This window comes from Diospyros lotus, chromosome 12 (genome assembly GCF_014633365.1).
Source record: "Diospyros lotus cultivar Yz01 chromosome 12, ASM1463336v1, whole genome shotgun sequence".
Taxonomy (NCBI): Eukaryota; Viridiplantae; Streptophyta; class Magnoliopsida; order Ericales; family Ebenaceae; genus Diospyros; species Diospyros lotus.
Window position 1 is genome coordinate 6,622,521 of NC_068349.1, and position 55,864 is coordinate 6,678,384.

A 55,864-nucleotide genomic window follows, 5' to 3' on the forward strand; every position below is an offset into this window, starting at 1 on the left:
ATTATTATAAGTTGCTAGCAAACGAAGAATATGGACATGTTGAACATTGGCTATGGAGCTACATTGTCTTTGTGTTTATTCTTGTCCATGGTGCGTGGGACGTCCATTTTTAATTTATTTCTACTGATATCATTTAAAAGATGTGGTTTAGTACGTTGGCATCCCTTTTGTTTTGTCTTTTCATGCTTTACTACACTATACATATGTTTGTATATATATATATATATACAATCCCATTATTTAATATCTAGTACACTTCTATAATTCACCTCTTTCATGTTTTGTTTGTACCCCAACAATATATACATGCACATATAATGTATATATATATGCTAGAGCCCAGATCGAGTCTACCATATGGATGCATGCATCTCCATGATCTTCATTTTGTTATATGTTTAATTTTTATGCTACAGTAGACGTAAAATCAACCATATACATAATCCAGATTCACTTTGAAATATTACTAACAAATCAACCTCCCATATCATTTATGTGGTAAATAAGTGGTTGTAGCTCTCTCTTTTAGTCACTGATTAATTGTCTAGAACTAATAGTTTTATGTTATGATGCACTAAATTTTTTGGGATTGTCGTTTTAATATTTTTGAAACGTTTTCATTTTCAAAACACTAATAAACGTTTTTAATTTTTTCTGTCTCTAATTTAAATTTTTTAATTTTTCTAAAATTTGTTTGAATATATTATGTAATTTATTTTTATTTTTAAATTGAATAATTATTTTTTATAACATTTTATATTAAAATTAATATTTACAAAAAAATCCCCTATATTTTTTTATTTACGTGTTTCTTCGACGTTTTCGTTTCTTATTTTTTTTAAAAATAACTTTTCTCCATTTCCGTTTTATATCTTATTTGTTGATATTGATTCGTACCCAAATTTTTTCTTTGTTTCAACTTTCAACAAAATATATATATATATATATTGTACATATAGATTGGGGTAAACGAGTTGAGTTAAACTTAGTTTTATTTAGATTAGACTCATTTATTTTTAAAAATATTCAAGTTCGACTCATTTATAATATATAAGCCTCCATAAGGAATGTTTGAAGTTGATTTGTGAACAACTTTTCATGTTTGGACTCAATTCATACTTGACTTGTTTAAGTTAAACAAATTCAAGCTTTGTGTTAGCTCATTCATGCACAAAAAATTATGGAGATTTTATTTATGAATAAACTTGATTCATGAACAAGCATATATAGATGAAATATTATTTTTTTAATAAATATCTCATACAATCATATTGTTTAATAAATTCATATATTTTGAAACAAAAATAAATCTTAAAAACGTCTTTTATTTATTTATATAGATATACTTTTATTAAGTGAATAAATAAATGAGTTTTTAATGAATTTTAAACAAATTACAAATAAATTTGTTCACGAACATAAACAAATCAAACAAGCGTCTTTGAGCTTAGCTCATTTATTAGAGGAACATAAATGATTAGGATAGTAATTAACCTCATAATGACAACAATGAATAATAATTTAAAATTAAAATTATAAAAAAAAAAGGATTTTAATTGATAAAATTTTAAAAATTAAAAATAAGTTGGAAATTAGGTATTTGCTTATAATTTGACCTTTTATTAAATGCATTACCTATGTAGTGTTACATTAGAAATTATTTTATTAAACGTTCTTTTGAGAATCATGTAGTAATACTGTCAATTTGATCTAACACCGTGGATTAGTTAAACAAAAATGCTATTTGGATATTCATTTATAATTTTTAATCACACTTACATATTAATTTGCCAAAAAATATAATATATTAGAACACGAATATCACATAAATGTCTCAAATGACTGCTAAAATAACATTATCCTTTAATAAAAGGGGTTATGAAGATCCAATTTTATTGCCTGCTTAATTAACTGGTTAGTGTTCTAATTAAAATTTTAATATAATTAATTAATCATGTAATGTTTTGAGCTGACGAACCCTAATGCCTAGATCCTGTCTGGGCCGGGCCGGGCCGGGCTTTGCTTTTCATGTTTAGAAGATTCATCTGTTGTTGGGAGTAAAATTGATGGGAAGGGAAGCGAAAATAAATGCGTTAAAGAAAAAAGATTAGAATCTGATCATGGGCTTTGAAGAGCTGGGCCAAACCGGCCCAAGAATGATTGCTGGGTTAACAAGACCCAGTTACTGGGCCTAGATGGATCCCATTTGGGCTGCAGATAAAAAACCCATGTTCTGAAGCATGGGTATTCTTTTCTGCAATTTTTTGTCCTGTAATTAATTTTAAACAAAAAATAATTATAGTGTTTACTAAGAGCAATTTAACAACCAATTACATTAAATCTTAAACAATAAGAACAAGTTTAGTCCTACAATGAATGATAAAGGAAAAAAAATACTATTTATTTTAGAACTTTTATACAGAATTTATGACAAATAACACGTGGTGGAGTACTGTACTGTCATTCTTATTAATTCAAAAACGTTTCATGAAGTCTTTACACTTTCAAATTCAATGTTTGAATATATTTTTATTAAAAGTATTTAGATTTAAGTTTAAATTATTTTGAATTTAGACCCAAAAATTGAAGAATATGATATTTTCATTAATTCTTTACATACATGTTAATGATGTTAAAAAAATGCACCATTGAGATTATTGTCCTTGTGCCGTCCCTCGTCACTCGTGCTTTTGATTTCGACAGAGAAGGTAATTTGTAGGTGGAGACTTTGTCTCACTGTGTAAAATAAAGAATCAAACTCATGACCTACCGGTGCGAATCCCAGTTTATTGTAACCCAATCAATTGACCTGTATTCTAGGGACAAAAAAAAAATGCACCATTGTTGTTAGGATTGGTAGAGAATGCTTTAACGATTGGGATAGGTAGGTTTTCTTTGTCGAACTTATACAACGAAATATTAAACTTTTTTAGTATTATCTCCAAACAAATATTTTAACGCTCAAATCAATATAGGTGAAGAGTATAAGAAGAAGTCTATCGTAAAAGAGATTACAGAAGAAGAGAATAAAGAGTTTAGAATTAGAGAATGGGCATTAAGAGGTTGTTTGGCTTAGCGGTTTGACCGCTTTTAAGTTGCTTATGTAGCGTATACGCTATATAGCTTTTTATTATTATGTGTTTGGCAATAACAATTAGCTGAAAAACTGTGTAGTTTAAAAGCTATTGTAATAGCGTTTTACAAAAGCTGGTGCCCCCAGCTTTGGCAAAAAATGCTATTCAGTTAACTGACGAAAATACTATTCTGCCCTCAAGTTCATCTTCTTCTTCTCTTTTGCTCTCCTTCCGTCATCTTCCCCTTGCTTCTGGCCATTACTGCCGCTGCCGCTAGGCTACTGCCATCGGCCCTCGCTTCGATCTACCGTCACCCTTTCCCCAAATCCGCCATTGGCCGTTGTTTTTGCTGTTCTTCGGCTGCTGTTCTTCTCATGCAAGTGCAACATATATATATTTATATTATATGTTATATGTTATATATATATAACACAAAATAATATATATTATTATTATATACAATATATAGTAATATTGTATTAATATATTTTTAATAATTATATATAATTTATTAACATTTAATAATAAAATTTTACATCATGTCTATTTTAGTTTTTTTTTGTCAAATTTTAATAACTTATCAATTCTTTCAAAGTAAACATATAAATATTAACTAACAGTTTAAAAACATATTTTTTCAAACACATTATCAAATTAAACACTACATAACTTTTATACTAACAACTACCTCACTTAAAAGCTCTACTAAAAAACGGTAAGCCAAATAGCCTCTAAATATTTATAACTTTGAATCGGGTTTTGAATTGAACCCTTTCTTGTCAAATCCCTTCTCCAATAAATCAAAATTTATGATTTTAATCGGACTCTCTTACAAAATATTATAAATCAAAATCTAGCCCAAAATAACTAAAGCTAAAATATATATTTGAAGCAATACATAAAATAATGACAGCAAGAGCAGCATGGAAATGTTGAAAATATGTATAATTAAATTGAGAAGCACAAAACGATGATGTGATTGTGATCACAAAGTAAAAGGAAAATCAAGAATAAAGACAAGGGTAGTTAAAAGAAGCTTTTGGGAAGGCACTAAAGAGACCTGTGAGTTTGATGGCGACGAAGCAAGGCTTTACACTTGGGACAATGGCTGCCATTTCTCAGTTCATTTTATTATTTCCTTAAAATAAGCAATCATCTTCTTCTTCCTCTCTCTCTCTCTCTCTGATTGCTGAATGTGCTGCCTCTTCCCTCACCTGTCATTTCTCAAAGATTCATCTTTAGATTCTCCTTCTCTTTCAGTAATTAATGCTTTCAACAGATACTTGGAGCGTGCTTTGTCCACTGTGACTGGCCAGTGTTATTATTGATGGGTTTATTTGTAAATGTGAACTATAAGGGTCCCTGTATAATGCAGAGTAATTTAAATAAAGGTGCAGTAGAATATAGAGGGATGGGATGGGATGGGATGGGGTATCCATAATTCAGGTACCTTAAAAATTGTCCTCTTGAATATGTTGCTATGTTTCTTAATAAATTTACAAATCACTTTTAGTTACTATTTTTTAAATGAAATTTACAATATTAATATTACAATCTTGAGAGTACCACCCTTGCGCGATCCTCTGTTACTCGTGTCCTCAATTTTAATAGAAAAAATAAATTACAGGTGTAGATTTTGTCTCACTGCTAAGGGTGAGCATTCGATTATAAACTAACCGAATCCCTTGAAAATTCTTAACCGAACCGAATCGACCGACAAAATTCACCTAATCGAACTAATCGAAATCGATTTAATCGACCATTGTCATCGCCAGCTAGCGATTTCGATGATCAAAACCGATCATCAAATTCCCACAATAATAATGTCTCATATATTAAAAAATACGGTTGATCCAAAGGCTAATTTTTTATAGATCTAAAAATTAATTTTATAGTGAAAAATATACAAAAAAAAATTTGAGAGAATTTACTTGACGAATGGTTGAGGTAGAGTGACTGGAGTCCACAGCGTCAGTGTCTTCATCGGAGAGAGCAATGACAGCAATGACAGCCGTGTCTGCCGTCGTTGTAGAGAATTTGTGATGAAGAACAGAAGGGGAAGGGGACAGCGAAGATGAATGAAAGGTAGAGAAAGAGAGAGGTGGTAGGGGGTTTGGCGGTGGGCTAGTTGGCACCACAGAAGGGGGAGGTGGCTGCACTCCCACCCTGCAATTAAAACACAAAACAAAACACAATAAAATTTTTATATTTTTTTCTTTGTTTAGGTGAGAGGTTTATACTCGTCAGTGTACGAGTGCAGTTGTAGTCCAAATTTAAATTTATATTTTCTGAATGAGTCCAGGTCGTCCACTGAGAGATTTATTTATGGCAAAATAAAAAGAATGTCACACTAGCACACACGCATTTGGATAAATTGGCAACAAGGTTTTTTATGGTTTTTTAAACAACAGATACTAGGAAATAAATTAAGGCAGTAATTGAAATAAATACTTTAAGTGAGAATATAAAATTGGATAGTACTTGAGTTAAGACAATTTCAGTGCCAACCCGTTGATTCCCAAATTTTAGCATAAAAGATTAGCAACATTAATTTAATTTCAGATATGAGGGTTTGTTATTAAATGCAATTAGAGATGATGATAGTTCTAGGTTAAGCAATCCCCATACATGATATGCGGGATTCTAATTTAAGCAACCACCATAAATTCAATTGCATTTAATACACAAAACAACTAAATTAATCATCCGGGTTTGGGTATGATAGCGTTTCCAGTTCTAGTAACTCTCATACATGGCATGAAAGCTCTAAGTTAGGCTTACGCTCCAATCCAAACCTAGTGATTTCTCAATAATTAAGATACACTCATACTGAAATTTAAATTAATGTTACTTATTTAAAGCGCAGCTTTCTTTGGGAATCATTGGCGTTGGACACTGTCCTCGCCTTAACCCAATATTAGATTTAACTACTCATTTCCATTTAAAAGTTAATTGACATGAATTTAAACGACGTAATTTAAATAACAGAATTTAAATGACAAGAAATTTTAAAGGCATAAACTAACCGGCCATTTAGGCGGTGGATAATTAAATAACAAGAATTAAAATTGCAGAAATTTAAAGGCATAAACTAACCGTCCATTTAGGCGGTGAATAATTAAATGACAAGAATTAAAATTGCAGAAATTTAAAGGCACAAATTAACCGGCCATTTAGGCGGTGAATAATAAAGTAATAATAAATGACATAAGAATTTAAAAGAAGAAAGGAATGAAGTAAGATCACAAGAGAGAATACTAAAGAAAAGGGGAAAGAACAAGAACAATTCTCAAAGAGAGAATTATAAGGAAACAACTAAACTTTAATTCAAGAATAATAATCACACTTACAAATGCAATCAAGTGAGCTATTTATAGGCCACAAGATGCAATACAAACCACACAATTTCAATTATTCAATTAGACATAATTATATCTAATGGGCACTCACACACTTAAAGTTAAATGGATTTTAGCTATAATACACACCTAATATTAAATGGATTTTAGCTAAAATACATACCTAATAAAGCACTCATAAAGTTAAATGGATTTTAGCTATAATATCCACCTAATAGTTAAATGGATTTTAGCTAAAAAACACACCTAATAAAGCTCTCACATAAAAAATAAAAATAGATTTCTATAAATTGGTTTTTAATCTTCATTAGGATTAAAAATAATCCTTGGGCCTTCTCCAAATAATATTTTCCATGGGTTGCTCAAATTGGGCCTTAATTCTTCATGGACTTTAATTTTTCATGGGTTTGATTTCTTCATGGACTTGATTTCTCCATGGGTTTGATTTCTTCATGGACTTTAAGTCTTCATGGGCTTGAATTCTTCATGCCTAAAAAAAATAAAAATAATTTAATGTTATTAATAAATTATATATTATATATATGTATTACACATGGCACATATATATTAGATTATATTATATATATATTACATGCATGCATATAATGATATATATGTATTATATATAATTTTATATATTATTATTATTTACTTTAGAACTTCATTTCATTCATCTTTCAATTTAAATTTACATATAACCATAAAATATATATTAATATCTAATTTAAACCATATTTAAGATCGAAAGAAGGGTATAATTATAACAAAATTTTTACAAAATTAACCACTAATCAGGAGGGCGAGAGAACCAGAGAGGGGGAAGGAGAAGTGAGGGCCGAAGAGAGAAAGAGGGCAGAGAGAGGGTGGGGTGGGTTTCTTGGGGGGTTGGATTTCTGACGAAGGCAGAACAGATAGAAGAAGGGGTGGGTTTCTTGGGGGGAGGGGGTGGGTTTCTGGTAGGGATAGAACAAATTGAATGGGGGTTGGCAGAGAGAGTGAGAGAAAGAGGTGTGAGAGTTCATTCCTGGGGGAGGGGGTGCTCGCTGCCGCGTGTGGTTCGGTTAACCGATTTTTTTTATAATTTAATAACCAAACCAAACAGGTTATTAAGAATAACCGAATCGAATCGATCGATCAAATCGATCGGTTCGGTTTGGTTAATCCGAACAATTGCTCACCCCTACTCAATGGGTAAGGTAAGAAATCGAACCCACAACCTATTGGTACGAATCTCAACTTATCATGATTTAACCACTTATCCTATATTCTAAGGGAACAATATTAATATTACACTCACTATTATGAGTGGTTGATGTGGGCAAAAAATACATAGCGTGTATAAATTAATTTGGGATAAATTGGAATTAATTTTTTTGACTCAATGACAAAAGGTTGAAGATTTTTCATAATGATGATCACCTAACAAGTCTATTAAAATTGTCTTAACTATATTACTTGATTTAACAAATTAATAGTAACCATTCTAGGTGACCACTTAAGGTATTACTTCATCTATCTATAAGTATAAGATGACAAGTTTAAGATATGTTAATGTTGATTAATGTGATTCAAAATACATTAAGGGAGCATTTGATACAGGAGAAATTTTAAGATTCCTGAGAATGTTAGATTGAGAATCTATATTCTCATGTTTGGTATAATTTTTTTATAAAAACAATCATGGGAAATAGAATTCTCATGAATGATTTTTAAATAACTTTCCCACAAAAAGATTTCCATAAGGGGGTTAGAAATCCAAATTTCCCATGGACGTGAGAATGTTTTTAACAAAGAAAATAACTAAAACACCCTTCACTCTTTTATAACCTCATACAAACATATTATATATTATATATATATGTAATATATTTATGTTAAATATATTATATATACATATATGTATATATATTATATATATACATGCATATATATACATAATGTGTAAAAAAATGACATTTGTTTGACTTTTAAAGATGTTGTGAGTCTCAATATTTTATATAGTAGAAGGAATTTATCATTTTTAAATAAAAAAAATTAAATAAGGGTAATTTTGAATAAAGAACATGAATTATCAAGAAGGTTACATTTAAACCAAACATAAGAATATAAAGGGGCGTTCTCTTTGTGTTTCAGTTTTGAGTTTTGAATTCATTTTCAATTTTGTGTTTTGAATGTCTGTTTTGAAATTGTTGAAAATATGTTCTTTTTGTCATTCTGAAAAACTATTTCTCAAAATTAAAAACTCGAAAACGCGTTCACTTTAAAATTTTGAAAAAAAAGTATTTTATAATATTTTATTCAATAAATTTGATTATTAATTAAATTAAAACAATTTGATGTTAGTATATTATTAATAATATATACATTTTTTACATCTATTCATTTGACACACACAAAGACACAAAATTAAAGACACCTAATTAGTTATAATCTTCCTATGCATATAAAATTTTTGGGTATCTATTCATAATAAGTACCTTCTAATCACTTATAAAGAATTTGGGCCACGACCATCTTTCCAAATTAAAGACACAAAATTACATGAAAAAAAAACCTCTACAACACTAACTCAATCACTAACAGCCAACAATCACCAAACAAACTCAATTAACCCAACAACCATTCAAGAAATCTTTAGAAGAGCTGATCACACTTTTTAAATCTGAAATCCTATTTAGAGAACAGATTCATAGATCCCAAAATTACAAACATAGATCTAGATTTAAGCATCAAATTAAAAACAAAATTACAAACATAGATCCAAATTTAAGGGTTCAACAAAATTAGAAATGACAAAATCAGAATACAAAATCAAAATTAGAAACAAAGGGTTTAACCTAAAACAAGAGCCATATGAGGAAGTGACAGACAACGAGGACGGCGTAAGCGGATGGCGAGGTGCAGTAGATTTGGAAAGGCGGATGGCGTAGACAAACCACGTGCGGCGACGGCGATGGACGGCGTAGGCGAACGACGTGCGACGGATTTGGAAGAGAGAACGGCGAGGCGCGACGGATCTGGAAAGGCGAACGGCATAAGCGAACGACATGCGACAGCGACCATGGAAGGTGTAGGCGAACGACGTGAGGCGGCGGCCATGGAAGGTGTAGGCGAATGACATGCAGCAGCGGTGATGACGGTGGTAGGCGCTGCAATGGCCAACACGGAAACGAGGGACTCGGATCTGGAAGAGAGAAATGAGAGCTTGGAAAAGAGAAGGAAGAGGGAGTGCGAGGGAGTCCGATTTGGGCGTTGCAAGAAATGAGAAGAAAGAGAGATGGAGTGTGCAAGGGAGAAAGGGCCGAAGTCTGTAAGGGAGAAGGAAAAGGGACCGTTTTTCGTGTTTTTCATTTTGCACCGTGTTTTGGTTGAAAACAGCCAAAACGGTTTTTTGCTGTTTTCTATTTCCTTTACAAATTTTTTTTATGTTTTCGAAAATGCGTTTTCGAAAATAACAAAGTTAACACGTTTTCAGTGTTTTGAAAAACTGAAAACCCAAAACGGGTTGAAAACGGCAAAGAGAACATGCCCTACGATTCTCATTAAAGAATACTCAACATTCCTGAGAATGTTTAAATCTAACCAAACATAGAATTGCATAAATCCTGGGAATCAAAGATTTTCAAGAGCATTCCCAAGAATCATGAATCCCAGGAATTTAAAAACTTCTCCCGTACCAAACAGTCCCTAAGGATGCGTTTGATTGCAAGGGTAGAATTTGAGTGGAAAAAAAATGAATTTCAGGAAAATGAATTCCTATAAATTGGAAGTTTAAGTTGTTTGATTGGTATAATTTTTTACCTAGAAAATTATGTTATTTTCCATCTTTTAGTATTTGATTAGTAATATTTTTCATAGAATTTGATTATTTTCGTGGCATTTCGTGTTTGATAGGCATTATTTTTTATGAAAAATGACACATTTTCCATGCAATTCAATGATGAAAATGTATTGAAAAATATTAAATATTGTACAAAAAAAATTAAAATAATAATGTATTTTAAATTAATTAAATTATTTTCTCAAAGAAATGAAACTACAAAATTAATTTTTGTTTGTTTTCCAAAAAAATAATTTATATTTAATTTTTTGTATATTCACTTTTTCTACATATATTTATATTTATTAAATAATCTGCAACCCTCCCATATATTTATATTTATTAAATAATCTGTAACCCCCACCTGCCCTTCTCGTTCATCCCTAGCGGCCGCCCACCTGCACTTTTCAATTGCCAAGAAAATTCCATCTCTTTCCCCCAAAGAATTTGATTTCCATGATTTGAAAAAAAATACCCTCATGGGATCATTAATGAGAAAATGAGTTTTTTGAAAAAAAAATGATTATCAAACAATGCAAAAATTAGAAATTATGTGGAAAATTTACCTTTTCCTTGGAAAATATTGGCTATCAAACATGACCTAAATGTTTTATCATTTATATTTTTTTGATATACAATCTGATTGCATGTCTATTATAGAAATTGAGTTAGATTTAACTTTCATTTGAATTGAATTTAAATGTTATATATATTCTGTTGATAATCATTTGGGCCAACTTTGTTTGGGTTAAGATATGTTATGCACCAAGCCCATAATCATGTATTCTATCCTTGTTGCGCTTGTTGGCCTAGTCCATTTCTAGTCATGATGATGTCGCTATAAATGGGCTCTGATGATGCCCTAATCTTTATATCGCATTCTCGCTCATTTCTGAAACCCTAATTGGCGCTTGAAACGAGACACTTTTTTCATGAATCCTTTTCTTGATCGATCGGTTGTTCATTTCTATGGTAAGGTCACCCGGTAAACAAAGGTATCAAGTAATCTCTATTGTTGTTTAATTGCCTGAGACGTGAGAGATTAGTATAAACTGATAAAACAGATTCTTGACTCGATCGCGACATCGGGTTGAATAGAACTAGCACTTATTCTTGTTTTTTTATTACGTTTCAGTTTCTTCTTTTTGCAATATTGTTTTACTTTAGTTGTGATCTTATAATTGATTGTAATTTTGAGATTTTAGTGGATTGACCGTGAATAGAATCTATTTTGATTCGAACACGTAACTCGTTATATTGATATTTTATGTGTGTGAGTTGTGATTGTAATTTTTTAATTTTTGTTTCATTTTTACGCTTGATCTGGTGTTTGACTGAGAAATAGATTGGGTTATAAAATCTACACTTAAGTCATAGGATTGCATAAATAATTTCATTTCGTATTAGGGAGGGTTGAGGGTGAGATTTGAACATGGAATGAAGTCTCTGCAAGTTATATAATCTTCTAGAATGTATTCACATAATTAGAATGGAGCAAAAAGTATGCTATAGTAGTTGAAATTAATAAAACATTATTATTATTGCATATAAAAATATTATTTGGAATGAAATAATTGAAGGGTGACTGTTGTTGGTGTTGTGAGTGATGAATGAGAGCTGTCTTTTCCAGACCTAAAGGGGAAGAAAAAGAAGGGATTGACAAGAATGATGGATTAAGCTCTTCCCCACAATATGGCATTTCTTCCTTCGCCTTACTCGGGAAAACATCACTTTTTCTTTCTTTCTTTCTTAAGTGGGTGGGTGGGTGGGCTTGCAAATTGACAATTGCCAATTGCCAATTGACAATTGCCATTTGTCATGTCCTACACCTCCTTAAATTCATTTTTATTTTTAATCTTCTTTTGGCATCCCCTTAATTATTATAATTTTTGTTAAGAGTAGAAAATTCAAATAAATATTATTTAATTTAACATAGTTAAAATCAGAGCCGTTACATGTGTGATGTATATATATATATATATTAATAAGTCTGTTTATTAATAAGTCTGTTTCATGGCAACTGCATGCGCCCGTAATTAATTGAAAGCCATAGCGGGTGGACGTCTGTTTGGACGATAACAGGAGCCTAATCTTTGTCATCAACTAAATTAAACCCCAGCTGCCTGCCTGCATATTAAGGTTTCAGTTTATGGCATGTGTGAACTGACATCACTTAATTAATCTAACAATGATCTTCGATTTCTTAGAATTTAAGTTTTGACTACATTAATTGCCTAGCTAGCTAGCAGCTTGACGACAAAGAGCTTCAGCTTCAGCTTACCTCACACAACATGCTCCCCTACTATATATATATATATATATATACCTTCCAAGCTTAATTGGGATTAAGGAATCACATAATCATAAACTCCCACCAAATTAGTTAATTAACTAACTAATTAATTTTCAATTTTGTTTTCTTTTGCATCATATCTACCAACCGATTTCTTTTTTGGATACCATATATATATATAGTTCTTATAAATTAGTAACAACAAATGGACCAAAAAAATATGATTAATTAATACAATTTTTATACAGAAAATACTATTAGAATCATTGTTGTTAAAATTCATATTCAATGTGTATGATTTTACGCTTTAGAGACTTTTGAATGATTCAAATTACATGCAAAATTGGAATTGGAATAAAATCGCATAAAATCAAGATACAAAATCACATACCATATTATAAAATCTCGAAAGTAAAATTTTTATTTTTATTATTATTAAATAATGACTTATGAGAATTTATAGTATATAAACTAATATTTGGTGTTTTGATTATGGATGGATGGACGATGATAAATGATGGTCTTAATATTTAAAAAAATTATATTATTTAATAATTTAAAATTAATAAATAAAATAATTTTGAAATAGGTACATGTATTTTATTTATAATAAGAAATAATCAAATTATTAAATAATATTATTTTTTATAAAATTATGTTATTATAAATATATATTTATAAAAAATAAAAGATATTTTTAATTATTTTTAAAATTTTACAAGTTAATTTTATAAATTCTTTTTCAATCCCATTTATAATTTCGATTTTATCTATAATGACATGTACTGCCCAGAACCACTTGAAAACATCCCTTGAGATGACTTAAAATAAAAAAAAAAAAAAAATGTCATCAATGGAAATCTATGTGCTGGTTGAACAGAAATGATCAAACAGTGGCTACAAGAAACACTCTGTCTGTCTCTCTCTGGGTTAATTAAACAGAATATTCTTGTGGGGATATTCAATGGCATTGTTGAAAAAGTGAGGTGATGTTCACCCATCTTTGGCTATTGTGGGTGAATATTCTCTAAATGAGTGCTTCCAAAAGGGGTGGGTTGAGAGACATCAATGTTTATGATTAATTGAACAAGCTTTTAAATAATTCATTCAAAAACTACCTTCTCATGCTGCACCTGCATTAATTAATATAATTAGATACTGGATTTTTGCCAATAGCTAGCATTTTCTTTTGTAAGATTGTACTATATATTTGGGTAGACTCAATTCAAGTGATCATTAGATTACAACATCAATAATAATTAATTAATTTGATTCTAGGAAACGAATAAAAATATATTAATTAAATAATATTCATTTATTGAAAAGATAATAATTTAAGGTCAATATTATTAACACACGAAAATAAATTTGTTTGTTGATCATATAAACTTTGAAAGAGAAAAACAACATTATCTTTTATTCATTTTTGTTTTATTCCGTTTTATTTTATTAATATTTTTCATATCGAGAGAATTTTTTATCATTACGCTTAATTTTATCTTGTTTCTCGTTTCAAATCACACTGTAAAAGTAATTATGACTTTTAAGTGGTGTCTAAGTTATTCGTTAGCTTAGTGACTAAAAGTCTTTTTTTTTATAATTGCAAAGATGAAAATGGTTATGTGAAATCTTTTTATTGATGAATAACATTGACTTTTTTTTTAGATAAGTAAAAAAATTGATTATCATATAAGATAGTGTCGGGGATGGCCCCAAAGCACTCGTCGCTAAAGATGTTGCCATTCCAATTGTCTCTAAAATTGTTTCCGGCGGCACACTAAAACGTCTTTGTTGCAGAACTTCACTGTCACTATAAAGGCTAAGTGAATATATATATATATATAACATCACTAATTCATATATAAGATGCATAATTTGATGTATCAAAGTTGAAGCTAAAGAATTTCACCACACGACCCCTTCGTAATTCTAATGTACTACTTAAATCTCTTTCTAAAATGATTCTTAGTTTATAATTGAATAAATTATAAGCTTGACAGTATAATTAATGAGACAGATTAATATTCAACATTAATTAATAGTGTTACAATGCATAATTAAGACTTCAAATATATGTATATATATATACACACTATTGGGGCGGCCGGCCGGCCAATCTTTATAAATGACGGGTTTTGCTACCTCCAAAGTAAGTGGATTAATTGGGGCTGCGAAATAAGAAGCTATATTTGAAAAGATGCACATTAATTTTATAGCATTAGTTGTAAGTAGAGTACAAATTTATGCATACAAAATATATGCGTACAACAGAATAAGAAAGAAAATAACCATATATATATATATATAAATATTTCTTTATATTCATTCTCCTCTCTTTCTTTTCTTTTTTTTTTTTGGATTTTTGCAACTAACAATTATATAGCATATATATATATGTATGTATAATACTGAAACTGAGACTAATAAAAAGATTACGATATTCCAGTATCCTTGAGAGCGCCAATTTCCAGGAGCTTGGGGACGAGGAGGCCGCTGAGGTGGAGGGCCACGAGGCTCTCGAGGCCACCGATGCTTGCCCCGCCGATGAACACAGCCGGAGTGCTGCTTCCACCGTCGGCAGAGGGGGGGAGAGCCGGGATCTCGGAGTCGTCCAATTGGATGACGGTGGGGTGGACCCCCACGGCGCAGAGTAGCCTCTTCATGACGTGGCACATGCAGCATGCCGGCCGGGTGAAGATGACCACCGGATTCTCCGATATCTGGCGCTGAATCCTCGACTCCGCCGTCTCCTCCACGTCCATCGTCAGCTCCCGCCGCACCATCGATGGGATCATTTCAGAGAGAGAGAGAGAGACAGAGACAGAGAGGGGGGAATTGTGTCAACGAGGAAGTGCAAGTGGGGATCTTTGAACCTTTTTTTGTGGGTTTTATAAATAAGAGGAGGAGCTTAGACTGAGTCTGATTTTTTTAATTATTTTCGGTTTTCTTTTTTTTTTCTTCTATTTATTATAGTTTGGGGTGACCTCTTACGTCATGAAGCAAAAAGCGTCCTTTCTATTTTTCCTCTTTTTTTTTTTTTTAAAAAAAAGAAGCATTTTAGGAATAATCAAGCCACAAAAACCAAAATCACTTTATAAATATTCAATACCCACTTATATTCCAATCAATAATTTGTGGAATGAGCCCTTCAAATCTTTTTGATTGCAACTCATCCTACAAATTTTTGTATAATTACTAGAATTCAAGGCTTAATTTAATAGTCCAGTGACTATAATTTTATATATTAATTATTACAAATTAAAACCTTTTTAAAATATAAACCAATCAATCTTTATTTAATTTAGATGATGATATGTGTAGCTTTAATTACGTGCATTTGGAAATTTATTCAAAACATATTTAACATCCAAGTTTGGAAAAGGCACGGGTCAACGGGGCGGGCGAGGGATTGACTCCAGGTTAACGTAGGTCGTAAATACGGGATATTTGCCCCGGGGACCGGGGGGTGGAGCGATCACATGGAGCGACTGTGTACTTGATGAAACTGACGTCTTAGTAGAGTTCGACGTGGAAGAGTTCGGTTTGGGCCCCACAGGGTGACGTTAACAAATACCAACGATGAATGAATTATTAAAGGAAGGGAAAAAGCGAAACCGACGTATTAGATGACGTGTGCAAAATGATTGCGGTAAAATTCAAGTGCGGCCGTTGAATCCACTTTCCTGTGTGCGCGGTTTTCTCGTCCTTGCGCCACGTGGCTGCCGGCAGTCATTTTTTAATTAACTTAACTCAATTTGGCTGCCCCCATCCCATCTTTGGGCAAGAAGACCCAGACATGAAGGTCACCTTCAGATGCGTAATAAATATATTTTAAATTAAAGATTTTGCTGCCGCTTTAAAGAGAGTAACAATTTATAAGCGGAGCCGTGCCTTCAGTCATTGACAGCTGCACTGACGAGTTTTTGAGTTTTAAATTTTAAATATTTTTCCATTCTGTATATATTTTTTCATTAATAAAGACATTATTATAAAAATTTAATTATACAAATAAGATTCCAAGAAGATGCTCAGTCTTTGAGTGCCCCCTAAAAAGTCTAAGCCTCACCCATTTACTGAGAAAAGAAAGGGAACGATAAACTATTTTATTTTATTTGGTGTAATTATTGTTGTTTGATTTTATTTTTCTTTAAATTATTTTTTAATTCCTTCTACTACCCTTAATGCTTGAAAATAACTAAATATTTGAATCCGAAACTACAATTTTTATATACTTGTCACCTTGTAATATAGTTTCACTCATTAATATCATTTAATTTTGAAATGACCACTTAATTTATATATCTAATAATAATAAAAAAAATTAAAAACCTTAAGATTTAGAACCCTATGACGCCAAATTTGTACCATGTGGTTGCCACTAGTTTTGTTTTTGAGAGGGCCCACCTTTCACTTATCATAGACATTTTTGCAAGACAATGACATAATCATAGGAGCTTGTTACTTGCACTCTCCTCGTCGTGACGTGCAGTGTTTGACACGGTGAATTCACCCACTAAATTTTTCTTTCTGGCATGGAAACTTTGGGCTTGTGTTCCTCAATTAATTAGGGTAATATTAATTATTAATTATTATTATTATTTTCAAAATAAATAATAATATTTTAATAAAAAGCTTTTATTGAAAGTAATTTTATTAATTAATTAATAATAAAGCTTTCGTTTACTGGTAAAATTATTTTAAAATTAAAACAATGTATTTTATTTAAAAACAAGATGTGTTTTTTGAAGATTAATTTTGTCCTTAAAAAAAGAATGAAATAATGATTAGCGTAACGGAATTAATTTTCCGAGTGTGAATATGAATTCGTGGAGAGTGGGTCCCGTCCATTTGGCAGCCCTCGTGTTGGTGCAACGTGGACCCTCGGTGGTGGCTACACATGGTGTCTGTCACAGATGCGCAGGAGATTCCCTCACCAATCAGGTAATTTGGCTACGTTTGGGTTCATTTTATTACTGAAGTCAGACGTGTTGATTGTTTTTCGCCACGCCAAAATGCTAATCATAGATTAACGATACGAATTTAGACTTGTAATCTCATTAATTTTTTATATTTAAATTAATAATCTCATAAAAGAAACTAACTGGACTAGACAATATAGCAACCCTCAAGGCAAACTCAAATTTGAGAACACGTATGTCAAAAACATAGTGAAATTTGGTTGACAAGAATTGTACATTTATTTTACGCAAGGGATGATGTCATGGGCATGAACGGACGCGGATGAGGCAGTCCTAGAAGGACCAAGGATGGGACGACGATATTGATCGTCGGTCGGACTGTAGTGGTGGAGGTGTTGGCTGGCTGGCTGGCTGGCTGTGGACGTGGTGGTGGGTCACCTTGAACTCAGGAAAAGGCCCTATTTAAATATCCAACTCATGGTACACCTCACCCTATGCATGAGTAGGTCGGTTGTTGCACTCCTTTTGCTCCCCAACTTTAGTCTTTTACTCATTTGAACCTCCAACTTTAAAATATGCCCATTTTGTCCTGAATTTTTAAGTTTAGAAAATTGGACCTTATTTGGCACTATGATGCACGAGATTTACACCTAATCTAATGTGAACCTACTCATTGACTGGGCCAATGATAGAGCGCAACATGTGACATGCAAAATAATTATTGCACAACGAAGTCGGATCTTGACACTGTAAAAGAGAAAATGGAGCCAGCGACAGAAGTTGAAATCAACGACCCCAGTCTCATAGAATAGGAAAATAAAGACATGGATGAAGGCAAAGACCCCGATGGTACTCAATGTCATTAATTCATAACTCTATTTGCTAGGTGTCGTTATCAATTCGCAAACACAAACTAGTTAATTCAACCTTAAACAATGTTGGTCAATCAATGGCGAGAAATATGAGACCAATGTTGATCGACAGCAGAAATGTAAGAGATTGATCAATGGTGAAGAAGACAAGAGATTGGTCAACTGTAGGAAATGCGAGAACTCGATCAACAGAAAAAATGCTAGAGATTGACGGTGGCAACGAGGAAGGCAAAAGGTTGTTGGTTGCGTCGAAGAAGGCCAGGAGCAATAAAAAATAAAGAAGAATATGACGAATGCTAATGAAATTTTTAGCCTACAAGATTTGGCTTTCGTCCATATTCTGTCTTTTTACCTAGTTTAGTCCTTTCTTCTTTTTTTGCCTTATTGATTTTTCAGATATTTCTAATCCAGCTGTGCTATCCCCCAAGTTATAGATTTCTTTTTGCTACCTCTTGCTGGCCCTGTGCACATGTGGGCCTGTTTTGAAATTCCATGGTAGTTTAGAAGGCTAAGGTTATTTTTGTCGATTGGAGCCTTCTACATTTTTTGTCAATTGAAGCCTTCTGCATGTGAAAGGTTATTATAGGGTTGCTTTGTTTTTCTTCATTTCTTCCTTACTTGCCTGTTTGAGGCATATTTGTTAATAATATTGTTGCCACTATTATGTCCTGGCTTGCTATGCTTTTCAATTCGTATAGTTTTCGTATTTGTGGGATATGATTATATTTTTTCTTCTAAATTTTTTATGTTTTTTTTCTTATTTAATAAGCTTTTATTTACAAAAATAGTCTACATGCTTCTCAACTACATGCGAATTCAAGCGCTATGTTAATTGGGCTAAGAGGCCGGTATGTAATTATTACAAAATCAAAAACTTAAGGGGCATAATTATTATGAAATTAAAAATTGAAGGGCATGATAGATTTAACTTAAAGTTTAGGGGGTCAAATGACAAAATTGTCAAAATTAAGAGGGTATTTTTATGTTTTTTATTAATAAAAAATATGAAATTATTAAACGGTACATCCTAACATCTATCATAATTGTACTTTTAATTTAATAAAAACGCAATAAACAAAAATAAAAATTAAAAATTAGAACCCTGTTAAAAAAAACAAGATTGCAAAAAATTATAGAAAAATAATAAATGCTTCGATAGACGATGGATATAAAAGTTATCACTATTGCCTCCACTAATCATTTAATCCATTTTTCAAAAAGTCATTGTTTTTTTTTATTGTTAATTTACCTAATTAATTATAAAGTTTTATGAAGATACAGCTACGTCTAATATTTTTTTAATAATAAATTTAAATATGTTATCAAATTTAAATAAAAAAAATTCGTCTACAGTTCCAGTGGGGGCGGGCGGAATCGTGGAGGCTGCGCCGAGGGCTTAATTTAGAGTTAGTGACTTGTCGGCGCCGCTGCCCACTGGCGTTGACTAAAAAATTTTCTGACATGGGATGATGTAATATGATGCGACAGCACACCAGTGGGGACCATTGATGACGTCATGGTCGCATCTCCATTATGCACAATTGGCGATGAGGTTATGTTTAAAATTATGGGCTTGAATTACTGATTATATTGTTAAGGTATTGCTTTATTAGCCTCAAGACATTAATTAAATGATCAAACAAGTGATATATCGAGTTTATATTGATGAGTCATAAATTCGATTACTGTCTTATATAATGAAACATAGTTTCATACTTATAATTTATTTTCTCTATCAAAATTAAACACGAGCAATGAAAATCACATAAGACAGATTTACTTTTTATTGTGTAAAAATTATATTAATTTTTTTTTTTGTGAAATGAATTTTAATAAATTTGTGAAAGTATATATATAAACTATTATGAATGTAGCATGTACCACGTAACATATATATATAGTCATATAGAATAATAATAATTCAACTTTTAAATATTATTGGTCATTGTAAACATAAAACGTACCCTCCATATTTATATTAAATCTTAGGGGGCATAGTATACTTTTTACCCAATTATAAATTATTACTGTAGTTGGGCTCTTATTATAAATTGAAAATAAAATAAATAGTCTTCTATGTAAGTGCAAGAATATGGATGGAAAGGATACCTGAAACTGAACGACAAAATATGAGAAGAAATGATGAATTGCCATTTTTGGTTGGGCTTTTGGGAAACGAAATATTTCTTGCTGGGCCGGCCTCTAATGCATGGGCTAGGCCCAGATATCTCAGTTAAGGGTTTTTGGTCACCTAGGTTAGAATTTGGGGGAGGAGAAAGATGCAACAAAATAGAGCAAGAGGAAAAACTTACGCTATGGGTTGTTATTATGTTTTTCTTATATCTTTACTATTTATGTGTTATTTTATAAGTAATGTTTTCTGAAAGTAAGTATTTTTACTACACCAAAGTTATCTTGACATTGATGCAAATTTATATGATTACCTTGTTATTTGTCACGATATATTTCATATACATAACATATGATAAGAGTGATAAAAAATCTTTCAAAAAAAATATTAATTATCAATTATTGCACACGATGGCATGTATATAACGTTGAAATGTTATTCAGATTAAAATATTGAATGGTCAAAATAAGGCTATTAAATATTTCAATATTTTTATCAGATTGTTAGCTAAATATTTTTAAATGTATTAGGGGTACATATAGGCCATTTCTTATTATTTGTAATGTTTAAAATAAATTTATCTGGAGGAAAAAATATAAATTTATTTGAACAATTCAATATAAAAAAATCAAGTAATTTCTTTTTTAAGAGTTGGTAAATAAATTTAACAAATATAATAGAAAATATTTTTGTCTGAAATATTTTTTATATCTCATTTTTTTAATCCATATTTTAATTAACAAATACTATCTAAAATAAATATGGGGTATAATAATTAATTTGGACATGAATATATTAATTATTATTATGCATAAGTAATCTAAGGTATTGGTAGCATTTTGATGTGAAGACTAGATTTAGACCTAGTGTGAGCTCAAGTTATTTTGGATTTAAAAAATGATTAAAATATAATTAATGAAGAGAGAAGGCCTTAGCCAGTGGCGTTGGGCATAACCCATCTTCTTTTAAAATATAATTAATGATTAAAATATAATTAATAATCGCATCGATCACGTTTTAATCCAACTTTCCAAAATTATCACATGCAACAAAAATTGGCCAGGTCTCTCTTTTCTAGCTCGAACACTTGTTGCTCGAGCATTCGATTTGGGGATTGTGGACCGTTCAGGCCCAATCTTGACCCTTTCTTTGAGTCCAATCTTGACCTAGCACCAGTTTGCCACGGCCTCATTGCAATTTTCACTGAGTATCCATGCGACCGCTTTAGATCTCATTCTCATTAATGACGAATCTCATTCACATTAATGAAGGTCCCGTCGCCACCATACCACCACTTGGGAATCTCTACTGACGCCGAATAGTCAGTTCCATTACCTACAAACGCACAACGCATGCATGTAGGAGGATGTCTCATTTTTCTATATCAGTCAACTCTTTTCAGAGCCAATACATGTTCTATTATCTGATCTACTAATACATTGACATTTTCTTGCTCTCTTATTCACTCGAGCGTTGGAGTACTTATAGGTACTAGTCGCCCCCAAACAAACCTGTTGCCGGAGCTCATACCCTGCCGTCGCGATCTCGCCTCCGATCATCCTTTTTTAGTCAAGAAAGAACAAAAGGTATAATAATTAATTTGGGCATGAATGTATTAATTATTATTATGCACGAGTAATCTAAGGTATTGGTAGCATTTTGATGTGAAGACTAGATTTAGACTTAGTGTAAACTCATGGTAGTTTGGATTTAAAAAATGATTAAAATATAATTAATGAAAAAGATTGCCCTAGCCATTGGCATTGGGCTTAACCCGTCTCCTTTTAAACCTGTTAAGAGTTTGAATCACTCTTTCACCCCCCATGCGTCGCACAGGCGTGAGATCTGGGCTCAGGGACTCCTTCATTTCAATTTTTTTAATTAGGCGGTATTATATATATATATATATGCAGGATAAATTATAGTCTTTGAATTTTGTATTATGTAATAATTAATTGATTTATGTTAATTTTTATCAAGGCAGTCACTGAATTTTAATCAATTTTTGAATTTTTATTAATGAAAAATTAAATGATATGCATTTCATTTTTTATTAATAAATGATGTGATATCAACGAAAAATGATATCACATCATTGTTTTATTAATAAAATTTGATGAAAAATTAAAAGAAATATTGAGACGTGAAAAAAAATATAATGATTAATTTATTACACAATAAAAATTTAAAAAACCAACAATATAATTTATCCTAAACATATATTATGTTAACTATATAAACTTATAATGAACGATGTGGATAAAAACTTATGAGCTCCGATCCATCTCCAACCCGTTTACAGGCCATGGTAGCCCAAAACATGAACGGCCCATGACCTATCAGACCCAAGGACCCATCCGATGGGCGAATTCAACGGCCAGGAAGCCACCACGAAGGGTTAGCTGGAGCCCACCGAATCATGCCTGGAAGAGCACTGAAACGCACTACAAGTGGAGGAGGGGACCATCCGACGGTCCAGATTACGCCTCCTACAGAACTTTCCAGAAACTCACACCCTGCCAACACTCTTCGCTGACTCACCAGACAAATGTCAGAAACTTCTTCACTTCTTCCCCCTCAAAAGAAGCTGACAAATATCTCTCCCTCCTCTCTCTCTCTCTCTAGAACCTTCTCTCTCCATTTTTATATCCCTCCCCGTCCCTCTCCGTTGGCTTCTCGGTAACAGAACAACCTCGAAGGCATTATTGATTCGATGGAAGGAATGAAAGTGAAGGAGGAGGAGGAGGAGGAAGCGGGTTTGCAGCCGGGCACGGCGTCGCCGCAGCCGATTGAGGGGCTGCACGAGGTGGGGCCGCCGCCTTTCCTGACCAAAACCTTCGAAATGGTGGAAGACCCGGCCACGGATCCGGTGGTGTCGTGGAGCAGTGGCCGGAACAGCTTCATCGTCTGGGACTCTCACAAATTCGCCACCACTCTGCTCCCGAGGTACTTCAAGCACAGCAATTTCTCCAGCTTCATCCGCCAGCTCAACACTTATGTAAGTTCTCATAGCACAGTAAATTTGTTTGCTTATTTTGTTTGCCCGTGTGCTGTTTGTGATTATTCCTCAATTGGTTTTGCCATCCTCTTTAAGAAGAGCTGGATTCCCATTTTTGTTTTGGAATGCTCTGTTTTTGTGATGTCGAGAACTGGGATTATGATGAATCACGGTTCTACAGTGCTTTTTTAAAAATGAAAGTTCTGGCATTTCTTTCCTGGCTCTACCTGTTTCTATGATATTCAATATTGCTTTTCTTGTATTATTTTTGTGGCTTGTAGATTTATCTTTGTTTTTGGTAATGTATGCTACCTCCTAAAGTTGGAAGTTTAATTAGATTGGACTGGATAGGGAATTCGGCACCTCTTCCGGGGTTTGTTAACTGTTCATATGATTCTGATAAGCTTGAATATTGGTTTATAGGGGTTCAGAAAAGTCGATCCAGATCGATGGGAATTTGCAAATGAAGGGTTTTTGGGAGGACGGAAGCATCTTCTGAAGACCATCAAGAGGAGAAGAAATGTCTCACATAGCACCCAACAACTAGGAGTAGGAGGGGCTTGTGTAGAATTGGGACAATATGGCATGGAAGAAGAGCTCAAAAGACTGAGGAGGGACCGGAATGTGTTGATGGGGGAAATTGTGAAGCTAAGGCAGCAGCAACAGGCTGCGAAGGACAAGGTAATCGCTATGGAGGAAAGGATACGAGGCACGGAGAGGAAGCATCGACAGATGATGAAGTTCCTTGCCAAAGCCCTTGCTAGTCCTTCCTTTGTCCAGCAGTATATGGGCAAGTATGTACAGAGAAGAGAACAGCCAGGCGTTGAGATTGGACAAAAGAGGAGGTTAACAATGAGCCCAAGTGTGGAGAACTTGCAAGGGGTGGCGTCTCTTGCTATGGGAAGTGGCCAAGAACAAGAAGAGCTCGTAAATATTGAATCAGAGATGGAGAGACTGTTCACAGTGGCATTGGATGATGAATCCTGCAGTGAAATTATGGACTCAAATGTCGCGGCGAGTAGTACCAATATGGAATCTGTTAATGAGTCTATCTGGGAGGAGCTCTTCATTGAAAATATTGCAGCTGAGAATGGAGAAGGAGACGTCTTGGTGCTTGATCAATCAGAACTCGATGTCGAAGCCGAGGATTTGGTGGCAAAAACTCCAGACTGGGGTGAGGATATGCTAGACCTTGTTGATCAGATGGGATTTCTCAGGTCCAGCCCCTGATCAAGACTCTCACTTTTGCTGAGATGGATTGGAAATTATTTTATTGATGATTTCCCGTGTTCAAATTTGGCTTCTGCAACTCCATCCCTGTTCTTTATATTGGGTATGATTCCTGAATTTCAATTACTGTTTCTTTGTGTTGTGTTGGTTTTGAGTGTGTAGGTAATGTTACGTACTTCTATCATATGATGCCAGGGAATGGAGAAAGTTGCAGAGAAGCCAAGTCCTCTTCTGTATCCTTTTACTGTTAAGAGATCACTTGTTTAATAATGCTTTTATTTTTTGTGAAGAATTATAACTGAATTGTGATTGTTTGTTCTTTGATTCTTTGCAGGCAGGATTGCCAGCGGAAAATTTTGAGAAAAGTTGTCATTCCTTGACTCTCCACTCAAAGTCACTTCTCAGTCTCATGTGTACATACCGCCATATAAATATAAGTTCTTGCTTGCATATGTATAGATATATAGACATAGAATAGCAGTAGATGAAGTATTATTTTAGTTATAGTTTATTATAATTAAAAGTTGCCCCTTAATTTGCCTGTGCTACTCACTCTTTTGGATTTTAGTTTGCTTTGCTTTTGAAGTGTGTAGCCAACTGAAGAAATTGCCACTGATAAGAGCTTTGCCATGAGAACCGATGATATAATAATCTACTTGAACTGCATTAAAGGGAAGAAGTGTTTAAACTGATCATGGACCTAGTTTGGTTTTCTACCTAGAAATTGGGGCTGCGAGGAGCCGATTATCGATGAGGGTTTCCTTTGGTGTTCTATTGCTAGGAAGGCATGGACTATGGGGGATGATTTCATAGAACAGAGTAGTATGTTCACACCAAGGGAATGGTACTGGTATCATCGTTTCGTTGCTGATTTGCTTAGGATATAGCTGTTTTTGTATGGAAAAAGGGAATTGTGTGTTACGTAGTAGTAGTTGTAGATTTCTACCCACCTCCTGTGCGTGCATTTTTAGCTTCTCTCCAATTTTTGTATTGATTTAGTACCGACTTAAAGATATATTCGCAAATGTAGAATTGAGCTTCAGAGTTACATAAGTGGAGAAGGATTTTTTGTTTGTGATTAAAAAATTGTGCGTGCTCCGATTCCTTCTGCTCAAGCTCGCCTGCACCGCGAGACTGCCGCATGAGCTTCTGCACGCTTCTGCCATTGCGCCTGCCTTCTTAGCTTCCGCTGCCTTGCGGCGGCTTGGCTTCTTCTCTCCACTCTTCCCCTTGCTTCTCGGCTCCTTTTCTTCCTTTTACAAGCACTGCCTCCCATCTCCTCCTCATACCTTTTTAATTTCTAGGACTTTTGTACGGATTGACCACTTAAGCCTCTAAAAATCCCTTGAACTATTAGATTAATCTTAGCCGTTGATTTATTAATTTTGTGACAGGCTTGGCTCTTATCCTCTCTTCCCCTTGTTTCCTGGCTCCTTCTCGTCTATTTATAAGCACTAACAAACACAAAGAAAAGCATTTTTGTCTAAAATACTTTTTATATTTCACATTTTTCAATTTATATATTGGTTTAACAAAATCTACCTAAAAGTATTTCCTTTCCGTACTATTTTTGTTCCTAAAACCGCAAATGCGTTACCGAAGAGTTATTGGCCACAAAAACCGTTACCCGCCTAATGCTGATCATACTAATGAACACCAATCATCTCCTAATGCTTTGTGCTAAGCAGCTTTTGTGGCTGCTATCTAAAACAATTAAGCAGATGTCTTTGTGGCTAAATATCATAAACTTTCAATTTATTCGAAGCCATCCATCAAGATCTAGCAGCCTGGACAATGATTCTTGTAACAATTCATCAAACCTGAATACCAACACCTATTCAAGAAATCTAGCTCACAATAAATTAAGATTAGAAAAATACTAGAAAGAAAATATTAATGCACATAATAATTCATAAATATTACACTTGTCTAAAAAGCCTATGCCTCACTATAATCTAAACTTAACAACCATATAAAGCGTGTCTACAGGCATTTCCCAATCTCCATAATGCATAACGCAAACATAATTTAAAATTGTTCCATCAACTCCAATAATATATTTGACACAATAATATATATATATATATATATAGTATTAATCCTACTATGTGGAAAATATTTGATGTCAACAAAACAAATTATTAAACATTAGGATCTGTCAGATGCACATGATAAGTGTTTGCAAGTCCCAACTCATACAAATCTGTAAAATACAAGAGCAAAATTTATCATTGCATAACTTGAGAAGTTTGTTAAAGAAACAACACAATATAAACAAAGCATGGTCAAGTTAAACATTCTGAAACTGCATCTCCAATATTACCAACAATCTCTAATTTTTTCCTACATATAGAAAGAAACCTTATTAATTTAATCCATATTAGCCAGATGAGGGTTGAACTTTCATGCATCAGATAACAAAGTCTCATCCACTGCTGCTTGAGGCATCTCCATTCTCCAATATCTGAATCATCTCCACCTGTAGGCAATTCATCTTCACTTGGAGATTCATTATTATCGTGTCATCAGCTTTGTTTGGTAGCAATGCCTCTTCTTTGTGTATCCTTTGCACCCAGTCAAAAAAATCAAACAATCTTACTCCTGTACCATACACACTCTAGGCGACAAGTGATTCTTGTTTAGGTGAACATCAACTCCTAACAAACAAGTAATTCTAAAAATTTTCCATTTCTGGAAGAAAAGATCAAATCAACTGGATAATCTCTTTTTAGGGAAAACTTATTTTGTGCTTGTGAAGCACCATGTTAAAATAAATTTTTAGTGCACCAGCATTTTGGTGCCGCAGCACTCAAAGGCACCAAATAGTTTCTCCTCTTTCACCTAACAAAAAATAAAACTAGATTACCTCTCTTTCTTTGAAGAATTGGGCGCATATATAATCAGCTTTGGCTGTCACAGGAGACTGTAAATCTAATAACTACTACTCATATCATCTTGAAACATTGTCCTTTGTATCCATTTAAGCAAGGAAACAAAATAATGAAAGCGTGAACTATAAAATGCAAGTTTATGTTTTTTTTTTTTAAATGGTAGAAATGAATATGAAAATTTACTCATCAGTTTGCAATTTAATTTCTTGCAAGTCCACAAAAGTTTCCAATGGATGCTTGGCCCATTCAAGTTCATACTCGAACCTAGAAATATATCCGTTCAATCAACGAAGTACAGAAACCATAATCAGCGTTCTATTGGAACTTTTGTGAAGGAACGCCTCCTGAATTTGCAAACATAATATTGGGCAGCATCAAGCATCAGATTTTCGAAGTAATTTTCGCGACAATGCCGTCTTCCCATATTCAGAAGGCAAAGTAAATTATCAGAAACATAAAAAAAAAAAAAGATAAAAAAAATGGAGTTAACAAAGAAATCTCAACGAAGAAAGCCTAACATCAAAAGGTGGAAATGCGGCTCAGATTCTATAGGTACAAATCCTATCATCTAACGTCCGCCATCCGTAAACAACAACGATTCTTCGGTCAAAAGACAACGCCCAGAAAGAAAAAATGCGAGGGCTCAGACACGCACAAATTGGTCATCAGATGACGACACTACGGTCGAAATTTTGTTTAAGGAAACAAAATCAGGATCGAGAAATGATTTTGTCTTCATCGCCCATTTGGAATTAGAAAAGAAAACGATAGGACAGAATATAAAAGAAAGCGGAATCGCTAAACCTGTAGATCGGTCGAGGATCAACGACGAAAGAGCTTACAGTTCCAGGCCGCGAAGACCCGTTGATTTGCAAACCCTAACGTATTTTCGCGTATATGTAACCCTAACACGAAGACGATGGAACTGGGTGGATTGTGGGCCTGAATTGGGTTGGGTCCCTGTCAGGCCAGGCCCATTAACTAAGGGTGGCAGTCCAGTTTTTATAATAGGGAACTAGAGAGAGTTAAAATAATTTGAATTCCTTTAATGAATAAAAAAGATAAAAAAATAATAATTCAATGCTTTTGACATCAAGACCAAGGTATCAAATCAGGAGTAGAAGGGTTAAAAGTTAATGGTTGAAGGTTTAGGGTTAATGATAAAATGGACTGGAATCAGGATTCATTTTTATTAAATAAATAAATACTTGATAATTAAAACTTAGATCTAAAAAATAAAGACCATCACATAATACTATTATAAGTTTAAAAATATGTAAAGTTAGGATGCCAAGTTGAGATCAAATACATAAATTACAAATTATAAGTGCACCAACGATGTCCAAATTAGATATTACTATGAATTTTTTCATTGTGTTGCTCGCCATCCTTCATTTGGAATGGGATCTAGAACACCAAAATGATCTATGACACCTTATGAAGTACCAAGTTATTGTTGTCTTCCTCTAACAACTAAACATAAAATTGAAAAGTATACATATAAGAATAAAGCATCTAGCCAGTTCAAAGGTTAATTGGTCCATCTTTTGCTGCATTCGATGGGTTCTATGTGTGTGTGTGAATCTAGTTCTCTCAAAATTATGAAAAGTAAATAATTATCTGGTACTTTAACATGTAAAAGACACTGAGTAATCTCTGAAAGTGCGTGGTATTAGAGCAAGAAGAGAAATTCCTTCAGACTCTTGTAGTAGTATTAAAAGTGTTCCTTTTGCTTACAATCCAAGCTTGAATAACATGGAGTTATAAGTTATTGTCACCACCTAGAAAACACAAGAAAATAATGCCAATTTCACTACTCAACTGTACTGTCTTAGATGAGCCCTGCTAACTCATGTTGAGAAGCAAAGCTATGAGACTGCTAGGAAATTGGGGGGCTGGAAGTAATATGTAGCCAATATACTTAAAATTGACAACAGATACAAGTCAATCCAGCAAACATTACAATTGGGAAAATGTAGTAAATGAGATCAACTTATTGGCATAAAAGGAGAAAACTAGTAATTCATCACTGGAAAAATCAACTGCACGAATACATGATGAAAGAAAGCCCCTGACTTTGAATTTTGAGTTTTATCATCCACACACACATATTACAACATATACGTATACATCAGCACCAAGAATTGGTAAAAGCCAAAAGGATCACAAAACCCAAAATCTACAAAGTACGAAACTAGTTCTATTCTCTGGAAATTAAATCCACAGAAGCAATTTATCAAGGAGTTTGCAAGCACAAGAGATGGAAAGCAAGCACAAAAGATCACCACCAGCCATTGACCACCAGGGTGTACCTATCCTTGAGCCACCTGAAGCTCTTCCTGAGGGACCCTTTGACCTTCCCCTCGACCGTGTAAACCTTGTAGCTCGCAATCCTCTTCTTCCTCTGGAACTCAGGATCGTTGAAGCTCCAAGATTTCGAAGAAGACGCCCCTGTGCTCTTGCCTTTCTTCACCTTCAAGTCTCTCACGCGGCCACCCACCTGGGCGGGCGGCGGATAAGAAGCGTAGGAAGCGCTGTATGAGCGGAAATCGTAAGCGTTGAAGCTGGGTCTGGACCCGTAGTGACTCTCCATCTGCATCCTGCCACCGGCGTATGACTTTGATCTGTAATCTCCCATAGGTGAGACTGATCAAAGTGTCACGAGGACTTTGATCAGAGTCGAGAAGGATAGAGAAGACTGAAGAGCGAGCGGACGCCCGCTAAAACTAACATATATTTCTGTCCACAATAATCTGCTAAAACTTATTCTATCAAAAGAAATTTCACGGATAAAGCTAAAGGACTCATCATAGTCGTACGTACCTCTTCTCTTCTCGGGACTTCAATCAATGCTTGCTTGATAAGGTCCATAGACCATAGGCCACGGACCATAGACCACAACCACTGCCACTATTATTAATATAATAAAACACCCGAATGGCTAAATTTTGTTGAGAATAAACACGTCCCGTCCCACTTTGGCATTACGCCTAATTTTTGGTTTCTTCCTTTAGGGTCTATTCAATAAATTAAATTCTAGGATACACATCATGATTATCATTTCTTGAACTTCATTAGGTTGGAAAAAATAGACAAATAATGGACTTTAGGGTTACAAGTCTTTAATTTGATTGGCATATATATACGTGGTACTAATGTTAACCAAATCTAATTTTGACTTTAAACAAGCGACTAATCATTAAATCACAGCACGGCAGGCAGATAAGATAAGAAGCTATATAATTGTTTAATGAATGAGATGTGGACCAAATGGAAGTGGCAAGATTAACTTGGGGTTATATGTATATGTAGGTTACAACTGAAAGCATCCATGAATTGAAGTAATCTAATTCAAATTTGAAAATTGAATCGGAACTGATGTGACACAACAATCATGCAGGCTTAATTATGTGCCCACATCCCACATGCATGTCATGTGCTTGAAAAAGTTTCGTCATAAACTTGGTTGTCGTTTGTGTGCACATATATATATATATATAACAGTAAATTTGTTATTATATTTTAATTTGTATTAATATAGTCATTAAATTTGTTATTATATTTTAATTTGTATAAAAATTTAATATCAAATTATATTAATGAAAAATGGCATGATATATATATATATAAATATAAACATTACTTAATATTACCCATCCCCAAGTACTAAGCATGTCTTAATAGTTGAGTGGTTGACTAATTCTACGTGGTGAATATTGGCTTGATTTTCATGATGTGTATTTTAACATAAAACTCTAATAAGGTGTTAATGATGTTGAACTTATAAAGATTTTGGATATGTTAAAATAAGTGTTTTAGATTTTAAGGTTTTAATTTTAAATAATTCTTGAAAATAATTTTAAACTTGTCTTTTAAATCAACGAAATCTTGTGAATTTTAAAATATGATCAAAGTTTTAAAATTCAAATAATTCAAAATAAAGGAAAAATCATTTAAATATTGAATTAAGTGAGAAATTATCAACCCATTCTCTAAGTCTGTTGACTAATTTATTAGAACTATTGATTTTTTTTAAAAAAATTTATTGATTAATTAAGATAAACTGTCAACTGTTTCATAAAATAAGTTGATCAGTTTAATGCATATATTCTGAATCAATGTTTTAAGACTAAACATTAAATGTGATAAAACTGTGGATTAATTTTTTAAAATTTTAAAATAAATTGTTGACTACCTAATGAAATTATTAACAATTTCTATTCAAAAAATTGTTAATGGGTAGTTTTCTTTAAAGCTACAAATGCCAACTATTTTGAAGATTAAGTTATAGTGTGCTGCCATATTTTATAGATCATATCTTTATATTTTGGGGGGCTTAATTATTTCAAACCTTTCTCATTCAAGACTTATTTTTATTTTATAAAATATATTTCAATCTTATTATAATTAGATAATTTTTGTGTTCAATTTTGTATTTGTCATTCTTGTTTATAAGGAGTTGCCAACTATTTTGGATTATGGTTTATAGTTTAATTTTGATTTAGTGAATTTAAAATGTCTAACAAAGAGCTACGGTAATTGATGGAGCCTCCCGATAGTTGAATCATTCTAAAATCGTCTTGTCTATTGTATTTTAATATTATTTTTATTAAATTACATTTTAAATATAAAATTTTCAGTATTCATATTACTTATTATTTTAAAAAATAATAATTTTTTAAAAACACTCAATTCACCGGTGTGTGATATCATATAAGTAAAATTTATCTAACATCATGTTCTGTTTCTACTTTAAAAGTTAACCATTGCAAAAATATAATTAATTAAATGGTCCCAAAATCAAAGCATTTATTTCCTCTTTTACATCTAGTCGGCCAATTAAATATGAATAGTTAACCAAAAAAGAACATTGTGTTCTCCAAAACTTATTTGATGCCTATTCTAATTAATCAAATACAAGTGTTGATCCATCAAATATCTTCACTACAGATTATAATTTTCTACCGTAACCAGAGCCGGCCTTGGACTAGGGCTACAGCTTGGGGTCCACAATTGAGGGGGTTCTAATTTTTTTTTTTTTTAAGCCTATGTATATATGTGTATAAAAAATTAATAATTTTTTTTTAAGTCGGACTTCATTTGGGGTTTTGTTCCATTGGAATTTTTTCAAACAAGGTTTTAATGAAACTCCAAGAGTATTTTTCTTTATTTTTTTTGTAAATTCTTATAATTTTAATAAAATTAATTAGTTGATAATTTTTATTTTTTATTTAATTTATATAAAGGATAACACTTGAAAAAAATTTGCCCAGCATATTAGAAAATCCAGGACTGACTCTCACCATAACCAAAATGATTGACCAAAATACACACCAAAAAGTTTTACCATAAGTTTTTACCTTTGTGACTTTGTCTAACAAACATGTATAGCTTGGCAAAAACGTATCCTTAGCATGTTTTTACCCAACTCACGTGGATAGCTTGGCAAATTGTGTCTAAACAATGTCTTCAAGTGCAATCGTTAAGACAAGCGAACACACAAAGATTAGTTGGGTGTTCGAAGACTCTTCTTGGTTTGTTAATATCCATGTTAGGGGTTTCCCTTTTTATTCAAAAAAAAAAAATATATGGCTACTAATGCACCATAGTATAATTTGATGGTTTTGTATTGGGTTTGTGGAAATTATTGAAATATCATAAGGTTTTACATTTTTCTTATACGACATAACCCTTTACTGTATATTGAACAAATGTGTACAAAAAAACAAAATATGCGCATAAAAATGTCCTAACAAATAAATTAAGCAATTCAATGTGCCCTTTCGTTTGTTATTTTATTTTCTTTGATGAAGCTGAATTATTTGGCCCAGTTTATTGTCTTGGTCAGGGCCAAGATGCCCAATTTGGTTTCAATTAGGGATTATTAAGGCCCGCATTTGGGCTTTGGACTTGGCCCACGCATCTCATCTTTTATGTGAGGTGAGTTGGTGGGCCTTTTCTTTTCTCTCTATCCCAAGCACATTTTCTTATATTTGACAAACGTGTTTAAATTTTTGTTTAACTTGTGTTAAGAGGAAAAGATAAAAGATAATTTAGGAAAAGTTTTATGAAAAACTGTATTTTTTAAAAATCTCAAAATGAATGAAAAAAAAAATTGGAGAACTAGTTAAAATGAGATTTTCAAGTTGAATTCAGTTTTATGGAGATTTTAGTGCTGTAAATTGTCCAACATTTGTTGTTGGAAATTTAGAGTTAGAATCCATATTTTAATTTCTTATGAGTAAATGATTATGAAAATATTATTCGTATGAATTTAGAGCTTAAATTTTTGTTATATGAGTGTATCGTATTATTTGAGTCAAGGATATGCATCAGGTCCTGCACCGAGTTGGGCACCCACCTTAGGCCTAATGAGGCTCCCCTTTCATGTGACTTGTTTGTGGAAGGAAAACAGATCACACGCAAAGTCAGCGAGCAGCAGTTTTGCACAGACAGCAACCCTTTAATCGTCGGGAGTTTATTTTACTTATATAACTTGTGAATCACTAAACAGCCAAGTCAACTCCCCATGATTAACCAAGAACAGTTCCAATTTCCAACTGCATCCCCATTGGACTGTTTGAATTAACCAGGTAATCTCAGTATCAAGTCACCCAAACATTTTACGATTGTTTCCCTAATTATGTGTAAAATAAGACCCAGAAACATCTTAAGCCCTAATTAATTTTTACCCGAGTTTGATGATGAGGTTGCGTTGCGATTCATAATTTGATTATTAGAAACCAATAATTTAACTGCAATTCTTTATTACTACGCAAATATAAATATTGCCCGAAAAAGAAGTCACAAAAGGTTAGGCAAGAAAGGCTCCTCGTTTTCCTGAATGAGGGCGTGAGAAACGCAATTTAAAGCAAAAAGCAACCCACTTCCACAAGTGCTTGCCTGCCCAATGCCCGCCCGCCCGCCCACTTTGCTTGACTTTGAGGCTTCAACGATACACCTTTCAAAACCAACAACGCCAGCCAGCAGAACGGGAAGACGCAATCGCAACACAATGGCCTCCGCCAGCAGCAAGGCCAAGAAGCCTCTCAACTCCAAGCTTGCCACCACCCTCTTCTTCATCGTCCTCTTCACCATCCCCGCCCTCCTCCTCCTCCACACCCCCACCGCCACCCCCGCCTGCACCACCCTCTCCTCCCAGGCCCGCTCTTGGTCCGGCGATCTCCGGGCCGCCCAATTCTCCTGGAACCGCCTAACCTTCCACCGGAATACCCCCCCTCTGGCTACCTTAAAAGTGGCCGTGTTCTCCCGAAAGTGGCCCGTTGGCGCCACGCCGGGAGGCATGGAACGCCACGCCCACACGCTCCACACCGCTCTTGCCAGCCGGGGCCATGAGGTGCACGTTTTCACATCACCTGTGGATGAACAAGACAACAAAGAGGAGCTCATCAAACCCGCCAATCGTAATAATAATAATAATAATAATAGTTCAAACTTGTCACCTATCATTCACTGCCATGAAGGTGAACCAGGCCGCTGGCGCTACAACAAGGCCTGGCAGCTGTTTGAAGAAGAGAACCAGCGGCGCCGGCCTTTCGACGTCATCCACTCAGAAAGCGTGGCCCTGCCTCACTGGCTGGCCCGCCATCTCCCCAACCTCGCAGTATCATGGCACGGCATAGCCCTGGAGAGTGTCCACTCATCTATCTACCAGGACTTGGCTCGCCGGCCCGACGAGCCAATCTCTCCTGCCTTCAACAAGAGCCTTCAGGGCGTGATTCCAAAGGTGCTAAATGAGATCAGATTCTTCAAGAATTACAAGCATCATGTCGCCATAAGTGACAGCTGCGGGGAGATGCTGCGAGATGTGTACCAAATCCCGAGCAGACGAGTGCACGTAATCGCGAACGGAGTCAACGAAGATGATTTCAGGGATGATGCGGGGTTGGGCCAGGAATTCAGGGCCAAAATTGGCGTCCCTTTAAATGCAAGTTTAGTCCTTGGTGTGGCTGGAAGATTGGTAAAAGACAAGGGCCATCCACTGCTTTATGAAGCCTTTTCCAAGCTCCAAGAGAAGCATTCAAATGTCTACCTGGTCGTGGCCGGCTCTGGACCGTGGCAACAGAGATACAAGGATCTGGGATCTCAAGTCATAGTTTTGGGATCTATGAAGCCATCCGAATTGAGAGCTTTCTACAATGCCGTTGATGTGTTTGTGAATCCAACGCTGAGGCCGCAAGGGCTTGACCTCACTCTCATGGAGGCAATGATTAGTGGGAAGCCGGTGCTGGCATCGAGGTTTCCCAGCATCAAAGGCACCATCGTGGTGGACAATGAGTTCGGTTTCATGTTTGCCCCCAATGTGGAGTCTCTGGTGGAGGCCTTGGAAGAGGCGGTGGCTGAAGGGTCGCCAAGGCTGGCCCAGAGAGGCCGAGCTTGCCGGGCTTATGCGACTTCCATGTTTACCGCAACCAAGATGGCCTTGGCTTATGAGAGATTGTTCCTCTGTATCAAGGATGAGACATTTTGTACCTACCCTTAGCCTTAGGTAATATATAGAATTCCATTTCTAATTTGTTGAAGAAGGCCTATTGCCTAATAGCAGAGAAATATTGCCTAATAGTAAGGAAATCTACATTTCTTATCACCAGCTGGTATCTGGACTAGTTTGTACATCATCTTTTTCAATGCGGTAATTAATAGAACCAAACTCTCCCATGTCTTTGACACGAATATACTTCGCTTCTTCCCCATTTCTTTTTCTTGTGAAGTGCTCCAAATAGAACATTTCACGTGGCCCTTGATCTCTTCAAAGCTAAGAATGAGCCCACATTGCATGCAAGGCGACACCATATATAAACCATTAGTATAAATGTGAGAGAGGTGATATTAGTGGCAAAAACTTCATTTCTTGTGTAAAAGGCATAGTGATATTTGACGATTCATTTCTTGCAAAAAACTTGATACACAGATGATAAAAGTAACGAAAAGAATAATATGTATTTCCATGTAATGAATTATATGCTTAATTTGCTTGGACTTGATCTTGCAGTACTCTCCTCTCTTTGGTGATAAGTCGGTTAGTAAAGTTGTGCAGATAACCGGCTCCTATCCTTTTCAAATCGTTCGTAGGCAGGTCGAGTTCTTAAGAATAACAGCACACTCGAAGCAAGTCCGAGAAGAGAGATGCATCCCCACCACACAAATGTTAAGAAATAGCATTTCCGGCCCATGCACACCAGCGAGTCAGCCACAATGCTGGCGAAGCTTGGAGTTGCATTGGCATCATAAACTAGGGCAGCAAGGACTCCGTAGACTAGTGATCCAACTGGGATATTGGTGATGAGAATGTTGTGGTTGACACCGACACTGTAAGGGCCGAACAGCTCGGATGTCACTGAAACAGCAGCAGCAAATATGAAGCCAGAGCTCAACCCGATCAACGCAGTCCCTACTTGCAGTGTAATCGCACTTCCCGATGAAGCTAGCAGAAAGAAGGCAATTGGCGTTGGCAAAAGAGCGATGGCCATCCACCCGGTCCTTGCAAAATAAACCTTCCTGCACAAGTAGCAATTCAATTTGCATCAATGTCAAAGACGCGATCGAGTGGATGGATACTAGGAAATTACAGTTAATAGATTGCTTACACACGCAAGAAGTCCGGGGCAGCAGAAAGCAATCGGCCAAAGAACGAGAAAGATGAATACAGGGTGATGAGGGTTGAGGTATTGGAACCTTGCCCGAGAGATTGCGCAATCTGACCAAGATTGTTACTGTAAACTAGCCCAATGGTGCCTCCACAGAAGTATGCAACATAGTATAGCCAAAAATCGAGCCTACGAACTAGCATCTGAGCCTTGTGCTCTTCTCCCAGCATTAAAAGCCGATCTTTCTCTATAACTGTATCACAACATCCGTCACTAACTCCAGTGTTCTGCCGGCTTACTGCATAAGGGGATCCATTGTGGTCTTCCACGAGTTGAGTAACTGATCCAGTCCCTAAGCTGCTATTCTCCCGGGTGATGAGCTCTTTGTGGAGCTCAAGGTCATCCACATCAACAAGAAGGAAGCCGGACCCTTGAAGGTGAAAGCTCGAATGAACGTTTCTCCTTACCCAATCGCGAGCATAGACGATGCCAGGGATGCCCAAGGGGAGGATGAGGAGGAAAATGGCACCGCTGAAGAGAAGGCGAGCAGTTGTCAAGTCGGTTGGACTAAGGAGGAGCAGATAGATGCCAGTGACAACGGCTAGGAAATTGAGGAGGAGGAAGATGAGGGATTCGCGGCGAACAGCATCAGGAGGGAGGGGATCCAGAGGGGGCTGGCGGAGAATTGGGACAAGAGCTACAAAAGAGGTTATGAGGGGGACGATGGCGTTAAGGAGAAGATAGATGGCATGAGATGAGTGCTCGATGGATGTAGCAGCCAAGGCATATAATGCTGCACTTACGCCATTGAAGCTGACGGTGAGAGAGATGGCTAGAGGTCGATTGGTTGGGAAATTTTTATTGCACAACACGAAGCAGACTGTGTTGAACCAGCAAATACTGCAGCCAGCGAGCAAGCACAGGAGAAATACCTGTCACAAGATGCAAGAATAAACTAAGCTGTTGGTTATTAATTTGAACAAGAGGCTGAAATCCCCTTAAATTACTTTGTTATTTGTTAAGGTTCTTCTGAGTTCTTCTGACCCGTCATCAGTCTTGGATTTTCATTTTCTTGATGCTGAGTACTGAGTGACGACAAGATAAGACTTGAGAGTGGGCCGGCCTGGCTATATATGCCTCCATACTTACTTTGCCACCCAGTGTATCTCATTAGTGATTGCAGCAGCAGCAGCATCAATGAAGCAGTATGGTAGTGGACCACAGAAAAATTACTTTTTGATAGCGGGCGGGGAAAAGGAGAACATTCAATAAAAGAAGAAAATTCACTCTCTGACGAGTAACGGGAAAAAAAGTCCATTGTCCTGCTCCTCCCAGCTCCACAACTTCAGCTCCAAGTTGATAGCAGGATTGAAGCACCAATGGTACAAGAATTTCACTCATAATTTGAGTATGAAAATATTGAATTGCTCTTATCTCTATTTCATTAATTACTACAATATATAGAATCACCAAAAATAAAAATAAAAAAAAGGAGAAAGAAGGGGCAGTCTTCATTTGATATAAAAAGGCAAAGAAACAGATATTCTTAATAAAATTTTCATATTATATTATAACGTGATCATAATATATATCACCATATTATAAATTCTAACTCTTTCGTCATTTTAATATATAATCTCATGCTTATGCTTAAGAGTGTGATACTGATAGCAAATTCTCAGCATTTCTTCTACTATTAGTTCTTTCATACTACAATTTAATTTTTAATAAATGACACTTTGATTTTATTACAAATAATAATATAATTTCTAATTTTCATCGCATCACATTCACAGACATCAAGGACACTAGACACCATATATTTATCATTATGGCCTATAATAATAATAAAGTTTGTCTTGATTCAAATAAAAGCGTGTCCATAACAGGAACTATCATGTGGGGCCAATAATTTATATTCCAAGCCACCTCTAGTTTGTGGTTTCTGTGGCTCTGGGTTCACAACTACCGTCCCCAATTCATTCATCACATATGCATTCATCCATTAATTCATAGTCATTATTACTATAAAAAATGAGTAAATAAAACATTATTGTTTAATTGTTTCATATGAAAGAGGAATAAGAAACCCAGTTTATTTACCCACTTTTGCTTCCATGAAATAAGAATAAGCTTCCCATGGCAGCCATTACCAAATAAAGAGGCATTGTGTGAAATATCGAAAGAATATTAGCATAAATAACACTTTAAAGACCCTGAATTCTCATATAATAATCTTTTTTGAAAACGAAGAAATTAAGTGCAGATAGAGATAAGAGAGGGAGAGGAACAGGGAGAGGCCTAACCAGGAAATAAGGCAAGGCGATGACGTTGCGAATGAGAAGCCACTGGAGGCCATAGCCGAAGAAGCCCATGAAGGCGGCGACGAACGTGACGACCCACAAGGGGAGGCACAGGGAGGCGAGGCCGGAGGACCATCCGAAGGCCTTTCCGAGGTCGGACGCCACCGCCAGGTAGTTCAGCTGCACCTGCGATATCCCCAACACCGCCTTCATCTCCGACGAGTACGCCGAGAAGTCGAAGTTCGTCCCCGTGAAGGCCTGGATCCATATCGTCGCCACCAGTATCATCCACTTGCGCGACTGCCCCGCCATCCAAATCGCCGCTTCCCACCCGCTGTAGTTTCCGGCGACGACACGGCCCTGTTGGTGGTTTGACTGGTTTTTTCAGCAGCGGCACTCTCGTTTGCCAATTCCCCTGCTCGACGTGGCCTCTTTAGTAAAGGGCTCGCTCAAATTCGAGAGATTTCGGTTTCTGTCCCCTACTTTGTTTTCCTCTCGGTTTTGCCCCAAGAGTATTGGGATTTCCCAATCAGCCCCATCTTCATCATCGCCAGGTCACATCTGCTTTTGCTAAATAAATAAAGTGCTTAACATAATTATTAATTATAGTAATTTGGCTTCAAATTGGCCCACGTTTAAGACTTGGTATGATTAAAATTTACATCGGATTTATCAATGAATTCACCTCTATTTGAGCCAACTTAGATATTCACAACAAATCCAACTTGGAGCTTTCGATTGATTATACAAAAGAACAAAGACTAACACTGCTTGAAACTATTTCTAAATCACTCTTTCGGTTGATTTTCTACTTTTTAAGTGAATTGACACTTTGATTTATTTAATTGACTAACTCACATTTCTTTATCTTTAAGGTCACAAATAAATAAAGTCCGTTTATATATAACTCAGAATTCAATTTAATTAAGATTCGTTCGAGCTTATTTATAATTAAATAAAAAATTTAAACTTAATTTTTAAGTTAGTTTGATCGTCTTAATTGTTTGAATTTGTAAATAAATTCATTTATAAATTTGTTTATAAGCTCCTGTGAATAATATTTTAAAATAATATGTATTTTGTATAATTATTTTTTTGACTAAATTATTTATAATATTCAAGATTTAAAAATATGTTGAAATAGTGTGATTTCATCTTTTCATTTAAAATTCAAAAACCATTAATTTCATTAAATAACAGTTGTATTTTGATTTGGATGGATTTGGAGTTAAAAAAATAGGAAATTTTAAAAGGATACCTACGTGGATGATGATGTCATTTGAAATGACATAATTTAAAATTCCTCCATCTAATAAATGCAATAAAGATATTTAGGACATAAAGAATCCTTTTTTAATTCTATTAATACCCTACATATATTTAAAAATAACATAAAAATTAAAAAAGAGCAACTACATCAAGGTTTCATAGTAAATATTTTTAATTTTCTTTATCCCTTGAATTAATTGAGACTATTCCATTTTTATGTGAATTTCATCTTTTTGCTAAACATTTTTGTTGTATCATAGGTAAAAATTCATTAAAAGAACCAAAAAAAAAAGTACAAAAGCTACTAAAATATATATATATATTTTTGAAGAATTCTATGTAACATGAAATTAGATAATTCTAACATTTTAAGAGTCTTTCAAAGATTCTATGAAAGGGATATACAATTATTCGTAAATAATTTTAATTCTAAAAGAATTTTGTGGTAAGAGGATAAACATCATCTCTAAGAATCCTAATCTTGTTTGGATTATAAAAATATAAAGATAGACATTATCTACAAAAATCTTAATCTTAATGGGTTTTAAAATATCAGAATGTTTCAAAATAAACATCATTTTTAAAAATCTTAATCTTGAGCTACTTATGATTACTCGATACCCCTCTATAAATATGTAATTACTCATTTTTTAAAAAAAAAAGTTTTTAATATTAGTTTCAATAAAATTTTAATTATTTTTAGTGTTTGATTTAAGTATCAAAGTATTTGCGCGGAAACCTCTTCGTTCCCTTTAACTATTTTTATTTTTGTAAGTTCAAATAATGTTATGGGTATTTCTCGCATCACTTCTTATGAGTTGGATAAGACCCAGCAAGTCGGCTCAATCGCTAAAAGCCCAAGGCAGAGTTCGTTAGAACAAGGTCACACATTGTTGAGACCCGAGCTCAAATTGAGAAACCAAGCGAGCTCCTAGCGACGCTTCCAATTCGCTAGCCTAACCAAGCGAGCTCTAAGCAATGTTTCCAGTTCGCTGGTCTGATTCTCTAGCTTGCATAACAACAAAATCACGGAACAAGCGGAGGTAGAGACCCACTTATTTTATCTAAAGCAAACTAGATCCTGGTAATACGAAACCCATTTCCTATTTTATGGAATCGATAATAACATCTTGTCTCTATAATATTATCATATTATTTTGAATTTTATGTAATTGTAAACACTCCTCACTATAAATAAGGGTCAAAAATCATTGTACAAAGGAGAAAACAAAAAGAATAATATACTATTACTCTGTCAAAATACTTAGAGAATTGTCGTGGAGTAGGCATCATTCTGCTCAAATCACATAAAAACTTCTCGTGTACGTTCTATTTTATTTTATTTTTTTTGTATTTTGACTTATTTTCTCATTGTGGGTTTATGAATTATGATCGGCTAATTCTAAACGTCGACAGAAAATTTGACGATAATATTTTAAGTTAAATAAATTTATTATTATATATTAAAAACAACAGTTTTAATTTAGTTTGCAAATGTACAAGGGTTTTAATTCGTTGGCGTCGGTTAGCTTTTTCACGTGGCAGCATGTGAATGAGGTAGCGTACCTTATATGATGCATGGGCACCATGAAAAAGGGGATTCTATTCTTCGGTCGTCACAAATTTTATTTTGTCACTCTTTATTCTCCTTCCTTCCAATCAAAATCATCACATGGTCGTTGAGGCACTGGAGCCTCGATGACAGGAAGACCAGCAGAGCAAAAAAATAATATGTAGCCCCCACGCGCATAATACAGTGACAAAACAGAAAATTAAAATTGAGCATAAGTTTCATTTTTACACAAAAATAAAATTGAGCATTAAAAGTAAAAATAAAATAAAAAGGCCTCTTCTATTTTATTCGTTCGTTACATATGTTAAGAGTTTTTTTTTTTTTTTTTTTATAAAAAGACAATCACTAATTAAAATTTTAAATAATGAAAATAAAATTGATAAAACTCGATAAAAAATTATTCAATAAAAATTTTAAGGCTAGACCCATCTCAGTTTTCAACAAAATGTTTTAATTATTGAATATTCGTTTTTGTTCCTTTATGACTCTTAATAAAAACTTTAATGTCTCATTTAATTTTCATCTCATTGTCATTATTAAGAGTTTAATAAAGGGTTTCTTTTCTTGTCCCCAAAAGGTGAATTGCTCACCCCAAGCGCTCTCACATTCGGCCCGACAGAATGTGAGGGGGTTAATCATGGTGACTCAGTCGGGCACAGTGGCTAGACCAGTGCTCACTGCGCACAAGGAGCCCCCCTCATTTTTGAGAGATTGCTCTCACACTACCGCTGGCGAGACTCGATCCTTGGTCCTTGTCTCAAACTTCACCTTGGAGGCACTTTGTGCCCCCAGCTGAGTTGCCCATGCGGGCAAAAGGATTTCTTTTCTTTTTTGTCCCAAAAGGTGAAGTCGCTCACTCCGGGCGTCCCCCACCCCCAACCCGACAGGAATATGAGGGGATGTTAATCATAGTGACTCAACTGATCACAGTGGTTAGACCAGTACTCATTGCGCACAAGAAGCCCCCCTCACTTGAGAGATTACGCCTACACTTACGCTGGCGAGACTCAAGCCTTAGTCTTTATCCCAAACTTCACCAGCTGCGATTAGTTGAGCCGCTCGTGCGAGTTTCTTTTCTTTCTTAATCATTTGAAAAAGTTAAGTTGAAGAGAAAAAAAAATTACCTAAAAATTGTCGTTGAGCTAATGATCACTTGTCGAAAAAAGAGAAATAACTTAAGTCTTGTTAGGGAAAAAAAAAGTCAAGAGAGGAAAGAGATATGGGTGAGAGATGGAATAGGAAAATAGAAAATTTATATAAATGTAAAAATAAAATAGTCAATTTTTATATTCATTTATATGTAAAAAGAAGTTTATGATATTTTAAAAAATATAAAAATAATAATTAATATAATTTAAACAAGTGAAAATAATATGTTAAATTTACCTTTATTTTTAATACATTAACTCATAATATATAATTTCAAACAACATGGGCTAATAGAAGCCTGCCATCATTGACAAATATATACCCACGTGCCATAACATTTTAAAAATAAAATAAAATAAAAACGAGCATAGCATAGCATATGAACAAATCTGAAACATAGTTTTGAGAATAGTTTTCCGGTTATTAATAAAATCTAAAACTTCCAAAATTCAGGTACATGACATAATAATTGAATCCCAGACCCCCATACTCATAAGAAATAGCCTGAAAATTGAATCACCCACAAATTGACAATTTCAAGGATCTGTCGAAGGATTCGATTCACATGAGACATGAGATTTCTATTGGGCCAGGAGTGATTTTATTTAGTAAAATAACTTTATGTGAGCCCCCCATAACTCACTCATTGAAGTATAAAAGTTGACTTAGCTTTCGGGAAATTATATGTTATTTAAAAGCATTAATATTAATATTCTGCATAATATAATATATAACCTACAAAATATATTATATAATATAAATAATATAGTTTATATATATAATGTATCTATATAATAACTAATTATATGATTATACATCACATCATTGATATTGTATAAGCTATTCCACCCATAACTTTGAAGGCTGTTGATTAATTAATTAATCAACAGCCAAACGCGGTTCACGAGATTATTAGTTTAAGGGCATGGGTGCATTGTTCTAAATTTTAAATTTATTTTTAATTTTATATTTTGAGTGTTAATTTTAAAATTATAAAAAATGTGTTCTTTTTATTTATAGAATTTTTTGTGTTTTGAACGTGTTTGTGATAAATACAATCAAAATAATTTGTTGTTATTTTGAGTTTTCTTTATAATTTTTTTATTTTTAAAAATATAAAATAAACACAATTTTATTATCTTAAAAAATTACAAATTAAAAACAATAAGAAGAACGGGCATTAGGTTTTGTTTGGCTCTGATTAAAAATTTGTGTTACTTCACTTATATAATACTAAAGTGGAATTAATGTAAGAGTTGTATTGCCCCAAAAGCTTTTTGAATACAACTACTTTATGGCAAAAGTGAGGTTGTGTTGACTGTTGAGCGTGTTCCACTCAGTTGGCTTAATTAAATAAAATTATTTTAAAAGGTTGATTTATAAAAGAGTAAATTACACTCAAAACCTCTATAATTTGGCTTAATTGCAAACAATTCCCCTTGCATCCTAAAAGTTAACACTTACCTCCTCTTATTTTACAGTACTTGTTTCCCTCCACTCAGGCCATCAGCAGGGGTGGATTTAGGGGAGGCATGGGCTGCAGCCCTCTCTCCCTCTAGATATATTAGACATAGTTAAGACCCCTCTTCCTTCAGCCACTTTATTAATGACTTATAAATCTAAGGGCTAATCCTCTTGAGATTTATTTCTAGATCCGCCTCTAGCCATCAGTGACTATAATGTGCTATGCTAGACATTCCCATTGGATTTCACAAAATATAATAATATATGTTAACCATGACATGACAAAGCTAATCATATTTAATATTATAAATTCACTATTCAATCGAAGACTTAACTCGGCAGGCCGCCACGTTCAATATATTTATAATAATACATGTTCATCCCCCACAAATATATTAGTAGATTGCGCAGCCAACTGTAACCACAACCACAGGCTGGTTCCAAGGGCGAAAGCAGGAGTTGATGAGTCACTACTAGTACTCATGGGGAATTATGATGATTCATGAGCCTAATCACTCATCATAATCATTATTGAATTGGAGGCCATGTGAAACCTAAAAGCACGTCCTTACTTGGCTAATCTGTGCGCTTAAAAACCAAAATCCAACTTAAATTCATACTGTGGTCAAGTTTTAAGGCGGTTTAGTACTGTTGCGCTCTGATTTAAAATAGTGTTATAAAAATATAAGGGTATTTCATTAAAAATATATTTAACCTTTAGTTTTGTTTTAATTTTATAGCGATCTTTTTAATTTTTTAATAAAAAATTAAAAAGAAGATTCTTGAAAGGTGCATAGGGTTTTTTTTTTTTTATTATTCACTACGTGACTAAATAAATTACTATGTGAATTTATGCTTATTTTTACTTTAATATCAAATAAATTTTTGGACTGACCTAATAATAATATGACAAACCCTATACAATTTTACTGGCAATGATTGACTGTCTAAATTTAACTGCCATTCTAAAGGTAGTGTCTTAATATTTTTCAAGTGCTCATTATTTGCGAACTCTTGACTAATTTTCTTTCTATTAATTAAGTAAAAATAACTCGTCCCTAATTTTTACAAAAAACCACACATTGTAACTTACTCTAAATCCTAAAAAAAATAAAAATAAAGAGCAATGTTATTTATAAAAAATTAATAATTTATTTGGCCCAATTTTGACCTATAAGTTAAAGTAGATTGACCAATTTGGCATTTCACCCTTATAAAAATAACTTATCTCTTTTGAAGAAAATGAGTCAAATTGGTCACTTTTTGTTCCTTGAACTAAATTGGTTGCTAAACTTAAAATTGGCAAAATAAGCTATTGAATTTTCTTTAATGAGGTCACTGTAACTAATCATCAATGATTGAAAAAGGTTATACTTAAACTGTCATTTATTAAACCTGTCTATTCAGTTTAAAACAAAAATTCGATAGTTAGCTAATATGATCTTATTTATAAAAGCTCATTGATTTATTTAATTTATTTTAAAATTTAATGATCAATTTAATTTTTAAAATAAAATACAACAAATAATTTGACACTTCACCCTAAAAATAATATTTGGTCAGATCCGCGCAGTTGTCTTTGTCAACAAAAAGAAAGAAAATAAAGACAAACCCCTCATGCCTTTGATTGATTTGAAGGTGTTGGGTGGACGTGGAGCCTCAACTTATTCTCAAATTGATGTCATGTGGTCAAATTTAATAAAATAATAATAATAAAGGAGAGGGAGAAGGGTCGTGATCTTTCTCAATAATCCTTTCCCCTCCTGTCCTTTCTAGTTTCTTCTTTTTTTTTTCTCTTCTCACCACCATAATCCAAACATAGTCTTACAAATATTATTTTCCAAATAAAAAGATTATTTGTTTCCTCAATGTTGGAACATCAGTGTAATATTGAAGGAATTACATAATTTAACAAAGGCTCACACACCCAACGACAATAACGTATATACCAAATCTCTTCAACAAAATACACAAAAGTCAAAACTATCCCACAACAACACAAATATATCTGTATCTATCACAATATACATAACAACAGCAAAAACTGATAACAAGAACTCAAACCCGGATTGCAAAAACGAAAACAGCAATCGTGATGCTGGAAGATCGAGGCACGTGGGAGGCGCTAACTTGATGACAGTAACGCCCTACTCAGGTCACTCGCAGGCTACGACGACTGTTAGCGGGATACAACGGTCTACTCCGGTGGATGGCGACCATGACCGATTGGATCTAGCTGAACACAAGAAGGTTTGCTCTTTGTGGGATAGAACACGAAGCAGCTAGAGAACAGAGGATGCGAAACTCGGATGCCTTGAACAGAAGGCTCGACCATCATTTTATAGGCTTAATCGAGGGCACCGAGACGACGCACCATTCAAGTCGGCATTGATCGTTGGCTTGAATGCCCGACGCTTTAGGAAGACGAACAAGCAATGACGCGACCCGACCTGACCCAACCCGCTCGTCCGACTGGACGGACAGACAACGGTGGCGGCGCTTGCGAGGGCCAAGGGGTTCGCCCGCTCACAAAATCTGGATGCCTTTTAGGCCCAAACCCAAGTGTGAGGGAGGAGTATAAATACCCGCTCTCACATCTTTTGTATGACCCCATCTCAGCATAAGGTTGCCACGTAATTTCAATGAGTTTAGAATACCGAAAAATTGATTTGATAGCAGTTATAAGTACCGAATCGGCTGCAGGGAATGCCTCGGGGTGAAATTGTCTAAGAAAAATTATATGGTCTCGACGAGCGTATCGAGATAAGATTTATAGTATCGAAAGAAATCGGATCGGGAATAGTTTTCGGTACAGCTAAAATGCAGCTGTCATTTAGGTTGCAAAACTGAATCATTGTAGGAGACTCCCGAAAAATCAACGAAACCCTAAGGGGCTTCAATTTTGCGTAACGAGCAACCCTTCAGTGGTTTCAGGAGGAAACGACAGTCCGGTGAGGACATTGGGGCAAAATCGGCATTATCGAGTAACTTTAAAATTATTAATTTTGTGTTTTCTGTATCGAAATGTAAATTAATTGAGTGTTTAAGGGTATAATTGAAATTAAGTAGTTACCCAAATGAAATAGGATGAAAATTGGAATTTGATTATGTAATTTTCTATACATAAATGTGATATTAGTGTATAATTATATATATATATACATGTGTGCATGGCAGCATAGGGGCATGAAGCCATGCCTCTATAAAGTCTTCCATGCCTCTGCAATTCAAACCCACGCCCTGCAACCTTCAAATTAGTCGCGCATTTGCGAGTTTTGGAAGGCCTTACACGCAATAAGGAATGGGTCGAGTGATGGTCAGAGCAGTGGAGTGGGTGGTGTGTTTGCCTATAAATAGAGAGGGAAGAAATAGATGGGGGAAGAAGCAGAGGGAGTCCATGAGAGCTTCGGCTGAGAGATGAGAAAAATGGAACAGGGTTCGAAGAGGCACGAGAAAGCAGCGAAGGTGACCGTTGTAGCCGCGATGGTGGTCGAAAGTGGCTAGAATGGGCCACAACAGCTTGCGGCAGCCATGGTCGCAAGCTTGCAGCAGTTTAGCGACGTGGCGGCAGCACGTAGGAGCCGCGATCAGCGAGCAGGGAGGTCGGATGCGTGCGGGGATGCCCGAAAGCGACACGTGGTGGCGTTGGCAGGCCACGGTGGCTGACAGGAGGGCCAGACAGGTCGTGCGTAGCTGCTGGTGCGTTGCAGTGAAAGAGAAGAAAAGAGGAAGGAAGGAAGAAAGAAGAAGGAAGAAGAAGAAGAAAAAGAAAAGAAAAAAAGAAGAAGTTGTGCGTAAGTTGCAGGAGACAGGGGAGGAAGAAGAAGGAGGAGGAGGAAGAAGGAGGAAAAAAAAAAGAAAAAAAAAAGAAAATAAAATAGGAAAAGAAATGGAGAAAAATAGAGGAAATGCTAGAAAAATTTCAAAAAATAGAAAATTATGCTTCGGTAATATCCCAGAGATTTTAGCAAGGAAATTGGCTCGGGCACGCATTTCGAGGATGTGGCACGCATACCGAGGAAGTCGAAAAAGCTAAGTTAAGGTAAGTAAAATTTCTTAGAAAATTTCACAAATTTAGAAATATTATTTTATGAATTTTCGTAGTTAAATATTTGAGAAAATATTTTAGAAATATTTAATCTGGATTTATTGAGGAAAAATAGGAAGAAATAGAGAAAAAATGATAGAAAATGTCAGAAATTATGGAAAAATAGGTTTTAATGTTTAAATAAATATGGTGATTAGGATGGTTTGAGGAATAAGTTGAAGTGACTTGTCAAATTTTGAGGTTGGCACGCAAATCGAGGCGATGCACGAGACAAGGCACGGATATCGAGGTGGCCCGATAAGCTTGACAAGGTAAGTGGTACTCCCCAATTAAAGTTAGTTTTATGAAAAATGCTTGGTTTGTAAGTAGTTTATATTTCTCGAAAATGTTTTCATCATATTGACATGCCCTGATATGTATCTATCACGTAGACTACATACATGACATGACTATGAAATGCACGAATACACGTTGATATCATTGATCACTCGCATTTGAGGCTGTAGGGAGTACGAACTGGCACTGTTACTTTACCAAGGGTGCACCCATACACCTCGGCTTCGAAAAAAGGGGCCGCAAAAATGGTAGGTGGCATGAGGAGTGCAGTTGACACCTACGAGGAAAGACATTGTATTCATGCACGAAATATATTTTTTGTACCCTTACTTAGATGATTCATCATCTAACTTGGGCTTTGCCCCTGGAATATTTAAACGTTCCAAGTGGAGATTGTAGCAGATACGAGGATGAATGAGGTATGAAATGGCACTTAGCAGAGTGCATGATAAATGAAATGTATGTAACATAGCCCCTGTATTTAAGTTCTGCTACTTTAGATTCTGAACGTTTGAAAAATGTTGAAGATGTAAGAATTTATTTATGATTAATGTTAAGATATCAGGTTTCGATCATTGCTTCCGCATATGATATGTATAGTGATTCTCTTTCGAGATTAATGTATGGAAATTCTGGGACGGATTCAAGGAATGATGTGGTGTAGAAATAGTTTGAAAGAAAAAAAAAATTATTATCCCGGAATTGTCCCAAGTTATAACGCACCCGGGAAAGCGGGGCGTTACAGTTGGTATCAAAGCTTAAGATTATTGGAAGCCTTAAGTGACTCGGATGTAGTCGATATCAGAGTTAAATCCTATGTGAAGATTAGGGAATAACAATTTGGAGAGTTAAGATGATCTGGTATTGATTGAACCAGTTAATAGGAACCCCAAGGGGAGGCTTAGGGGAAAGAGACCAAGAGTTCATAAGACGAAATCCTTATTTAGGAGATTCAGGGATTGTCGATTGAAGGCTTAGAGGTTACTGGATTTCAGTGTTGAGTAGTGGAAGTGCATGTCTAGGCAAGTTCTGGCTAAGGAAAGACTTGGTATTTAAGTGTGTCCATTTGTGACCCACCTCTCTTTCCTGGGAACTTACTTGGTGTACTATTCACATACAAGCACTATTCCGGTATACGATTACTATTCTCGGTGAATAGTAAAAGCCTGATGAAAGCTAATACAATGATCTAGCTATTGAAGTTAGGATTCAATTATATGATTCGGGTGTAAGGTTGACTCAGTAGACCATGATTATGGATCCGAGAGATTTAGAGACTGTAATTTGAGGTCATTAGTCGAAATCATGGCGAGAATAGATGGGGTAACTGTGGTTATCAAGGATGATCAAATCATGGATGATTAGTCTAACGTGGCATGACCTAGTTAAAAAGTTAGAATCAAATGATAAGTATTTCGAGGATCATTTAATATCTCAGAAATATGATGTGTAAATCAGAGATCCAACGGATTAAGTTAAGCGAGAGGCCGAAGATGGTCAAATGATGGCGTATGAGTTGTGTCAATCGATGAGCTGACAGTGGTGTAATCGATGTGACAAGCAGAGATAGGATAAGGAATTCTAGTAGCGCGACGGTACTACTGGTTAGGTATTCGCAGTGACAAATCTAGGTCTAGGGACCCACGTGCAGATAATTGATAGATGGCTTGCGATAAGATATGGGAAGCCCGGCTATCGAAGCATCCTAATAGATTGCTTGGGAGACGATTAGATGCTGAAGATCTGGGACAGTCCAGTAGGGTCTGTACCTTGTATGGGTTTAAATCCCAATGGTCTAGGAGGCGAGGTGTGCCACTAGCTGTGATTGATTGAGGCAGGAGAATCAACCCAAAATAAAATGGATAGAATATGGACCGAGTGTTGTATTTAAAGAATTGTATCGGGGTTTGCAGTCATCTTAGGAGTGGGTGACATGGTGAACAATATGAGGCTCGAGGAATAAAATACCTCGGTATCTAATGAGATCATGAATGGTTGTGTGCTGATAGTCAACTGGATCTGAAGAATGGAATGTGAGAGTCAGTGGATTCTCGGTAAATAAGATTTCAGGTAATGGAGCATGGCTAGTCTAAAACTTTGACGATAAGTAGTGAGATGGCAACCTCGATTGAAAGTAGAGTTCGGGTACCGAAAAATGAAATAGCTGCTTAATAGGTCGTATCAACCCTTAAGGAATGATAAGGAGACCTAGTCAACAAAGATTGTGACTACAGTTTAGTATGCCAAATAGACTTGCGAAATCAAGTAAAGTTGTCGGTGGTCAACCCGACGAGAAAAACTCGGAAGCACCATGATGAATGGCGGATTGAGAGCAATAATTGCAAGGAAATAGAGTTCTCGGAAGATGATTGAAACCAGATATCGTGATCTGATTTGAGATTTTCGGAGATAAATTGGTTTGGGATTCTTAAATTTTTTTTTTTGAAAGAATTGATTGAGGATCTAAGGATTCATGATGAAACTTTAGAGTTATTAGTGAAGATTGGAGTACCTTGGATGACGTAAGTACCTGCCTGCTCTGGTTGGCAGTATAGTTATGGATGGTTGTCTAGAAGGTTGTGAGAATCTTTGACGTGTTTAAGAGAGACAGGCAATGACAGATGTGCCAGGATAGCGGGTCGCAATAGGAAAAGCTACAGGCCTAGATCGATTTGAAATCCAAGATTTCGATTTTGGAGAATGAGACCCTCGTATGACTAGACAGTTAGTCTAGGTAGCCCTGGTAGGTAAATTGGGAGATATGTAACTGATTGATGTCAGCAAGTTATGGTTATAAAGAGCCTGTTGATTTGTGGTACTAGCATTTGCGGTCAGTGAAAAGCCGTAAGAAAAAATATAAAATATCAGGAAATATTCTCGAGAGATTTATCGGAATTATTGCCAATAATAGCTTGAGGTTATTAGATGGTTAGTTATAAGTAGTTTGATTGAGGACGTAAATGATCAGGCTTTGAAAGATGTGATAATTAAGAGTCGATACTTTTACCTCGAATTTGATGAGTTATTAAATAGATGCAATAAGCTATGATATTTTCTAGGATTGATACGCGATCGAGGAGTAAAGTAGACCCTTGCAATAATAAGGTTACGTGTGACACTCTTCAGTGTGATGCTTGAGGGTAAATGGTCCCGAGATTTTGATTGGATGATAATGATAGATTGTGTGGACTAAGAGGCTAAAATAGTACGAATAAAGTTAATAGCACTATTACTAAGACAAGTAGACAATAGAGTCAATGAGTAAGTCTGGAGATTGCGAGTCGATAAGTGAACCTGTGCTATGATTAACTGGAAGTCAAAAGAGCCAATGGTCAAATGCGAAGAAAATTTTCGTATGATATTTGAGGATCACTTCGAAAAGTGCGAGGAGTTATTTGAGTTATGGGTATATGGATGAATAGGTGTTAGTTTAGTGACCAAGTAACAAAAGAGCAAGCGATGCAAGGATATTAGTATTGCTAGACTTGGAAGACAACGTTAGATTTCGATCGATAAAGGTTAAGTTATGGAATGAAGTATTGGAGACAAATAGAATCTATTAATAAAAATTTCTTGAGGAAATAGTTACATAAAGATGATTACGGTCAATTGGTAGAAACTTGATGTTATATCAAGTGATGAGTATCTACGAGAATGAGGAAACAACAGTTATAAGAAACCTCAAATAGGTTGGTTCGGGTAAAGATCAAGCAATGATTAAGTTTATGATGACTTAAGGTGAGGCATAGGTAGTTTCGAGGGAAAAAAAAAAGTGACAAGACTAAGGATATCGATTGGATGACTTAGTGAAAAGTAAATTAAAAATTGAGAATGTGGATATGAGAGCCGCGTGCTCATTATAATGACATGGGTACCAGCTTGGATGGTAGTTTAGATTAAGACTCATGGCCTAAGAACCGAGTTATGCGGTTACGATTTTTAGAAAGAGAAATTCGAAGGGTATGCATAGTTGACAAGTGTACTTGTCTTGATGAACATAGTTAGTCCAAGGGTTCGGATTTTGGTATGCGTATTGGTATTCACGAGTTTCGAGTAGGATCTTCTCTAGTTATTTGATCAGTCAGGTGTTACTTTCGAGGATGAAATTTTGAGATTTAGGACATGTGACAAATTTCGAGGACGAAATTTTTGTAAGGAGGGGAGAATGTAAGACCCCATCTCAGCATAAGGTTGCCACGTAATTTCGATGAGTTTAGAATATCGAAAAATTGGTTTGATAGCAGTTATAAGTATCGAATCGGCTGCAGGGAATGCCTCAGAGTGAAATTGTCTAAGAAAAATTATATGGTCTTGACGAGCGTATCGAGATAGGATTTATGGTATCGAAAGAAATCGGATCGGGAATAGTTTTCGGTACAGTTAAAATGTAGTTGCCATTTAGGCTGCAAAATCGAATTATTGTAGGAGACTCCCGAAAAATCAACGGAACCCTAAGGGAGCTCTGGTTTTGCGTAACGAGCAACCCTTCAGTGATTTCAGGAGGAAACGACAACCCGATAAGGACACTGGGGCAAAATCGACATTATCGAGTAACTTTAAAATTATTAATTTTGCGTTTTCTGTATCGAAATGTAAATTAATTTAGTGTTTAAGGGTATAATTGAAATTAAGGAGTTACCCAAGTGAAATATGATGAAAGTTGGAATTTGATTATGTAATTTTCTATACATAAATGTGATATTAGTGTATAATTATATATATATATATATATACATGTGTGCATGGCCGTATAGGGCGTGAAGCCATGCCTCTGCAATTCAAGCCCACGCCCTGCAACCTTCAAATCAGCCGCACCTCTGCAAGTTTTGGAAGGCCTTACATGCAATAAGGAATGGGTCGAGTGATGGCCAGAGCAGTGGAGTGGGTGGTGTGTTTGCCTATAAATAGAGAGGGAAGAAGCAGATGGGGGAAGAAGCAGAGAGGGAGTCCATGAAAGCTTCGACCGAGAGATGAGAGAGATGGAAGAGGGTTCGAAGAGGCACGAGGAAGCAGCGAATGTGATCGTTGCAGCCGCGATGGTGGTCGAAAGTGGCCAGAATGGGCCACAACAGCTTGCGGTAGCCATGGCCGCAAGCTTGCAGCAGTTTAGCGACGTGGCGGCAGCACGCAGGAGCTGCGATCAGCGAGCAGGGAGGTCGGACGCGCGCGGGGATGGTCGGAAGCGACGCGCGGTGGCTGATGGGAGGGCCAGGCAGGTCGTGTGCAGCTGCTAGTGCGTTGCAGTGAAAGAGAATAAAAGAGGAAGGAAGGAAGAAGGAAGAAGGAAGAAGAAGAAGAAGAAAGAAAAGAAAAAGTAGAAAAAGAAAAGAAGAAGAAGTTGTGTGTAAGTTGCAGGAGACAGGGGAAGAAGGAGAAAAAAAAAAGAAAAGAAAAAGAAATAAAGAAAAAAGAAAAGAAAAGAAAATAGAAAATTATGTTTCAGTAATATCCCGGATATTTTAACAAGGAAATTGGCTCGGGCACGCGTTTCGAGGATGTGGCACGCATACCGAGGAAGCCAAAAAAGCTAAGTTAAGGTAAGTAAAATTTCTTAAAAAATTTTAGAAATTCAGAAATATTATTTTATGAATTTTCGTAGTGAAATATTTGAGAAAATATTTTAGAAATATTTAATCTGGATTTATTGAGGAAAAATAGGAAGAAATAGAGAAAAAATGATAGAAAATGTCAAAAATTATGGGAAAATAGGTTTTAATGTTTATTTAAATAAATATGGTGATTAGGATGGTTTGAGGAATAAGTTGAAGTGACTTGTCAAATTTTGAGATTGACACGCAAATCGAGGCGATGCACGAGACAAGGCACAGATATCGAGGTAGCTCGATAAGCTTGAGAAAGTAAGTGATACTCCCCAATTAAAGTTAATTTTATGGAAAATGCTTGGTTTGTAAGTAGTTTATATTCCTCGAAAATGTTTTCATCATATTGACATGCCCTGATATGTATCTATCACGTAGACTGCATACATGACATGACTATGAAATGCACGAATACACGTTGATATCATTGATCACTCATATTTGAGGTCGTAGGGAGTACGAACTGGCACCGTTACTTTACCAAGGGTGCACCCATACACCTCGGCTTCAAAAAAGGGGGCCGCAAAAATGGTAGGTGGCATGAGGAGTGCAGTTGACACCTACGAGGAAAGACATTATTCATGCACAAAATATGTTTTTTGTACCCTTATTTAGATGATTCATCATCTAACTTGAGCTTTGCCCCCCTCGAATATTCAAACGTTTCAGTGGAGATTGTAGCTGATACGAAGATGAATGAGGTATGAAATGGCACTTAGCAGAGTGCATGATAAATGAAATGTATGTAACATAACCCCTGTATTTAAGTTCTGCTACTTTAGATTCTGAACGTTTGAGAAATGTTGAAGATGTAAGAATTTATTTATGATTAATGTTAAGATATCAGGTTTCGATCATTGCTTCCGCATATGATGTGTATAGTGATTCTATTTCGAGATTAATGTATGAAAATTTTGGGACGGATTC

The 55,864-nt window shown here is 35.0% G+C and overlaps 5 protein-coding genes, 1 long non-coding RNA gene and 1 other non-coding gene across 10 annotated transcripts; 2 read left to right on the forward strand and 5 right to left on the reverse strand.

The window, feature by feature from the left end:
• Positions 1–14,885: 14,885 nt before the first annotated feature.
• Positions 14,886–15,437, reverse strand: LOC127787252 (glutaredoxin-C6-like). The gene has a single exon (XM_052315214.1). It carries the CDS (start codon positions 15,339–15,341, stop codon positions 14,979–14,981), a length of 363 nt encoding a protein of 120 aa, XP_052171174.1. The 5' UTR covers positions 15,342–15,437; the 3' UTR covers positions 14,886–14,978.
• A 7,614-nt stretch (positions 15,438–23,051) lies between these two features.
• LOC127787428 (heat shock factor protein HSF30) lies at positions 23,052–25,248 on the forward strand. Of its 4 annotated transcripts, XR_008020159.1 has the most exons (4): positions 23,054–23,466; positions 23,890–24,799; positions 24,892–24,942; positions 25,031–25,248. XR_008020159.1 is itself a non-coding variant. In XM_052315472.1 (3 exons), exons 1-3 carry the CDS (start codon positions 23,182–23,184, stop codon positions 25,074–25,076), a joined length of 1,125 nt encoding a protein of 374 aa, XP_052171432.1. In that variant the 5' UTR covers positions 23,052–23,181; the 3' UTR covers positions 25,077–25,248. The 4 variants fall into 4 exon arrangements, 1 of the variants encoding a protein (XP_052171432.1); XM_052315472.1 differs by lacking the exon at positions 24,892–24,942 and having other exon boundaries at positions 23,052–23,466; positions 23,890–24,683; XR_008020157.1 differs by having other exon boundaries at positions 24,892–25,248.
• Positions 25,249–26,834: 1,586 nt separating this feature from the next.
• Positions 26,835–28,900, reverse strand: LOC127814065 (uncharacterized). The gene is made up of 2 exons (XR_008026262.1): positions 28,392–28,900; positions 26,835–28,003 (listed from the first exon to the last, which is right to left on the reverse strand). It is a non-coding gene; the product is annotated as an uncharacterized LOC127814065 (long non-coding RNA).
• LOC127787742 (small nucleolar RNA snoR126) lies at positions 28,226–28,331 on the reverse strand. Its single transcript, XR_008020207.1, has one exon. It is a non-coding gene; the product is annotated as a small nucleolar RNA snoR126 (small nucleolar RNA).
• A 680-nt stretch (positions 28,901–29,580) lies between the features above and the next one.
• LOC127814039 (uncharacterized) lies at positions 29,581–30,366 on the reverse strand. Its single transcript, XM_052355262.1, has one exon. It carries the CDS (start codon positions 30,223–30,225, stop codon positions 29,869–29,871), a length of 357 nt encoding a protein of 118 aa, XP_052211222.1. The 5' UTR covers positions 30,226–30,366; the 3' UTR covers positions 29,581–29,868.
• Positions 30,367–34,519: 4,153 nt separating this feature from the next.
• On the forward strand, positions 34,520–36,281 carry LOC127787269 (uncharacterized). The gene has a single exon (XM_052315233.1). The coding sequence runs from the start codon at positions 34,603–34,605 to the stop codon at positions 36,088–36,090; it is 1,488 nt and encodes a 495-aa protein (XP_052171193.1). The 5' UTR covers positions 34,520–34,602; the 3' UTR covers positions 36,091–36,281.
• Positions 36,282–36,437: 156 nt separating this feature from the next.
• LOC127787268 (protein NUCLEAR FUSION DEFECTIVE 4-like) lies at positions 36,438–39,929 on the reverse strand. The gene is made up of 3 exons (XM_052315232.1): positions 39,502–39,929; positions 37,196–38,127; positions 36,438–37,106 (listed from the first exon to the last, which is right to left on the reverse strand). The coding sequence occupies exons 1-3, from the start codon at positions 39,808–39,810 to the stop codon at positions 36,629–36,631; spliced, it is 1,719 nt and encodes a 572-aa protein (XP_052171192.1). The 5' UTR covers positions 39,811–39,929; the 3' UTR covers positions 36,438–36,628.
• Positions 39,930–55,864: the final 15,935 nt, after the last annotated feature.

What these genes read in the sequence shown, in the direction of transcription:
- LOC127787269 (XM_052315233.1), top strand. Translation starts at nt 34,603, where the DNA reads ATGGCCTCCGCCAGCAGCAAGGCCAAGAAGCCTCTCAACTCCAAGCTT.
- LOC127787268 (XM_052315232.1), bottom strand. Translation starts at nt 39,810, where the DNA reads ATGGCGGGGCAGTCGCGCAAGTGGATGATACTGGTGGCGACGATATGG. An exon ending in TCGCCTTGCCTTATTTCCTG is followed by an intron (nt 38,128 to 39,501) that starts GTTAGGCCTCTC and finishes ATCTTGTGACAG; the next exon opens with GTATTTCTCCTGTGCTTGCT. An exon ending in GCCCCGGACTTCTTGCGTGT is followed by an intron (nt 37,107 to 37,195) that starts GTAAGCAATCTA and finishes CTACTTGTGCAG; the next exon opens with GAAGGTTTATTTTGCAAGGA.
- LOC127814039 (XM_052355262.1), bottom strand. Translation starts at nt 30,225, where the DNA reads ATGGGAGATTACAGATCAAAGTCATACGCCGGTGGCAGGATGCAGATG.
- LOC127787252 (XM_052315214.1), bottom strand. Translation starts at nt 15,341, where the DNA reads ATGATCCCATCGATGGTGCGGCGGGAGCTGACGATGGACGTGGAGGAG.
- LOC127787428 (XM_052315472.1), top strand. Translation starts at nt 23,182, where the DNA reads ATGGAAGGAATGAAAGTGAAGGAGGAGGAGGAGGAGGAAGCGGGTTTG. An exon ending in TCCGCCAGCTCAACACTTAT is followed by an intron (nt 23,467 to 23,889) that starts GTAAGTTCTCAT and finishes ATTGGTTTATAG; the next exon opens with GGGTTCAGAAAAGTCGATCC. An exon ending in GATCAGATGGGATTTCTCAG is followed by an intron (nt 24,684 to 25,030) that starts GTCCAGCCCCTG and finishes GATTCTTTGCAG; the next exon opens with GCAGGATTGCCAGCGGAAAA.